Here is a 72,089-nt window from a genome sequence, read left to right on the forward strand (position 1 = left end):
CCTGTCAGCTTACCAGAGAGGTTTGAGTAGGGCTGTAAACGAGCCGAGTCGAGCCGAATAGTGAGAAGCTCGAGCTCGAGCTCGACTCACAACTCGGGGCTCGATACTCGACTCGAGCTCGATTCATGATCGAATTCGAGCTACTTGAGCTCGCTCGATTAAGCTCGATTAATATGTAAAAATAAGCTCGATTCGTATACTCGACAAGAGTTCAATTATTCATGCTCGAACTCGAACTCGGACTTAAAATATTTTATTAATTAAAATAATAAAAATATATTTAAATATAAAAGCTCGATTAGGCTCGCGAGCTACTCGAGTCAGATATAAGAATACTCGAATTTGACTCGATCGATAAATCAAGCTACTCGAGCTCGAGCTCGACTCGACAATAATCGAACCGAATTCGAGTTTTTTTCGAATCGAACCCGAGTAGCTTGCGAGTACTAATGTATCATTTACACCCCTAGGTTTGAGTAAAAAATTTCATCCCTTGAAGACTCTAAGGACTTGACCAAGATAACTCCAACAGAGTTGTTCAATACTTGGTAAGCTCAAGAGCAAATAATGACTATCAGATAAGAAAATTTAACAGAAGGTAAGCTGCAAATAGAAAGTAAAGGCAGGAAACAAGGAGATCGAAGAAATAAAGGTTCTGAAAATAATAGAAAGAAAGAAAAATTTTTATCTTGCTCTCACTGTAAAAAGATCACTCATTTAGAAAAATATTGCTGGTATAGACTTAACATACGATATAGATACTGTAAGCAGCTTGGTAACATAGAAAAGGTATGCAAAAATAAAAAACAGCAACAGCTAGATCAACAAGCCAGAGTTGCTGACAACCAATAATAGCTAAAAGAGTAAGTTTTTGTTATAACTTGCTATACAACCAGAATCTCTTCAAATGCATGGCTCATTGACAATGGATGGATACATTACATGGCATCTGATATCAACATGTTTAAAGAACAAGACAAGACCTATACCTCTAAAGTTAGAATAGGTAATGGTGATTTCATAGAAGCTAAAGAAAAAAGAGTAATGGCTGTTGAGATACCAACATGTACCAAATTCATTTCAGACGTGCTATTTGTACCTAAAATAGATCAAAACCTGTTAAATGTAGGACAGTTGCTAGAAAATAACTACTCTTTAGTTTTTAAAGATAAGGCATGCATAATTTATGATCCTACTAGCCATGAACTTTTTACTATTAACATGAAAGGAAAATATTTTTTCTTAAATTGGCATGAAGCAAACTTTTCTACACATGCTAGTTCACATGATAAATTTTTTTGTGGCATAAAATGATGGGACATTTCAACTACAATGCATTGAATATCATGTATAAAAATGATCTAGTAATAATCATGTCTACTGTTGAAGTCAGTGTTAGAGTGTGTGAAGTTTGTTAGCTACAAAAACAAAGTAAGTTATCATTTGCAATCAACAAAGCATGGAGAGCAACTGAAAAACTACAACTTGTTCATATTGATATTTGTGGTCCTATATGAACCTTATCCTTGAATGGCAGTAGATATTTCATTACTTTTATAAATGATTTTTACCATAATGTGTTAGATTTACTTCATGAAACAAAAGTCTAAAGTTGCAGATGTATTTTGAAAGTTTGGATTGAGAATCAATATGACTACAAAATCAAGATCATAAGATCAGATAATGGTACAGAATACACATATGATAGATTTAATGAGTTTTGTGAAGTTGCAAGAATTAAACACCAACTCACACAACTTACACTCCATAACAAAATGGAGTCAGTGAAATGAAGAATAAAATAGTCATGAAAATGGCAAAATGCATGCTATTTGAGAAAATTCTTCTCAAAAAGTTTTAGGTAGAGGCAGTCAATACCTCTGTCTACTTGCTCAACAAGCTGCCTACAAAAGCATTGAAGGAAAAACTTTGTTTGAAGCATGGTATGAAAGTAAACCATTAGTGTAGCATCTTAGAGTTTTTGGTAGCATTTGTTATGTGTTTGTTCCTGATATCAAAATGGACAAACTTGATCAGAAGAAGAAATATGTATTTTTCTAGGCTATAGCAACATCACCAAAGGCTATAGGACTTACAATCCACTTATAGGCAAGGTGATTGAAAGTAGAAACGTAAGATTTAATGAGCAAGTTGCTTGAAATTGAAAAAAATCAAAGGAAAAATGAGTCAAGCAAACTATTATAGACATGATAAGCTTTCAAGATCAAGAGGATTATATGTTTGAAAATGAAATCATTGATCATGAACTAATAAGAGGAATCAGTCCACTCATAAATATTTATCAAAGATCAAATGTTGCCATTCTTAAACCAACAAGCTTTGAAGAAGCTGTCAATTTTTCAAAGTGGAGGAATGCCATAAGGAGAAAATTCATATGATTGAGAAGAATCAAACTTGGATGCTTGCTAATAGACCAAGTAACAAAAACATCATTGGTGTTAAATGAATTTTCAGAACGAAGTTGAATGCTGATGGTTTCATCAACAACTTTAAACCTACATTGACAACTAAAGGCTACTCTCAATAGCTTGGTGTTGATTTGTTAGAGACATTTGCTCCAATTGCAAGGTTGGACACCATGTGGCTACTATTAGCCTTAGCAACTCAAAAAGTTAAAAAATATACCAACTTGATGTCAAATCTACCTTCTTGAATGGTTATCTTGTGGATGAGATTTACATTAAACAACCTAATGGTTTTGTTGCCAAAGGAGATAAGGGCAAAGTTTATTTACTCAAAAAGGTTTTGTATGGATTAAAACAAGCTCCAAGAGCTTAGAATTTCAGAATTGATGATCATTTGCTGAAGTTAAGATTCAAGAAAAACCTTAGTGAAGCAATATTGTACATTGAGGTTTTTAACAATAATGATATATTGATTGTTTCTTTGTATGTTGATGATCTTTTGGTGATAAGTAACAAATCAGCTCTTATGGAAGATTTTAAACTCTAAATGTATGAAGTTTTTAAGATAACAAATATGAGAAAAATGTCTTATTTTCTTGGAATGGAGATTTAACAAAACCAACAACAAATCTTCATTTGTAAAAAAAAATATGCAAATGAAATCCTAAATAAGTTTAGGATGAAAAATTGTAAACTAGTCAACGCCCCTTTGGCTCAAAATGAAAAACTCATTAAGGAAGATGGAGCTAACAAAGTTTATGGTTCTATTTATAGAAGCTTGGTTGGTTGCTTATTGTATTTGACAACAACAAGGCCAGACATCATGTATGCTGTAAATTTACTCTTTAGGTTCATGCAAAATCCTAGTGAGTTGCATTTTAAGGTTGTTAAGAGAGTGTTGAGATATGTCAAAGGAACCAATGAACTTGGAATTTGGTTCAAGAAGAATGAAAGTTCAAGACTAGTTGGATTCACAGACAGTGACCGAGCTGGCTTTCATGAAGACATGAAAAACACTTCAGGTTATGTGTTCTTCATTGGATTAAATGTGTTTAGCTGGAATTCAAAGAGACAAGGAACTATGGCTCAATCGACAGCAGAAGTAGAGTATATAGTTGTTGCAGCTGCTGTTAATCAAGCAATTCTCCTAAGAAAAATTCTGATGAATTTGAGTCAAAAGCAAGATGATCCAATAGAAATTTTTTGTGATAATCAATTAGCAATTGCAATGATCAAAAACCTTGCGTTTCATGGAAGAACTAAGCATATTAAGATCAAGTATCACTTTATTAAAGAAGTTGAAGCTGTAAATGAAGTGAAGCTGATGCATTGCAAGTCAGAAGATCAAATTGCAAATATTTTGACCAATGCCTTACCAAAGGCAAGGTTTGAAACATTAAGGAAAAGTCTTGGTTTTTCTAGTAGAAATGCCAAGGAAGAGTGTTAGTGGATGAAGCAACTAGGTATGGCTACTGCAACTTTTGCAACATATTTTTCTATCTTATCAATTTAGATAGCATGATGGATCTATGTATGGTGATCTATATTGTTAGGTAAACAACTTTTGTAGTAGTTAAACAAACTTTTGTATTTTTTAAGCCATAAATTAATGAAATGAAGTTCATGATCTGATAGAGCCAATTTACTACAATTAGCAGATTAGTTTCTTCATTTTCTCTTTGTTCTTTCTCTACTCTAGATCCTTCAAAATCCATGAAGCAGTCAAACAGATACACCAAACTAAAGCCCCGTGACCCGAGAGTATGCTCGTTTCATTTTATCATAAATTTTGGTAAACCGTAGGACTATATGTTATTACTTTCTATTTAGGCTTTCTCAATGGGAATGGCAGGTTGGATAATATAAATGATATCCGTATTGTATTAATTCCCAAAACCAGTAATCCCAGGAAAATGAAAAGTGTAGACCAATCAGCCTCTGTAATGTTCTATACAAAATCATTGCTAAAACTCTGGCTAATAGGTTAAAACTTGAATTGCCGGAGTGTATCAGTAAAAATCAAAGTGCTCTTGTCCTGAGTAGGCTAATCTCTGATTATGTTTTTATTGCTTATGAGCTTTTACACAGTATGAAGAAAAAAAATGAAGGCAGAAATGGGCGGGTTGTTTTTAAGTTAGATATGAGCAAAGCTTATGATCAGGTGGACTCTATGCTATCATGGGTAAATTAGGATTCAATGACAGATAGAGATCTCTTATCATGTGCTGTATTTCGTCTGTCACCTATAGGGTGGTTATTAATGGTACTGTGACTGAAACGATTTTCCCAGAGAAAGGCTTCCGCCGTGGGGATCCACTTTCACCTTACCTATTCTATACATGGAACTGGGGGAGATGGAACTGTTCAACAAAGCCCTTATTGCAAAACAAGGGTGGAGACTGATGCAGAGCACATCCTCATTAGCTCATCAAGTGCTCAAGGCCAAGTATTTCCCAAACAATAATTTTCTTGAAGCAGAGCTAGGGAGATCACCTACCTATACATGGAAAAGCATCCGGTTGGGGAAATCTGTCCTAAACATGGGATTGAGGTGGCGGGTAGGTAATGAGGAGCTCATAAAAGTTTGGTAAGACAAATGGATACCAAAAGGAAGCTGCTTGAGGCCGACTCCACAAACAACTTATACACCACGAGATGAATTGGTAAAGGATCTGTTTGACGTGAACGGGGTGCAATAGGATGATGACAAATTGGATTGGATGTTCCCAGCGGATATCACAAGAGAAATACGTGCCATACCTATTAGCTTGAATGGCCAACGGGATGTCATCGTATGGCATTATACTAAGATAGGGGAGTTCACTGTGAGAAGTGGATACCACATGCTGGTATCAAGGGAGTTCAACATGAATCAAGGAGGGGAAGAACCCGGAAACGTGGGAGAAAATGGAATGGGATTTTTTTGGAAACGGGTCTGGCATTTGTTGACACCAACCAAAATGAGATCGTTCATATGGAGATTGTGGCATGAGCTGTTACCAGTACGTAGGAAGCTCCCAAGATGTAACGAGGAAGTGGAGTTGGTCATACATGCAATCAGAGACTGTGTGCATGTCAAGGAGATTTGGAGCATTGCTCGACCAATGGTGACTGGCAGAACAACCAATTGGATAACATGAAACAGTGGTTGGCGGCTGAAAGCTTCAATAAGGAAGATTTTAGCAAATTTGCAATATTATGCTGGGCAGTTTGGGGAGCCAGGAATGAAGTAGCCAAGAACAACGTGACAAGAAATGCGCAAGCTACGGTGGCATTTGCACAGCAATACTGGGAAATATATTGCAGAGCTCAGGAACAGAATGTGGTGAATAAAATTAGAATTCCAGAGAAATGGCATGCTCTAATGGAGGGGTGGATTAAAATCAACTTTAATGGAGTTCTTGACAGGGTGGAAAATTGTGCAGGCATTGGGGTTATCGCAAGAAACCATCTGGGCAAATTGCGAGCAACTCTATGCATGATGGTAAATGGTATCAGAGATCCTAAAGTTATTGAAGGAATGGTTGGGGTAAGAGCAGCACAATTTGCATGCAGCCTTGGAATTAAGAAGGTAGTCCTAGAGGGGGACGCAGTTACAGTCATAACACAAATCTCCAAAGCCAAGAGACCCAGTCTATCTGTAATAGGGAATCTTGTGGAAGACACCACGTTCACAAATCTAGGCAATTATCCTTTTTTTTAACTAGGTTATCTTTTCTTTTTAATTGAGCTAGTTTGCAATAAATTTTTACATTTGATGGTGTTATCTGTTAAGTGCATGAATAGATAATTTTTATGTTTTATTTTACTATTTTTCGAAATTTCTTAATAATTTGTATGTTTATTAACAGTTTTTTACTAATTTTATTATGATAATGTAAAGGACTTTTTTTATTTTTCATAAAACGATATATTTAACAATTTAAAAAACATGTTTTATTATTTTAACGTTAAAATATTTTAAATTAAAAACCATATTTTTATTAAAATCGTACTTTGCTTATTGAATTGATTAAAAAGTAAGTAAATAAAGATGTAATGGCATAGTCTCCTCCAGAACTAGGTTTCTGTGAAAGGAATCCGAGTCTTGTCTAGTACAAGAGTTTCTTCCCTTGGGATCAACAACGAGCTTGGTCTTTAGGGGTGATCAGTGCAGTAAAGAGTTTTAGTTAGTCTTTTCGTAACAGTAGGGATTGTGCTTGGATTTGGATGAGTCAAGAAAGACGATTGGGATCAACTGTGGCAGAACCCGTCTTTCACGGAAGAAGAGAGGGTAAGGGTGGCGGCGGGTGATGTTTTTGACACAAAAGAATCAGGGGATGAATATAAATGGATGGTAGGTAAGATATACACAATGAGGCCCTTTAATAAAGATCCAATGATCAGCATCTTCAAAATTATCTAGAGGCTAACGAAAATGGATGAAATAGTGTGCCTTAAGGAGAATATTTTCTTGTTCAAATTCAACACAATGAATGATTGATAAAAAAAGAGTCATTGAAGGATCGCCATTGTCTTTGACAAACACCTCCTATTAATGGAAGAATTTATGGGGGTCTATGGCTTAATGAATATAGATTCAACACTATTCCCTTTTGGATTAGGGTTTATGACCTACCATTAAAAATAAGGACACAGAAGATTACGGAAAGCATAGGGAACAATATGGGCAAACTGATAGCAATTGATGGGTCGCTTGAAACTAGAGCCCGGGCTAGGTTTCTGAGACTAAGGGTAATGCTAAACATAACCAAGCCTTTGAGGAGAGCCATGAGGATTGGAGAAGGAAAGGGAAGGAAGGAGCTGTGGGGGAAATTAAAATATAAGAGATTGCCATCGTTCTGTTACAAGTGTAGAAGGTTGGGCCACATTGAAGTGGATTGTCAAGATGGGGATAACACACAAGGGTGTAAGGGGCAACAGCATGGTGAATGGATGAAGGCATCACCAGTGAAGGGAAACGGTTTCAGCTACGGGCCAGTTCGTTTTATGTGTAAAGCACGGTGGTTGGCAATCAACAGAATCCTTTAAAGGAAGGCGGTGCGACGTACCAAGAACGGGCCATCGTGGATGTGGAGATTGCAGGTGAGGAGGACCGGCCGATTTTGGAAACTGAGAAAATACGGGCTCAAATCATGCAAAATCACAATGTTAAAGGAAGGTTAGGAGAAGTGGATATGGAAGGAATAAAGGAACCTACCCAAGGAAAAGCATAGAATGTAAAAGGAAATACTCACCTGGATAAAGGATATCCAGGCAAGGAATCAGGGAAGATTAATGATTCTGACATGGGCAAAAATTGAAGCGAGTGGCAAGGCACACCCCATGCAACTTGATTGAGAAAACGAGTGAAATGCATGGCACGATATTGGAGGAAAGGGAACAGCTAACTATGATCGAAGGAGCAGTAAGATGGATAGAAAAAGAACAACAAACAAAGAATGACTCTGTACAGGAATGCAATAAAGGGATGGAGCAACAGGGAAATACTATGCAACATATAGCCCAAGGGGTGAAGGAAAAATGGAAAAAGATGGCAAGGTCTAATGAAGGGATCCAGAACATAGGTGGGGCAGAGCTGAGGAAAAGGAAATAGAATGAAGTAGAAAGTTATGATACAGAAAGGGCTTTGAAGATGGCAAGGATGAGTTCAGACGAAGGAGACTTCTAGGATGGAAATTATCAAATGACGGAGACTGGGTGCCAGTCCCGCCGACAACCATGAAATGCTTAGCATGGAACTGTCGTGGGTTTGGGAACCCACGAAGAGTTCGAGCCCTTCAACAGCTGTTGAAAAAAGAAGATCCCAATGTTATATTCCTTTACGAAACTTTGATATCAGTAGAGGCGATGGATCGGATTAAAAGGAAATTTATCATGGCTTCAAGACTGGATGTAAGTGCTATGGGTAGGAATGGGGACTGGCTATGTTATGGAGGGAAGGTATCACACTGAATTTTATTAGTCTTTCAAAAAACCACATTGAAATGAGGGTGGTGGATCAGGACAACAAGCAATGGAGGCTGACAGGTATCTATAGAGAACCGAATAACAATCTAAGACATGCAACATAGGCTTTCCTAAGACAACTAGCAGGAGCACCGCAAGAACCATGGTTGTGCTTTGGGTATTTTATTGAAATTTTATGAGACTCGGAAAAATGGGGCGGGGCTATGAGAGCAGCATGGCGGATGGATAATTTTCGAAATGCCATAGAGGATGTGGGGCTAGAGGACCGATGTTTTAAAGGCATCTGAAACACATAGGTGAGGGGGAGAACAATGCATAGTTTGATACGTGAAAGGCTTGACAGAGCTTTAGGAAGTAAGCAATGAAAAGATATGTTTCCAAGGTTTTCGGTTACTAATATGCCCATATCTGTTTCGGACCATAATCCCATTTTAGTTTATACAGAGGGCTGTAAAGAAAGGAAGCATAAAGGCCAAAGAAGGAGGCGGTTCCTTTTTGAATCGATGTGGACGAAAGATGAGGGCTGTGAGAACATTGTGTGCAATGAGTGGAATGGTGGGGGGAAGGATAACATAAAAGACAAACTGGCAAACGTAAAAAATGGACTTAGCATGTGGGGTCAAGCTACATTTCGAGAGTGCATGAAGGTGAAGTATTTGCTAAAGAAGTATGAGGAAAGTTCGGGACAGCTAGTTAACAAGTCATCACCATCCTTCAGTAAAAACACATCAGAGGAGAACAAGGAAAATGTGAAGCACATCTCTGGGATCCAAGTAACTGGAGACCCAGAGAAATACCTAGGACTTCCTACTATGGTTGGTCAGGAGAAGAAAAAAGCCTTCAAAGTTTTAACGGATAGGCTAAGAAGGCCAATACAACACTGGAACGGAAGGATGTTGTCAAGGGGTGGAAAAGAGGTATACATGAAAGCAGTTCTGCAAGCTATGCCTATGTATACTATGAGTCGTTTCCTACTGCCAAAAGGACTATGTGATGAAATTAACAGCATTCTAAGCAGAATTTGGTGGAGCTCGAGGGTATAGAAAAGAAGCATCCACTGGGTGAAGTGGGAGAAAATGTGCCAAAGTAAAGCCAGTGCTGAGATGGGGTTTACAAATATGGCAAGCTTTAACGTGGCGCTACTGGGTAAGCAGTGATAGAGAATTCTAATAAGGCCACGGTCCCTAGTTCACCAAGTACTAATGGCGAACTATTTTCATGAATCGAGCTTTATGGAAGTCGAACTGGGTGTAAACCCATCCCTCACATGGCGTAGTGTATGGCCGGCAAGGAACGTGCTTCAGATGGGATTAAGATTGAGAGTTGGTGATGGTACAAAGATTAGTATCTGGAATCATGTATGGGCAAAACTTGCTAAATACTAGAGCCATGTAGGGATATGACATTGGGGGTACGGTATGAGAGGGTCTCTGACTTGATTGATCCCCGTAGTAGGAGGTGGAAGGAGGATGTGATAAGACAATTATTCTCGGACGAGGAAGCTACCATGATTTGCCGCATACAGCTGGGAAACATAGCAAGGAAGGACCAACTCATATAGGGCTTGGAGAAGAATGGCGAATATACGGTGAGAAGTGCATACCAAGTTCTGAATCAACCTCAAGGGGAAGGTGGAAACGCTAGCGTAGTGCATGCTTTCTGGAGAAAACTATGGACACTGAATATACCTACAAAGGTCAAGGCGTTTGGCTGGCGCTTGAACTATGGGATTTTACCAATAATGTGTAACCTAAAAAAGTTCGAGGAATTGAGGTTCAAGAGAGATGCCAAAGATGTGGGTTAGAGGAGGAAACAGCCATGCACATGATCAAAAGGTGTAGCACAGCAAAAAAAAGATGGAGAATGGGGCATGGTGGAGAAGCATGGACAAATGCTGGAATGAGAGACGGGATGGTTAAGCAACATGTGTAGAAAGATGGACGATAATAGCCTGGAAATTGGGCTGATAACAAGCTGGATAGTCTGGCACAACAGGAATATTGAAATCAAAACTAATGAAAACAGGAAAGCAGAGGAAACAGTGGCGTTTATTATGAGGTATAGGGAGGAATACAAGGAAGCCCAGTCACGTATTACAACAAATGTTGACCCACCTTGTACCAAATGGATTGCACCAGAGAATGGATACGTGAAGGCAAACTTTGATGGAGCTTTAAGTGCAGATGAAAGGACATGTGGCATAAGGGTGGTGGTAAGGATGGATATGGTAAGGTATTAGGGGCATGCATGAACGCTGTGAAACATGTCAGTGACCTTATAAGGGCAGAAACAATAGCAGCGATTATGTATATTGAATTCACAAAGGAACTGGGATTTTAAGCTGTAATACTGGAAGGCGATGCTCTGGAAGTAGTAAACCAGATAAATGCTGATGAAGAATGTCTATAAATGACAGAAGAGCTGATTCTGGATGCAAAGAAAATGAGACAAGGGTTCAGTCATTTTTCTGCTGCTTACACGAGGAGAGCGGCCAATGAAGCTGCACACAGATTAGCCAGAAATGCTCTTAATATTCCAATGGATGCAGTACGATGGATTCATGAATGTCCTCCTATCATATCTGATGGTGTGCTTCTAGAAAGTACTCTGTTATAAATTGAATGAATGACATATTTTTCAAAAAAAAAGAAAAGTAAAACTATGGAAGCAATCTTCGGTTTTTACAATTTAAGAAAAAAATACTGTTTCCACCTAGCAAAATGAAAAAAGTTTCGACAAGGGTACTATTTACTCTATTGAAACATAAAAAAAAAAAAAAAAAATTTGTGAGAATCCTCCATTTAACTTAGTTATTTTATGTAATCATTTTTCAACTGTAATATTTAATAAATGTGATATTTAAATTTTGACACTTGTAATTATTTTTTATCTTTAAACTGTAATTTTATATATTAAAATATAAAAAAAGAAAAAATTTAAAAAAAGTATAAGTAGTTTATGTGATATTTAATGAGATAATTACGTTATTTTTTATCAATAATTTCTATGGAATTCATTAAAAGTGATTACAATTAATATATTTAATAAATTTTAGTAATTTTAATGAAAAATTATAATTTAATGATTTAGATGAAATTTTGGACAAAATTTAATGGTAGGTGAAGTTTACTCTAAAAGATGGCATTCAAAGAGTTGCAAAGCTTAAAGTTAGGGACGGCATCAAATCTGGTCGGATAGATTTTTATTCGATTCAATTCCTTAATATCTACGTTAAAATCCAACTCGATATTAAATATTATTTTTTATTTCCAAGATGATTCTATGTTGATAAACTGCAATCAATCTGAGCTAATCCAAAATTAATTTAATATAATATTTATAAAATATTATTTTTTTAAATATAAATTATATGTTAATTAAACATAAATATAAATTAGAATATCAATCATGAAAAACTTTCATAAAAAATTTAGATATATTTTTTAAAAATATGCGAAACCAAAATGGTCCGAATTTAAAATGTTTCAAAATTGAAATGACCAGAAAATTAACTCAAAATAATTCAAAATTAAATTAAGTATAATTTTATTTTGAAAACATTAATTTAATAAAAATAATAAATATAACACAAATGACAACTTATTAAAATTATTGAAAATATAAAATTACTTATATATTTTTAATATCAAAGTAGTATAATTTATATATATATATATATATGTTATGTTACTTATAAAATTTCTTATAATTTATAATGACTTAAATAAATTATATATATTTTTAATGAACATGGGTATACATATCAATGTATTATTTCGAATAAATTATATAATTTCTTATAATTATATTTGAGTTATCAACTATCATGTAGTTTAGAATAAAATATATAAAATAGGCTATTGATTTATGTGTATATGTTATGTTTATATTATAATTATATTATTAATTTTTAATAATGTAATTTATTATAAATTATATAACGAGTTACAATTATACTAAAATTTAAAATAATAAGCTATTAAATAATGAGATATAATTATACTAAAATGATTATTTATATTATAATTATATTATTGAAATAAAAAATAATTGCATTTTAAATTTGTATAATAAATTAATATTTAGAATAATTTTTATATGATTATATTAAATATGTAATTGTGTATTATAATTAAAAGTTTAAAATAACCTTTATATATTTATATTAAATTAAAAAAATAAAAAACTTTCAAACATATCAAATTTGACAAACATGTTTCTAGTATTTAATATAAGTACACATATGACATGATTTAATTAAACATATTTTATATGTCTTACACTGTATCAAAATTTTTGTCTATGTAACTAAACATGGAACACATTTTTTTAAATCCGTATGGTTTTTTTTCATATAGTTTCGATGTCATGTCTAATAAAATTACAAATTTTTTCATTTTTATGAAAATTAACTTTAATTTAAAACATTTAAATTACAATTTTTTTATACTTTATCTTTTAATAAAATTTGACTTGATCAAATAAGCTATTTAAATTTAATCTAATTTTATTCTAAAAGTTAATTAATTTAACCTGAAATGACCCAAACCCACATGATCCGAGTGTCAAACCCAAAATATCATGACTAAAATAACTTAAAATCAAATTGAACTAAATTAAAAATTATCCGAACTCAAAATGATTCAAACCAATACAACTTAAAATCGAAATAACCCGATCCAAAATTGATAAAATGAGTTAAACTAAATTGATTCAATTCAAATTCAACTCAATCTGTCAAACTGACATATCTATCTATCAATTTTAACAAGTAGATTGATTTTAATACTTATGTTTTTTTTCCTATTGGTTTTTAAGGATACCGGTCTTTCTTGGACCTCCCTCAGCTTGTTTTGCGAAAAGGGGGTTTTGTTGGTTGGCTAATTTCAAGCGCTAGATATGTATACATGCATAAATGATGTTATAAATGATCTTTAAATTATAATAAAATATTTAATATAATTTTAATGTAATATTTAAATTATGAATTTATTAAATAATGTAATATTTATTTTTAATACGATTAATTTCAAATTATGACATGTGATGCACAAATAATTTTTCAAGCGTCATATTAATTAATAAATTTATATTTTAAATATTAAATTAAAAATTTTTAAAATTTAAGTATTACATTAAATATTTTATTATAATTCAAGAGTATGTAAATTTCCATCAAGATATTCCCTGCATTGTGTTGGCCTTGCTCGTTATAATGGAAAAGAAGCAAGAACTGGCAAGTGATTGGAAAGAAAAATGCTTCAATCAACAAAATTTAGGGCCTGATCAGTAATCTTCTAGTCAATAAAGTCATTTAAGCATATGCACAATGCCAACGGAACAGCCTCTAGGATTGGTTTTGGTTTATATATTTACATTCTTTTTATGAACAAGTTATCAATTATCCAAATCTTTATACAGAACACTTCATATCTTGTATTCTGTGTTTTGTAACAAAGGGACTTTTTCGCTCTTCACAATGCCAGCCTCCTCGCCAATTTCATCTTCTTTAGACTTTCCCCAAAGCACAGCATAAAATCCAGTCACAATTATGATAGTTCCAATCAAACTGCAAGGAATATCAAAAACAGTCAAGATTTCATTTCCTATATACAAGAAATGCCATGAAAATTTGAAAAAAAAAAAAAAAAAACTGCTATGAAATAACTTTTAAGCATCGAGAAAGAAAATTGACATAATGCTGATGGAAGTAAATTAACCTTCCAAGACAAAGAACATCTCCTAAAAAGATTATTCCCATTGCAAAAGCAAAGATTATCGCCAATGGTTTGAACATAGAAACATAGAGAGTTCCTGTCTTCCAGAGGCACCATGAACACAGGAACACAGGCTGACACGAATTGCACTTGCAACTATTGCCTACATGTTTCAAAATACAAAGTTTATGTGAGCATAGCCTGTAGGTCATTATTTGTTCGCATCATCTCCATTCACCAAATATATTATAATTGTTATATATAATTTATCTACATGACATAATAGATTTGGTTGCATTTAATTGTAAACCGTGTCAGGGCCCAACTTTTGTAGGTTTCAAAGTTCGATAAGACACATCAACATTATTGATTGAGTGCGACACTCTTGGTTTCAATGACCATGGTTAAAATCCTGATAACCTAAAGGATTAAAAAATTGTTTGATAAGACACCATGTGCTTACTGAGTATAAAACAGCAAAGAGCCCTATGTTAAGTCTTAGCTTCCAAGCACTAGGATCTTTAACCATAACCAGAGAATAGATTCCACTCTGAATGGCACTGAAGAAGGTTATGCAAAACATTATGATAAATATTGCCGGAAACTTCTTAAGGATCAGCGCCTGCGAAAGCTCCAAAACGATTTTGGGAAAAAAAAAATAAGCATTTCATATGATGCTGTTTTCTGGTCTGAGTTTTCGACAAAATGGCTTTGAACGTTACCTGTACAATATACCAGGCTGAAATCATTAGAGCTTCAGCTGCAAGAAAAAGTCCTCCGAGGATCCAAGCTAACGGTTGCGAGAACATAAGTGGATGAATTGGGGAAGTAAGTGTCACCAAGATTGGAGGCCCGTCATACAATGTCACAACAAATGCACCTGTGATTGATACTACGGTTCCCAAACACTTGGGCAGGCCACTAATGCTTCTCCAGTCTAGTTTTTCCAGTCTAGAACAAAATATTAACAATCAGTTACAAAAGATGCAGCAAAAAGCATAACCAAATCTTTATCGGTAATGTCAGTAATGAAATATTAAGAAGTTTCCATAAAACTGAAAACCAAGTTACATCATAGTTCTTATTTTGTTGGACACAGGTTATCAGGGCTGAAGATTTCATATAGTCAAGACTCGAGAAGCATGAAGAATTGCAGATATAAAGGGGAAAAGGAACTACATTGAAACAGCAGTAAATGCAGATATATCACCATTGGATCACTTAAAAAGGCCACTGTATATTAAATCAAATAAGAGAAAACAACCTGAATATGATGGAGAGAACAAAAGTAAAAGCTGGAATGAGATTAAGCATTGCTGTCCCGAGTGTTGCTGAGCTATACTGTATGCCAGAATATCCAAACATTTGGGCTGCAGTTCTACAAGACAAGATAGGATGGAGAGAGAATTTAGAATACCTTTATTTGAAATTAAGAGAAAGTAGTTTAATGAAATTTGACACCAATATCTCATATGGCTAAGAATATAAAGTAAAGTAAAAGAGAAAGAAGTCGCAAACCCAATCAGGGCAAGCAAGAAGAATCTGCAGAGAATGAAAAAGGTGGTTGGTGGACGATCAGTTCTGCCAGTGATCAGAAGCCAAAAATAAAATTCAAGAATGAGCTATAGTCATAATCCAAGCACAGAATAATAGAAGGGGGAGAAGCAGAAATAGATGTGAATACCTGTGGAACATTAAAGAACAAGGGAGTAGAAAAAGGCTAGAGAGAGCATTGCAGTAGACTATAAGAACATATTTGTTCATTCCTCTAGCCATTGCTGCTTTGCTTACTACCATATTTCTAACTTGGATCAGAATTACTATAATCATTCCAGCAAAAGGAAGTAGAGATACCATCCTGTACACCATTTCCCCCTCTCTCCCCACACATACAAATAAACTTCGACTTAGTATAGAGTTGGGAATAGGGAAAAGAGTTGTAAATATTGATATTCAAATCCCAGACTTGCTGGATGCTATTTTTAAGAGTGATTATATAATTCAACTGAGTTATGTTTAGAAAAAATTTTGGTCTTTGTTTATGAATTGTTTGGTTTTCTTATAGATGCCAATTTGGCTTCATGTGCGAGGCTACTACAAGTAATAAATACGTTAAGGTTGTCTTTAGCATACGAGATCATTTTGGGTGAGATTGTGAAATCTCAACCCACCTAGCCTGCATTATCAAGTAGTGTGGATATTGTCCCACTTTGCTTTTGCTTCTTGACTTCATTTTGTTGCTAACGTCTAAACTAAGAGTACCATATTTTTTCAAGAGTGGTGTTGTGGGAGAGTTAGACATACGGAAGACCGCAAAAATTACACACAATGGCTTCAATTAAAGTGAAAAGCTGTTTAGTCAATGGCAAGATTTGCCATCAATTTCATCAAATTTTTTCAGACTAGATTCGTCACAAACATCCGGAATTTTTTTTTTTTTAAAGAATATCGGTTCTGCATGTCGTTAGTATATGCTCCATGACAAATTGAAATTGGATTGACTATGGTATGCATATATGTTGAATAAATATGCTTTGTAAAGCAATCACAATGAGTTGTAATTAATTATGAGATCATCATTCTATCGAAGTATTATTGATAAATCATTCTTAGTCAATTCTTTCTTAAGATAGGACATCAATAAAAGTTTTTGAAACTTACATATGGTTATATTAGGTAATCATTTTCATAAATTGAAGTTTTGATAAACTTGAGTTAATATGTGAGTATTTATTATAAAAATAAGTTTATGGAACATGACCTAAAAGTGATATTTGATAATTCACTTAGCCTCTATGAATACTACTTTCATTTGAGATTATTATTGATTTTATAAAGAAATGTTATATTTTGATTTTACCTTAATTATAGTATATAGATACTTGAATTTGACTACTTATAATTTATTACTTTAAATTTTTCTAAAATTGCTGTAATCACACAAAAATGGAGGTTAAGTCACAAGAAGTAATAAAAGTTGTTTCACCAAACAACAAATTTACAAAATACCTTCACAAAATAACAATTTCATGGAATAATACCTTTACAGAAAACTCTTTTATCAAAATTTCTTTCACTAAGAATTATTATACAAAAGACATTTAATGAATGTTACTTTATCGAAAAGAAGTGAAAAAGAATCTCGAAATATGGCAAAGCTCTTAAATTAACTTCATTATTAAGATATTTCGAAGAGCTTAATTTGATGGATTAGATATGGAGATACTTAAGAGATTTTCTCTTAACATTTTTCTAAAATATAAGTAATTCCCTCGTCTTTTAGAACAGACAATAAATTCTTACGTACATTATTTATTATCTGTATCACCAAAAGTTAAACTTTTATTAGATAAAGCATTAACCACCATTATAACTATCAATTTTATCTTTATTTATATTCAATACTTAAAATATATAACTCTTATTCCAAGGAGCTATAAGAGTTTTCACAACTAATTTAGAGACTTGGATAGATTATTTTAACCTCCTTTCATATTCTCTTTACAATTTTAGTTTTTCCAAAGTCCTTTCTCAATCTTAATCTTTTGTCACTCAACTTTACTTTATAATCAAATGCCACTTGTTAATACATTTAATACTTCAAAGTCTATTCCAATATTTCTTTCCGCCATCTCCTAACACATCTCATTTTATTTATTTATAATGCTTTATCTCGTTACAAATAAATCCCTTTACTAAATAAAAGATGAGATATATAAATAATCAAAATAGATTTATCTATTATCAAAAAATTATTATACATTGTCATTTTTAAAAAATCATTAATAAAACTTAAAAATATGTTAATATAATTTAAAACAATCTTATACCAATAGTCAAAATATGCATCCTAATTGATTTTTAATTTACCATATATGCCTTGTTGGTATAAAATTATCTTGATGAATTTTTAACTATCAAAATAAGTGGTAAACATGTACCATATAGGAATAAAGTTGAACAATATAAGGTTTAAGGTGGTAACAAGTCTAACTCAAGTTTACGTAAAATTATTTCTAATTAAATCATTTTAAATAAAAAAAAATCATATCATTTTAGATTCATATCATTTCCGAATTGAATCATTTTAAATTCAAATCTTAAAAACTAAATCATTAAGTCTAAATCATTTCAAACTCAAATTATTTAATTTAAAATCAAATAAATATAATTTTAAATCATTTTGTATTAATCTCTTGAATCATTCAAATTTCATATCTAAGTTAAATTAAATTCATATCAAACAAATTCGAATTGTTGATTTTTCTTGATCAAATCAAGTTAGAACAAATTCAAGTTCCAATCAACTTTCATAACACTAATGATATCCTTCAAGAATTAAAAAAAAAAAAATGTAAATATATATATAATTACAAAGTGGTATCACTAGGGAAACCGACGCCCCAACTGATTTCCTTAATGAGATAGATATCCACTTAAATTCCAGCCAAATCAAATCAGGAGAGGGTGCAAAATGATAGAATCAAAACAACGGAAGTCTAACAACCTAATGAAAAGCTGCAGTTTCAGCCTGGAAGTGTTGGAGTAGACCTTCTATGCTCATTGTACTGAGATCTGCCTTATCCCTTACCCTTACACTCACCTGAAAAACATTAATTTACTTGTTAAGCAAGCATAGGCCTCGTTGTTGTTATTATTATTATTAAGAATGAAAATGATCAATGAAGAAACTAAAAACAAATTTCCATTCGCCAAGGCACACAAATTTATTCAAAAGAGCCCAATTCGCAAAAAAGTACAAAAATCTCTTCTAAAACATAGGATAGGCAAACCTGCTTTGTTTCCAATTCCTCTTCCCCAACAACCAATATATAGTTGTATTGAGCCAGCTGAGCCTCTCGTACCTGCAAATTGAAAGGGAAAACAAGTGAAAACAATTCAGTTAGTTCATCAAACAAAAAAACAAATCATTCAGCTAGAAACTGCAGAGCAAGCTGATTGGAGATTGAAAGACAGAAAACAAGAATGATAGGTTAGTCATCAATGACAATGAAGGTTAATTCTAAATCCATAACTCTATTTAGAAAGAGAGAACATATAACAAAACTGAACAAAAGAAAAAAATTCATATAATTGAGGATGTCAGTCATCACACCTTTTTCTGGATCCTTCGATCTGTCATATCAATGTCCACATAATAACCAGCCTCATGAATCCGATCCTGAACCTATGAAAATGAAATAAGAGATAACATTAGCATACCGGAGTTCCAAATGACTACCATTTTTGCCCTTCAAATGGATTGATTCATAAGAAACAATTAACTCATCAATAACAAACTAAATGGATCCTATTGTGCCATAGTGCTCTACTTAGCCACATATCCTTAGTAAAATGAAAAAAATGCAAGGTCCTGTTTTCAATAGTTTCCACCCCACATCTATGGTCTAGAACTTTGTTCTCAGAAATCTTCCTCAAACATGTAATAAACTGTCTATTTTGGCAAGTTCATATGAAAACTTCAAAACAACATATAAATAATGCCTCATGAATCATGAAATAAATAACACTAAATTCAAAAATATGAAAATAACAGAAAATTGACGAAGGAGATTAGATATAATGACATTTCATGGCTACCAACAAACACATCAAAGCAAGAGACAAGAATTATAATCATGATCATGATTTGATATTGTGAAATGAGGGAGATTTTACTATCCCAAGTTTACTTTTACGACGTCGAGTACAAGTAGCATGCAAACACACAGGAAACAAAATTCTGGTCCAACATGGGGGAATATCATGCCAGAATGCACAGAGGAAAATCCAGTGAAGTCTGGATATCATACACAAATATTATGTGCAGATGCACCATAAACTTCATATGGTTGACAGTGAAATATGAAAAAATAGACATAATTGAAGAAAACAAATTAAAGAGCATACTGCTAGAGTAGACTACCTCTATCGCATAATTCTCAGACTTTTCTGACACAGGGCAAACAATTGCTTGACGGGGACTAAGCCAGAAGGGCCATTTGCCCTTGTAGTGCTCCAATAATATAGCAAACATACGCTCAACAGACCCCAGAATAGCTCTGTGTATCATAACAGGTTTCTCCCTCTTGGCTTCATCCTCCGCTGAGTACTCCAACTTGAAGCGCTCAGGAAGCTGGAAGTCAAGCTGCAATAAAGGGCACCAGCTAACAAGTATAATTATAATAAAACTACGACAAATTAGAGAGTAGAGACAAAGGAGAAAACGAAGCACAATTGAACATACAATTGAACATCACAAACCTGTAATGTTGCACATTGAAATTTCCTATTCAATGCATCAGATACACTAATATCTATCTTCGGACCATAAAAAGCCCCATCTCCTTCATTTATCTGTAACATGACTCTTGGGTATAAGCATTTAGAAAGAAGGGTGAAATGGGTGGCTACATAGAAAAATCCTCAAATATAAAATAGAGAAAATAAAGCACAACAAATAGATCAGAACATGCAAGCCAACCATGCAAGAGTTTGCCTTCTCTTAGCAATAAAGAATTCTACTTTTTAATAGATGAATCAATCTACATCAATTAGAGCACTTCAAAATTTTCAGAACATAAAATTTTATAGTTACAATATTTAAATCGACTTCTCATTTGAGAAAAATAAGTTGAAAACATATTCTTCAAATAGAAAAATGGAGTGAAATCATGACACCAGCTGTGCTTGTCAAAAGGTGCCAAACACAATAAATCTCGAGCAGCACATCAAACTCAGTTGATGTACTCACCATTTTTCTGGCTTACAAACAATCAACCTAAGTAGCTGGTCAAATTTTCAAATCCCATATAATGTCAAGCTTGAACTAATATTTCACTTATCAATAACTCATTCAGACCAAAAATTTGCCAAAGTTCTATGTGCATTTATGTTGCTATAGTCATACCACATTCCAAAGTACCAATATATATGCTGGATGCTTAAGGGTGGCTTAAGCTGAAGCAAAATTTTCTCATTTGTTATCCACAGACAATTAATTACAAAACAATCTCTGTTGTGAAGAACTCCAAATGTCGACTGTAAGGTGTTAAACAGAAAACTGACCTGCCATGGCTTCCCAGACAGGTTCAAGGCTTCTGTAAGAGCAGCTTCAGCTCTCTCCCAAGTTGCCAAATCTCCAAGGTATTTTTCTGGCCTCTACAATTCAAATATTTATAACACACTAAATAAATATTGTCATTCTCAAATAAAATCCAAGCATGAGTACAAACATAAATCATGAGTCTTAACATCCATCTAATGTTAAAACATGAAGAATATAATTATGATGCAAGTAGAAATATTAGGTCTCTATTCCAAAACCATTTTTACCAACAAATATAAAAATACTTGCTCCTAATGTTAAAGGAAGACCATTAAAATTTCAGGATACTCTAAGTGGTTGTATACATATAGCATCTCAAGATATAGATAGAAAACAATCACATCAACATCCTAAACTCACTTCATTACACTTCAAAATCAACAAATATAATGCACTTAACTATCACAGAGAAAACTACTGCCAATCCCCAAACATTTAAGTTAATGAGTTTATCATACCGTAGATAGTTTTAGCTCATACGTAAACCCAAACACAGTGTAAGCATGATCAATGAACTCCAGGACACCTTTGACTTCTTCTTTTATCTGAAAAAAAGGTAAAACATGCATTATAAAGGAAATAGGGGAGCTAAAATATTTCACAATTCTGTAAGGTTGCATTTGATAACTTGGATTTGAAAGAAGGGATTAGGATTTCAAAATTAGTGTAAATTGAGTGACAAAGCACATGTAAATATAACCTTCATGATTGTTTTTTTCAAATTCACGGATTTGTTGGATGCCTAATTAGTGGTGAATTTGAAATTCATATTTGTATACCTTTCAAATATATAACCATATTGAATCTTAACTAATTTATGCATATTGTGTGCATTTCACTCTCAAATTTATATAGCAAATGAAATCCAAATCCACTCTCTCAAACTCATCTTTCCAATCATAGCATAAATTAACAACTTAAAGCCAACCTCACCTGGGATTCCCTGCAGAAAATGTGGGCATCATCCTGAAACAATATGAAGAGTAATGTCAAAGAACCAGGGGAAAGAAGATGATCCACCTTTCACAAAAAAGGCTCATGAGGAAGCCAAAGAGAGATTTTTAACTAGCACGACCAAGTAACCAAAATATATAACATCTGAATAGAGACTTCTTTAAACTTGAGTCTAAAATCTAACAAGTTTTCACACAGCAATAAATTATGGTAGACCAAAATTGACATATGATGTTTTGCCAAAACAAAAGGTACAGAGAGCTATCAAGGAGCACAATCTCAAAAGTTTACATCTAACAACAGGGTACCTGCTGAAACCTCCTAACACGAGTTAACCCAGTCAGCGCCCCACTAGCCTCGTTACGATGCAAGACCCCAAAATCAGCCAGGCGAAGAGGCAGTTCTGCGTTAATCAGTATGAGAAAATTGCAAAGAAGCCAGAGATGACAAAATGAATCAGCTTAATTGGCATTAACCACAACTGACAATCACATGACGTCAAAAACATCTTTCAGAAGAAGACATTTTAATAAATAAGCACATTCTTGGGGCTAAACAAGAAAGAACAAATAAACTATATTAACTAAACTCTAAATCTTAGTTATGATTGAGCCACACTAAATCTTAGTTATGATTGAGCCACATACCTATTACATCGGAGCTCAAAAGAACCACGACAAGGCAAAAGATGTAGAATGTAACACATTAAAATGTATTCAAGCCAATAACATTTCAGAAAATTAATAATTAGCACTAACTCATTCACTGATATTATTATGTCAACTCATTCTTATAAAGTATGAAAGAAAAGGTAGTAAAGAAATGTTGGTCCAACATCCAAAACTCATACCTGGAATAAACTCATAAAGTAAGCACCAATAAAGATGGGAAGCCCATGTTTAAAGCAACCAAATGATGAGGTAAACAAAGAAGCATAACCTAGAAGAGCTTCTTTTAAGATCTCCTCAAGGAACAGTGAAGTTATGATGCAGTCTATGAGGGAACTGTCAAGACAGACAGGATGCAATAGTCTTGTACATTAGTTGGCACCCCCCCCCCCCCCCTTTTCTGCTATCTTTGAAGTGATTTTGTTTGTTCACGTATTAAAGAGAAAAAAAATTTTAAAAAAAGCAGGGAAAAGATGCTTCACAGGCAGTACCAACGTTTTGTTGCCAAATGGTGAAAAGAATTAGGAGAACATAGATGCACATGAACTGACCTCTATAAGAACGAACTCTATGCTGAAACATTAAACAGTGGCCTGGGCAATTCATAGGTTTCAGTCCAAACTCTTGTTTTTCAATCTGTGGCAGAAACCACACATCATAAAAAGGGAACTTCATAGGAGGACTAAATGCAAAAAATATCCTTTGTAGCACAGATCATATTAAATTTCTACGAAATTCACATAAAGATACACTCTAGAATTAAAACAAAACAAACAAGTTATTTTTTTCTGTAGTTGCACAAATCTCACCTCAAACAAAAACATATTCTCCTTATAATTTGCAGCATGACCAGATGTTTCCCAAAGATTCATATTATACATGTTTGGTGACTTAACCTGCCAAAATTATGCAACTTTATTGACTCATTATTGGGGTTATATAGCTTTAATTAAATATCTAAAAGGGAGTGAAGACTTGTAACCTCTTGGTAACCCCTTTTCCAATATTCATTTCGTATAAATTCCATTAGTTTGTTGTAAATTCGAGTTCCATAAGGAAGAAAGAACCAACTTCCTGGGCTGAAAGTTACCAAAGATGCCAGATTTTAATATCGCAGATTTTCTTGAACACGCAATTGCCAAGTATATTAAGTTATGCTGTACCTGAGGGGGTGACAAAAGAAAAGTTCCTGCTTTGTACCCAACAATCTATGGTCATATTTCTTAGCTTCTTCAAGTTGATGAATATATTCCTGTGCACAAAATATTCACATTCATGAGAAGCAAAAAATGTGAGATGAATCAGCACTCTCTCATTTGTGTCTAGGTATGTAAAAGAGAACCTAGAATAAGGACTACATAAAGTAATTTCTGCTATCATATCAGATATTGATATTCTTTGCATCATAATAAAAGAGATAAATATATTTCTCTATCGATCAAAGTCATATGTTGTTGCTTCAACAATCACAAATAATCAAATTCAAAACCAAACTAATATTGAAAAATCAGCGCAAGTAGTACAAGAATACAGCTGACAGCCAGAATCAAAACAAAGGAGAAAAAATCATTTCACCTTCAAACGTTTCTGGTCAGGATAAGATATACCATAAACTCTTTGTAAACTCTCACGATCTTTGTTCCCCCTCCAGTAAGCTGATGAGGCCTGAAGATAGAAATTCATGAGTAAAGCAGGAAATGGTGGTGAACAGGAATCTGCATGTCTCCTAAACATAGCTTTGATATATCATGCAACATGTCACCTTCAAACAAGCAAATGCCTTCACAAAGGATGTATTGGGAATATGAGGCCCACGACACAGATCAACCAGGGGGCCACATCTGTATACTGTGATGGTTTTGTCTACGGGCAAATCATTGATGATCTCAACCTGATTATAAAAATTACCAATGCAGAAATTACTGCAATAGGAAAACATATAGGCAGAAAAGAATCATTTCAATTGATATTGAAAATTAAAAATAACATCACTCAACTTGCCTTAAAATTATTTTCAGAAAAAATCTCAATGGCCTGTTCCCTTGTCACTTCAATACGCTCAAAAGGTTGTTTTTCCTGCATTAAGATGCCAATAAGAGAAAAAACAAATCTACCATGAAATAACAGCTTTACCATTAACATAATTCCCAATTAATAGCAGCATAAAAAATATAAGATAAAAAAATTAACCACTTTTCAACATTTCATAATATGATTTTAAAACTTCCAATATTTCCTTGACATAGGTATGACCTGACTAATTAACGGTGTTACAATATGCACTAACTCAACATAAAGCTGTTAAACATGGAACATAAAGTACTGGATAAACACCAAATGAACATGGACACTGGTGGAAGGTCATCATAAATAAAAACAATCAGAAGTATGAAATTGCTCATTTAGGAAGATTAACAATACAGCAACAGCTTTCAATGCCCCTGCTTCAATTTGCTTGAAGTGGTCCTCATTCAAGCCCAAGTCAGCATAAAATGCATCATAATAGAAACCCTGTAACACCACATTACCATCTTGTAAGAAGGTAAATTCACACTAAAAAAAACCTTGGTAAACCAACTTAAGCATCAAGATGAAAAGAACGAAACATCAAATAGGAATTAGATCAATAATATTATCTCCAAAGGCCTTGGTTAAGTTAAAACCATAAACCTTATACAGAAAGTACAAGCTAATAAGCACAGTAATTTTAATGGTCACAATGGATAATACTTCGTCCCTAAATCCTACAACAGAAAAACTTGATTGCTACTGAAAACTATATGAAATATCATTAAAATTCTTCAGTAATTCTCTAAAACTTACATACAAATACACAGAAACTCATTTAGAAAATCATACTAAAATATCCTACATAACCACAGTTACCAGAAGTATGTACCAAAAAATGTAATTGGTTAATTGCAAATTTTATAAATATCATATAATTCTAAGAGACAAGGATATGTACAACGACGCATTTTCCATATAACAAAGACCCAAGTAACTAACTTACCTCCCCTCTTGTGGCACAAGGTCCAATGCAAAGTTTGCAACCATATATGCTCTCGAGAGACTGCATAACCACCAACCCAAATAAGCCAATTACCCCCCCAAGGAACACAAAAAAAAAAAAAAAAAAAAAAAAAAAAAAAAACAGAAGAAATGCAATGAAAACAAGAGGATAAAAAAATTCCCCATTTCACCTGACCAAGAATGTGAGCGCTAGAGTGCCAAAAAGTATCACGACCTTCATCGCTATCAAAAGTGAAAATCTTAAGCTCACAGTCATCTTCCAAAGGCCTATTCATATCCCACAAAACCCCATTGACCGAAGAAATCAAGGCATTGGCAGCCAAACTCTTGGAAATTCCTTGGGCAATATCCATAGGGGACGAAACCCATTTTTTCCCTTCCTTAATTGATCCATCAGGCAAAGTGATCTTGATTGGGTCGTGCGGGAGGGACTGAAGATGAGATTGCTGTTGAGACTGGAGGGATTGGAAGATTTTGATGCGCTTCTCGATGACTTGGTTGAGATAGGGTTCGTCCTTGGGATGACAAGAAGCCATGGTCAAGGCGGATAAGAGGCGGAGTGGAGAGGACGAAGGTTTAGAGACGAGGAAGAAAACTGGCTGAAAAGAAGAAGAGTAACGGCGGAGAGTAGAAAAGACAGTGCATAGCATAGAATACAAGGGATTATTTGTTCTTTTTTTAGCGTTCTTTTCAGGCATTGAGGTTTAGGGTTTTTATAGTGTAATTTTTTTTCTTCGTTTAATGCTTCATCTATTTTTTTTCATTTAATCTGAAATTTTGTCCCATTTTTTACAATTTCATACATGTAAAGCCTTTCTTTTTTTTTTTTTGCCATAGATATAAATGGGTGATAACTGTTTTTACTTGTAATTTTGTTGATATTGCAAGAAAAAGGGTAATTTGGACATCTTTTCTCAGATATATGTTCCTATATTTCAATTATACATCACTTTCATGAGTTTCTATATTTCAGGTTTATTACTATTCACAAGGATTGGTGCATATTATTCTAGTTGTAATAAAAATTAATGATTATAAATTTTGCATTTTATCATAAATCTGAAAAACCATATAAAATAAGTTGTGCATAGATAGTTGAAATATTTCTATTTAGAAAAAAAAAAAAAAAAAAAAAAAAAAAAGCAAACCCAAAATTTTTTACAGTAAGCTCGTTTCTGGTTAGCAAGTGACCCACTTCAATCACTGATCCAATTTTGATGCTGACCTACCAAAACATAGCTGAAAAGCCTTTAAAAATGTGGAACAATAAAATACATTTGTTTATGAAAATTCAATTGTAAAGAAATATAAATTTATTTAATTTACATTATTGTAATCTATTAATAAAATATTAAAATTTTAATTCTAACTATCAAAATTCAATTTCGATAATATATATATATATATATATATAAAAAAGTTTGCGCCAGCTGATAAACAAGAATTTGATGGGAAATGTGGGCTTTGTAGCACCAAGGAATAGGCTAAAAAGATGAGAGATACATTTATCCACTGTAATTTGGATCGAATCTGTTCGTTACTATGGACTTGAAGGTTGTTCCAGTCCAATCCAGTTAACAGTTTTGTTTTTTTAATTATTTTTGCTAAAAAATAGCCCAACATGCTTGAAATCTTTTAACCCATATGTTTTACTATAATATAACCCTTCCGTTTAAGAAAACCGTAAGCACTACGCAGGCAGAACTGTATTTTCATAAATAATATATATATATATATATATATACACTTCACTATCTTGCTACTCGTGCACGAATTATTTTTATTTTATTTAAATTTAAATAAAATTAAAAATTAATATTATTAAATTATTTATATATTCAAAATATATATAACATATAAATAATATAATTAAAATATCAAACCATAATAAAAATAAATTTTTTTTATTTAATTCTGCTAAAGACTATAAAGAATCTTTTGTTTCATAATTATAGAGTCATCATAAGATTTATATCTTTTTTTTTAGGAATTTTGTTGAAATCTTTTATGATTCGAAGACTTTTTTAAGTTAAGATATAAATGAACTTAAAATTAATATTATTGATGAAACTATCTCTGAATTATTTTTTTAATTTTAATTTTTTTAAAAATAATCTCTTAATTTTAAATTATGTTACATATTTCACAATAGAGATATGACTTAAAAAATTATTCACTCTTTAAATGTACAACTAGCATATAAGTTCTGTTTATGGCACATAATTTTATTATATCAATTAATCAAAGCATAATTTTTATTTTATACAAATAAAAAATATTGAATAAATAATCAGTTAAAAGATAAAATATATTACTTGATTGGGTAAAGAATCCGTGAAAAAATAAAAGGATTACAAACAACACAGATAAAAATATAAGAATATATGTGTTTTTATAATTTTTTTTTAAAAAAATATTACAACTCATTTAAAAAAAAAAAGCCTACATGATGGAGTGAATAGTATATTTAGTAAAATAGTACTTATCATAAAAAAAAGTATGTTAATTCTTATAACAAGAATAAACTTATAAAAAAAGAGACTAAATTAATAGTAAAAAAAAATTCGTTTAGCCCAATGGAACATTTAGAAAACTATATAACTAAGAACTACCAATAATGAAGGTTTTTTTTAAGTTGTTCTGGTATTTATATTTTTTTTTCATATTTTCTTTGTAAAATATACTTAAAAATTGAAGATAATATAATGATTATTTATAAAAAAAAATTAAAGATATTAAATAATATTTTTAAAAATTATAATAAATTTAAATACTCATGTTAACTCCACATAAATTAAAAAAAATAAATTATTTTAAAATTGATTTTCAATTGAGATGAGGTGAGGTATACGAAAAAAATTTCATCAAAATTTAAATTGGTTTTTAATTAAATTTTAAAATTTTAGATAATTTAATAATTTTTAAAATATATTTTTATAAATAATTTAAAATTAATAAATATCTTATGGATTATCATATTAGAAGTTTTAAAAATTATTTTATGTGTCAAATAAAAAAGCTATTTATGTAAGCATCTATGTTAATAATTATTATATGATAATTATGTATGTTATAATATATATATATATATATATGATTTCAAGTATAAATACAAGCAATGCATATTCCTCTGCCAAACCACAATTGTATTGCCATGAACTGCTGGGCTTTGTCCCATGACCTCAGCCAAGTTTGTGCTTTTACAAATATAAATATAAATATAAATATAAATATAAATAAATAAATAACTATATATATATATATATATATATTACATACATAAGCTAGATTTGTCACACGCTATGTGCCTGTAGAGTTTATGAGTAATTAAAATATCAATTAATTTTTATTTATTGAAATATTGGTTTGTTTCACAACAATTTTACAATTTTATCCACTTTCATTTGTATTAATTAAAATTTTAATTTTTTACTATTTGTTCAGTCTTTCTAACTCGTTTATTTAATAAATTTGTTTATGCATAATATAATTTTTAATATTTATTATACAAATTAAAATAATATTTATGTGTTTTTTTGTTTTTCAATTTTTGGTAATTTTTTATAAATAATAAATTTTAACATCTTCAATGTTTGCACGTCAATGCAATTAACATATCAAATTACATGCAACACACAAAATCTAATATATATATATATATATAACAAGGATAAACTTATATAGTATAAATTTTTTAGTTTTACATTTTTTTTAATCATTGATTTCAATTAATCCAAGAGATAAGATTAAACTATTTTTTTTTTACTTGCCTCTCCCATCTCTTAAATCTATTAATATTAAATATTAAAATAATATGTAAAATTAAAAAAGTTTTTTTCTATATAAGTTTATCCTTTTCCATATGTGTGTGTGTGTGCTAATTACAATGCTCTTTCCATAGTAAGAAAAAATGACACTATATATAATCATTCATTATCACTAGATGGTTGGTTCAAGTAGCAAACAAAATATGCTCATCTATTTGTTGTTTAAGTTCAAATTTATTGGAAGGTTGTAAAAAGGTAATTTTCGATGAATTTGGTAGATTCGACGTAAATAAACTTATTTGAACTGATTGAAAAAAAATATACTAAACAAAATCCAAAATCCCCTTACCGCTAAATAAAAGAATGTATAATCATTTGTTCTTTGTTTCTAAATACTTAGCCTGCATATATACGCATCGATACATCGTTGAAAGTGGGTGGAACCATCTCGACTGAGAGATTGGGCTTTCGAAAGAATTGATATGCTAATCCATAAGGCGATGACAAATTAAATTAGGAAGTGAAGTCTCAACCCATAGCTAAAGTTAGCTATAAGTGGAACAAATGAGAGTTAAAGAGGAAGTGAAGTGGACCGATCCTTATTCCTTACCTTGGGGAAATGCCACTCAATAGGAAAGAAAAAAAAAAACTAAAGTTTGGAGAGAAATTCTAAATACCTAATTTTGTTTATTTTAAAATCAAGATTCAGGTCTTTTCAAGAAGTTTTATATTTTATAAGTATTTTAAGTTTTTGGAATAAGATGATTATTAGGTTTGATGAAAAAAAAAAGTAAGAGTTAAGGAAAAGGTTAAAAATCAACTTAGTCTGACTTACTCATGCTTAAAATTTTAAGACCAATGACCAACAGGAAAGTTTTGAAATCGTTTGAAACTAAAGCCATTGGATAATATTTACAAAAAGATTTTGAAAAACACCTAGTCAAAATTTTGGTCAAACTTGAGCTAAAGAAGTTAAATTCGAGCAAAACAAACAAACTTAGTCAAAATGAAGGATTTGAAGGATTTAAACTTTTATATTTGATTTAACTTAGATTTTGACCAAAATACCTTTTAGTTAATCCGGGTCAAACTCAGATAATTTTGATTAAATCGAGTTAAACGATAGAACTTTTAATGAGCTTAAATGAGAATTTTCAAATTTGGACAAATTTTGCATTTTGACCAAAATGCCTCTTAATCAAACTTGAGTCAAAATTGGTCAAACTCAAGTCAACTTGGTCAAACCTAGGAACTATAAAGGCTTAAAATTAATAGAAATGTGATTTAAGATCTCAAAAATCAAAGTTTAACTCCAAAGGCACCTTAAAAATCCAGAAACGAACTTTAAGGACGTTGTTGTAAACATGGTTGGAACAAGGTTGGATTTTGCACATGGGTGCAAATTTAGGTTTAGAGACTCTTATTATCATTTCTCGGTATAATAAAGTCATGAGATCAGCATGGGATCAAGAAATTAAAAAATGAAAAGTGAAATGGCCTAAATTACTTAAGAGAGGTAAAATTGTCTTTTCACATGGTAAAATTGGATGGTCCCACATAAGGACAAAGAAAACGTAAGGCATGATTTAGGTCATTAGATTAAAGGAACATTTATGTAAGGGTCTACATCCATAGTCTTACTTACCATGTTTTGCGTATGAAGACAAATCAATCTATTCTTTTGATAGATGTTAATCTAAGTGCTAAAAAAAAAAGAGCATAAAGACAATAGAAAATGTATGGAGTATTTTCAACCCTTAGTTAAGTACCTTAATCCAATGGCCAATATTCAAAACATGTTTCATTAAGTTTTGAAGAAAAATGCCAAACAAATATTCCCTTAGATGAACATTGATCTAATCACTAGAAAATGAGGAAGATTTTTTTAAAAGAAAACTTTAAGGCTAATGAATGGATTATTTTCTCTTAGCTATGAAAAAAAGTGATGGCGCCTTAATGACGAAAGAAAGAATATAAAAAAAAATTTGGTGAAAGCTAGGAAGGTAGCCTTTTTTATTCTTTCTTTCATTTTTTTTTTCATCATACAATTTTATTCTTTTTATACATTTAGTTCTTGCTTTGTTTGATTTTCATGTTTTGATGTATTTGTGATGATTGGTTTTCATGTTTTGATATATTTGTGATGATTGGGATCTTGTGTTTAAATGTTTTTCATTTGTGATTCTTTGTGATATATTTTAGTGAGTGAAAAAATGGTTCTTTTGGTTTTCCATTTAGGTAGTTTGTTATGTATTTAATAAGTGTTTTTGTTAATTAAATAGTTTGTTAAAAATGTTTTTTACATGTTTGACAAAAGTTTTAAAAACAAAAGAAACTATGTTTTAAATATGTTTTATAAGTGTTTGATGAAACTTTTCTAAATAAAAAGTAGTATTTTAGGACTGTTTGTTAGGTCTTTGATGAAATAAAAATGAGCCTTATTAGAATGGCATCTAATGCTTGATGGAAGGATTTATGTGCTTAATTTTATTTATTGCTAAGGTGTTGTTTGGAATTAATTTTATTTCCTGTTTTATGTTTTTGTTTTCAAAATTTTGCAACATAAAACGTAAGTTTTATTTGGTAGGATAATTTTGCTTCTAGATTTTAGAATAGTACAATAGAAATTTCAAAATTTAGGAAAATAAGAGTTTTGGAAACATGTTTTATGAAAAACCATGGAATGTGAATAGTAACCTTTTAATGAGTTTTTTGTTTTGAATCCACTTAGGACTATATCTTTTAACATTTTATCATTCTTTTTTTTTTTTTTTACAATCGTAAAATCCCTAGCCTCCTCAATCCTCACTCACATCTATTTTTCTTTCTCTATTCTTCACAATCATAACCACTTTTTCACTTTTCCTTTACCCTTTATCTTATTCAGGTTTCATTCAACCTTTGACTTATTCAATTCTCTTTCAACCTATGCCTTTTTCAATTCCAAAGTCTTTCTTCAACAATTAGTCATCTTCTTAAGCAACCAATGAAAAAAGGTTCGTAAAATAATTATTTTGATAATTAGGTATTGGGAAATTGCATTTTTTTTAATAGTTCTGAGAAATTTTCTTGATTTAGCCATATTAGTTATTATGCTAAGGTTGATTTATATTATTTTTTGGATAGCTATTCGTCGGTATCTATGATTTGAACAATTTTGACCACTATATTAAGGATTTTGGATTTTGAATTTTGATTCTAAAATCTTGGAAATCTACAAATGGGTCTAGTAGTTTACTCATGATTGAATAAACCATTAAAAGGGTTTCTAAGTCCACTAATGAAAACTTATTCATTAGCATGATCCTATATTTCACTATGAAAGTGTGATATTTTTGCTTTGGACTCAATTAGTTTGTTTTGTTGCCTTTTTTTTTGTTGTTTCTTAACTTTGTTAGAAAAATAAATATCTTAATCCCTCTAACGTTATTCCAAATTTTAGTACAAGTTACTAATAATTAGTCCATTTTTAACATTTATTATTAAGTATCTTTTTGTTTCATTTCTAGCTTTGATTTTATTCCAATAATTGGTCTTCGTTGCTACTCTTTTTACCTTTAGTAATTATCCTTTTATAGGTTGAATGGATGATAATGGACAATGCTTAGGAAATTTTCTTCTTGGAATGTATTGTTTGCTTGAATTTATCTACCTTATCATGTAGTTTGGTTCATGACATGATAGAACTTAAAATTATTTGGATCTTATTTGATGATTGATTTAAATTGCTTGTTTCTTTTTTAAAGGCATTTATAGTGAAATTTTTTTTTAGTAAGACATGTATGTTTGTAAGATTTTAATTAAATAAATTTAAATACAACTGAGATCTAGATAACTAAAAACTACCTTGTCATGGGAACTCTGCATTTTTAGATGGCAAGTGGTGATCAAAATATGCAACCAATTGATAGTGAAGATGAGAAAATGATCTTGATGAGCTTCAAAATGATGGTAAAAATATATGGACAATTAAGAGAGAGAATTTATTCATTTGCATTATAGAAGAAGAGGTTATTAAGGGAAATAAAGTTACAATTACATTTAGTAAAGAATCATGAAAGTTTATGCTAGAAACCTTTAGGAAATGAGCAAAGTAAAACTATCTTGATTCACAATTGAGAAATAAGTTTAATCAATTTAGATGTCGTTATAGTAATTTGAAGTTGTTGGTAAAGAAGACTGGAGTTTGATATGAATCTACCACTAGAAAACTTATTGTTACAAAGGAAAAATGGCTTTGCCTATATGTTGTAAGCACATTAATTTCAATAATGCAAATATTTATATATTTTAAGTTTTATGTTGAGGATATAATCTTTTTGTTTATATATAAGTTCATAAGATGGCTAAAAGATTTAAAAAAAAAAAGGATTGTCCAATGTATGATAAACTGTATGCTATTTATGGAGATACTTCTGCCATTAGATCAAATGCAAGACTTTCTACAAGTAGTCCATTGGATAGTGACAAGGAAGGAGTGGATCCAACTTATGACATAGACAAAAATTAGAGGAAGAAGCAAAAGGTAAAGGTGGTGCTAATGCCAGTAGTTGTAATATTAGAAAGTGTACTCATTCTACTACCCCTATCATTCATCATAGAAAAAGATTAAATGTTTCTATTGTAATGCAATCTACATTAAACTTCATCAATGAAAATTTTAAAAGAAAGGTTGAAATATGGGAGAGATTGTTCTTTGGTGTCATAACATCTAGGTTAGGAAAACTTACTTATTAAACACAAAAATCATGGAGCCACCACCAATCATTTTTAGTTAAGTGTGATTGACCACCTATGTGAATATATTTTTTTAAAGGTTATCTTAAGCCTAAGTCGAGGGTCCCTAAAAAGAATAAGTTCTGGTATACATCAACAAAACTAAGGTTTAAGAGTCGACTATTTACAAGAAAGGTATTAACACCTTTTTACGTCCAAAATTGGTACTAAGTTAATTATATGTTATCTAATTTACGCCTTATTAAAGATGGTCTTATCATGCAAATAAATCAATTTCAATCTTTTTATTTATTTACAAAACATGGTAATACAAAAATTCTATCAAAATATCAAGTAATCATACAATCATGCAATAAATATTAAATCATACCATGCAAAAATTATCATGCAAATATATTATAAGTCATATCAAATATCATGGAATAATATCATGCCAAGATCTGCTAAAATATTCATGCAAGAATGTCATGCAAATATATTCATTATCATGCAATAATAACAATCATGAAAATATAAAATATCATGCAAATATATTAATAATTATGTAATTAAATATAATTATGCAATTATGCACGTAATAAATATAAAAACATGCAATAACATATATCATGTAATAAATATAAAATCATGCAATAATAAATAAATAAATAAATAATAATGTAAATAAATATATTAATAATCATACAATCACACAAATAAATTAATAATCATACAAATAGACATGTAATGAAATATATAATCATGAAAATAACAATCTAAAATATGCAATTAAATATATAATCATGCAAATAATAATATAAATTGTGCAAATAAATGCAATTAAATATATAATAATAATCATGCAATCATATAAATAAATAAATGATAATCATACAAATAAATTAATAATCATGTAGATAAATTTATAATCATGCAAACATATAAATAGTCATGTAAATTCAAGTAAAAATAAATACCATGTAATAAATATAAAAATAAAAGTAGCAATTACATATTATAAAAGTTATGCAAAAATCACAAAAAAAAAAAAAATGAAAGCAAATATTACCTTAAAGTATCACGAGTTCCAACAATTTTTTACCTTTCAAAAACTGATACTTCTTACTATAAATCTTAGACTTCCTTCCAAAAACTTTAACTGGATCTTTTTGTAAATTTTTTTGCTTGACTGCTTATTCTTTGTTGATTCAAAACTTTGCATAAACTTCTCTCTTTTTAATGACCTCTGCTTGGTTTTGAAGTTAATTACTGTGAGGCCCTCTTTTTATCTTAAATTTAAGGTCTTTATATAGGGATTGAATCTCTTTTAAATTGGAAGAAATTAATTCAACCAAATCTAGGATTTCTCTCCAAATTTTATTCTTTGTGTAATCTTTTTTTTTCAATAGATTGAGCCCTAAATCTTTCCAAAATTATTCAACCATTAAAGTTAAAATCTAAGATAGAATCTAAAAGTTTAATTGAATCCAAGAATTTCCATGAAAAATCTCACATTTTTTTTTAATTTTACCTTTTTTTAAAATTTTTTACCTATTGACTTTGACTCTTTTGACTAAAAAAATTAAAATACAAATAAAATTTAGGGCTTAATCTTTGGATCAAAAATTCATTTTTCAGATTAAGGCCTAATTGCACTATGAAAATCAAATTTTGAAGTTTAATGAATTTTGAAAAAACTTCGAACAAAATGGGGTGTTTACAATTACCATTTTTTGTGCATTTTTTGTGAAACAAGAATTGTATAAAGACAAAAGATATCCATTTTGTTCTGGTCAAAAAAATCAAAAAAGAAAACCTCAAAACCTTACATTTGGGCTATTGAAACTTTTGAAAAATAAATTTTTCCCCCAAAATTAAGGCTTTGAAACTTTGGAAAACTAAAATGTTCCCCCACAATTAAGGCTTTGAAACTTTTGGAAAATAAATTGTTCCTCTGCAATCAAGGCTTTGAAACTTTGGAATAATAAAATGCCCCCTACAACTGAGGCATTGAAACTTTTGAATGCTCCCCCACAATTGGGGCTTTAGAACTTTCGAAAAATAAAATGCTCTCCCACAACTGAAGCTTTTAGAAAATAAAATGCTCCCCTACAACCAATGCTTTGAAACTTTTGGAAAATAAAATGAGATTATTCTTACCTTTGAAAAAGCTCATTCCTGATAGAGGCATTAAAACTTAAAAAACTCTTACCTTAAATTGAGTCTCTACATTTCATCTGAATCATCATTAATTGCCTTCCAATGTCTCTTTCAAAACATTTCAGCATTAGCTTCCCTTTTTACTTTTTAAATGTATGCAATGAATGCAAAAAATGAATGAAAAGATTTTTTGATATTCACTTCAATTTCATGACTCAATCCTTAACTATCTTATCTTCTCAAACATGCATAATGCATAAAATAAATGCAATGTTTTCACTATGATGCATGTGATGCTTGTGGAACAATGCAATGCCTACCATGCAATTCATTTATCTTTTCAATTAAGGTAAATCAGAGGATTGTCAAGGCTCTTAATTCATTTTCTTACTTTCTTTAACTTTTAAATACTTGTGGTTTTCAACATGAGTTATCATACCCTATCAAGTAATCTCTTTCATTTCATCATCCAAATTCAAAGATTTCTTATCAACATGGGTTATCATGCACGATCTTCATAGACACCACACACAATTAAGTGATTTTATCCACTTTATCATCCAAATTCAAAGATTTCTTATCAACATAGGTTATCGTGCATGATCTTCATGGACATCATGTAATACAAATAATCTTATCCACTTTATCATTCATATACAAATAGGGATGTTAAATATTTTATTCTGAATTACTAGGGATTAACATTCTTTTAGGTCTTTTTATTACCCTTACTACTCCATTCCCTCTTCTAAACAAATATAGAGATTTTTTATGAATTTTCATTTACTCATCATAATTATGATATCACAATAAACATAATTCAATCATGTATTTCCTTAATCAAAATGGGGAAAATAAGCCAATGTGAAAGGTCAAAGGATATTTATCAAAGGACATAGATTTGGTAGACCAAAGATAATAATCAATCAATAATTGAAGGAAAAAAAAAAGATAATGGTCAATCAATAATTGAATGGGTAATAAAATATCCAAATAATGAATGTTCCAACAATCATGAGTGGCTAATCCAAAAAATTTTTCTCAAAGCCTATTCCATCAATGTTCTTGATTTTAACGAACTTTATCAAACCAACTTTGCCCCTGTATGGTGAGACTTTCATGATACGACTCCATCTTTACATCTAAGCCATCTTTTTAAGTTTTCAACTTAGATGCCCCATTTTTACTTTAACTGTCTTTTTTGGGTGTTCACCTTGAGTCATCATTTTTTTCTTTCCTTATTTTTTTACTTTGTTTTATTTTAATTTTTTTAGCAAAATATTTCTCTTTTTTTAAAGTAAAATATTTCTTCACAACATCGAGATTGGTTGGGTTTGGTAATTGATCTCCAATGTACCACCAAAAAAAGCTTTCTTCACCATATATGACCCTTCTCAATTTAGTATCTAGTTTTCTTAATTGTCAAGCTAGTTTGGAAAGATCATTTTCAAAACCAATTCTCATTCTTGAAATTGTCAAGGGTGAACTTTTTTGTTTTATACTCACATTATCCTCTTTTAATACAATTGAGTATCGCACAATGCTATCAGCCTTTTTTCCTCAATAAGGTTCAGTTGTTCGTAGTGATTCCTGATCCATTTTAGTTTTTCTAATTTGCCTCTATTAGAACTATCAAGGAAGGAATCTCTACTTCAATTGGCAATATTACTTTCATACCATAAACTCGTGAGAATAAAGTAGCTATAGTGAATGTTCACATTGAGGTCCTATAAGCATGTAGAGCAAAAGGTAACTTATCATGCCAATCTTTATTAGTATTAGTCATTTTTTCTAGGATTCTTTTGATGTTTTTATTAGTAGCCTTTACTGCCTCATTCTTTTTTAGTCGATAAGGTGTAGAATTATGATGCTTAATTTTGAATTGAGCACACAGTTCTTTCATCATCTTGTTATTCAAGTTCTTAGGATTGTCAAAGATAATCTATTCTTGGCATTGTTAGATATAATCTTTTTGAAAGCTCATTTTGACATATTATCTCTTTCTTCAAGAATTTGCACATTACTACCATTGTGAAACTTGCATATGAGGTCGCTTCCACCTACTTAGTGAAATAGTCTATCATCACAAAAATAAACCCATGCCTATTTGAAACCTTTGGAGTAATAGGTCCAATCACATCTATGCCCTACATTAAAATGGCCATGATAGTGCCAAAACATGAAGATTTGTTAATGGAGCATTAATTTTATCTACATAAATCTGATATTTGTGGCATTTCCTTGCATAATTGATGTAATCATTTTTCATCGATAGCCAATAATACCCTGGCCTCATTATTTGTTTGGCCATCATATGATCATTAGCATGGGCTCCATAAACTCCATCATGTACTTCTTTCATTATTCTTTTACCTTCAATAGCATTCACACATCTTAAAAGCATTTAGTCTCTACTTTTTTTGTAAAGTACTTTTTCATTAAGAAAAAATCTCACTATCATTCTTCAAATGATTCTTTTGTAATTTTCTGTTACATACTTCAAATACTGTTAACATTTCAAATACTACATGATATCATGGTACCAAGGTTACTCATCCACTTCTTCTTCAATGTTTAAACAATATACTGGTAAGTCTTTTACTTCTAGCTTAATAGGTTGGATTTCAGAATTCTCATATACTTTCATCATAGCAGACAGAATAGCTATAACATCAACAATTTGATTTTTTTTTTTTTGGGCAAGTGCCCAAATTAGATTTTCTCGAATTGCTTGATCAACTTAGAGATATATTTTTTATAGTAAATTAGCTTGGTATCTCTTATTTCTCATTTTTCATGCAACTTATAAATTATCAAGGCTGAATCCCCAAATACTTCTAAAACTCTAATTTTCTTTTCAATTGTGACCTGTAGGCCTATTACGCATGCTTTATATTTAGCTACATTATTAATGCAACTGAAATTCAATCTAGCAATGATTGGGTAATAATGGTCATCTAGAGATATCAAAATTGCCTTAAGTTTATGTCTAAAAGCATTTGAAGCCCCATAAAAAAACATCTTCTATGACTTTTTTATGGATATCTTTTTTTCAATAGTCATTAAGTTTTTATCAAAGAAATTAAGCTTCATCGATTTATAATCATCAAAAGCTCGGTCTACCAAGAACTCAGCTATTGTACTTTCTTTAGTCGATTTTAAGTCATATAAACAATGTTATATTCTAAAAACATGACTTGTCATCTAGCTAGTTTCCCATATAATGAAGGCTTCTCAAAAATATACTTAAGATGATCCAATTTTACAATAAGCTATGTTGTATAGTATAACATATACTGCCTGAATCTTTAAGTTGTCCAAGCTAGTGCATAGCACATTTTCTCTAAAAGTGAGTATTTTGACTTATAATCAGTAAATGTTTTACTTTAATAGTAGATAGCTTGTTTTTTCTTGCATGATTCATCATGTTGCCCGAATACACTTCCCATGGAATTTTCATTCACTATCAGATACAATATCAAGGGTTTTCGAAAGACTATTGGTACCAACACTAGTGTGCTTGGTAAGTACTTTGACTCTTTCAAAAGCTATTTGACATTCAATATTCCACTCACTTAGATTGTTTTTATGGAGCAATTTGAAAATGGGATCACATTTTAGGGTAAGTTAAGAGATAAAATGAGTAATATAGTTTAATCTCCTAAAAAAATATTTCACTTTCTTTTGTGTTTGAAGAGGAGAGAGATTCCAAATAGCTCGTACTTTATCTGGATCCACCTTTATTCCAAATAGCTTATACTTTATCTGGATCCACCTTTATCCCCATTTCACTGGCTATGAATCCTAATAATTACCTAGATTTTGTCTCAAATATGCATTTAACTGGATTGAGCTTGAGTTAGAACTTTCTTAATCTTTCAAATAGTTTTCTAAGATTGGTAATATGAACCTCTCCTTCACGAGATTTGACAATCATATCATCAATATAAACTTCAATCTTTTTATGCATCATGTCATGAAAGAGAGTTACCATTGCCCTTTAATATGTGGCACTAGCATTCTTCAATTCAAAGGGCATTGCTTTATAGTAGAAAGTTTTTCACATTGTTATAAATATGGTTTTTTAATATCTTTAAGGGCCATATTAATCTGGTTATAACTTGAAAAACTATCCATGAATAAGAACATAGAGTGCTTAGCAGTGTTATCCATAAGTGTATCAATATGAGGCATGAGAAAATTATCTTTAGGGCTTGTTTTATTTAGATCTTAATAGTCCACACACATTCTAACCTTATCATCTTTTTTGGGGACTAGGACTATGTTAGCCACCCATTCAAAATATTTGGCTACCTCAAGAAAATTGGCATCATATTGCTTTTTAACCTCTTTTTTAATTTTTAGCAACATTTCAAGCTTTATGCGTCTTAGCTTTTGTTGCATTAGCTTGTATTCAAACTTTAAGGGTAACTTGTGTGCTAATATATCAGTGCTAAGCCTTGGCATATTTTCATAAGACCATGCAAAAACATCTACGTACTTATGAAGTAGATCTATTAGCCTCTTCTTATCATTTAATGATAGGGTTATGCCAATTTTAACTTTTTTCTTTTTTTTTCTCTTAAATTAAACATTTTTAGAGCTTCTTAGTTTGGTTTAATTGGTTTCTTCTCTTATTCCATTAGTCTCATTAATTCATAAGGCAAAGTGTAGTCATCTGAAGTTTCTTTATTATCAAGTTCATCAATATGAATAGAATTTTGAAAGTCAAATCTTGAATCATTGTCATAACTGCCTTCACATTTATTATTTGGAAACCTTAAAAATGGGTGCAATGGAAAGATATGGGCAAGTGTTTATGTAAAAAGATGAAAAAATTGAAAGAGGAAATGTAATGATAATGCATTTTGCAAATCATTTTATTGAATAAATAATAAGTAAGTTAGCCCATACATAAAAGATACCCCTAATGCTTGACCTTAAGTAGTTAGGGTCTAGCTTCACGACTTTACTTTTTCAAAGGTTCAAGGACAGCAAGTAACTTTGTCATCTTTCAATTTTTCACATCATTGCTTAGTAAGGTAAGATACATAAATGGCTTCTCTTCTTGATCTTCAGCAACCTCATCATCCATCATCATAATAGAAAACTAAAAAAAAATCTACCACAGATTCCATGCTATATCCCCATCGATTGCTTGAGAGGACTCAAGATACATGCATTCTCTAAAGTGAAAAGTATCATAAAGGTAGGGAATGACTAACTTTCCATCTTTAGGTTCACATCCCTTGAGATCAGCCATTTTCTTCTCTTTTTTAGCATTTACTATTTTCATCTTGTTTGTCCTTCTTGGCTTATATCCTTGTTAATGGAGATCATTTTATCTCTTGCGGATTCTTCCCCAATCTTTTCTTAAGATGCCAACCATTTTCAATCACTTGTTTGATTATCACCCTAGTGCTTGACAATTAAAGGGCATAAAATTTAGATCATTCCCCTATATATGTTGCACTGATTATTTCAAAGAATCTAAATAAGCACTCCAATGCTTCATCAACTATTTTTACATATAGAGTGAATATAGAATGAGTTAGAAGCAAATCTTTTTCTTTAGAAATACAAACCAAATATCCATCAACAATGAATTTAACTTTTTAGTGCAGAGAGAAAAGAACAACACTTGCTATATGAATTCGTGATCTTTCTAGTAGGTAGCTATAGGCTAGAAAGATGTCTTTCACTTGGAATTTGATATGAAAGGTACAAAGACTAATCGATAATGGTATCACTATGTTTCCCAACATTTTTTTTCATGAACCATCAATAGCCCTTACTACCATATGACTAGTTTTCATATAAGATGTGTCGATTGGGAGATTAGCCAAAGTACTAATAGGCATTACATTTATCGAAGAGCCATTATCAATCAAGATCTTGGCAATGGTATGACTCTTGTATTTTACAGTGATGTGAAGGGCCTTTATGCTTTTTCGTCCCTTAGAGGGTATTTCATTATCATTAAAGGCTATGTAATTTGAAACCATCAAATTTCCAACAAAGTTGCCAACTTCTTCCACATATATATTGTGAGAGACATAAGCTTGGTTTAGTACTTTCAACAAAGCATTCATGTGGGATTCTGAGGAAAAAAATAGTGAAAGAAATGAAATCCTTACAGGCATCTTATTCAATTGCTCCACCATGCTATATTCATTGTGCTTGATTAATTTTAAGAATTCACATGCCTCTTTCTCTATGACTGGATTTTGGTATCCCCTATTAAGAATTTTAACAAAGTTATTTTGGTTACCTTCTTCATCCTCTTTGGCCTTTTTTTTTTAGCTTTATCCCCCATTTAAGTGAATAACATTGTCCACTTCTAGTCATACTTCTTACTCCAGTTATATTTGCAAAGTTGATTGTAGTTTGATTATCATCCAATCCTTAAGTCACCATATCACATTTGTATTTCCATGGTACTGCTTTGTTACTTTGATATGGAAAAAGATTTGGGACTTTGATTGTCAAAATCAATTTTAAAGTAGGTTTCTCATCATTCTAAATCAACTTACAGTAGATTATGAGAGGTTTAACCCAGGCCCTGTAAAGTCTTTTTTCCCTTACTAAGTTTACCATATCTTCTTCAACTTCCTCATAAAACTCGATTTGAAAGGCATCCATTATTTTTAGTAACTTTTGGCGATAAGCATCACAATGCTAGATAAAATGCCTTAAAACCTTTTTATGATATTTTTAAAACTAGTTCAAATCTATCTTGTCACAATAGTCTTTATGACTTAGGGATACTGGATAAATTGTGTCTGTCTTAACTAGTTCTTTAAAAACTTATTCCAATGAAGTTTTAACATCATTGACACTTCCTTTAATGTGGTAAATTTTATCATAATTTATAGTGTTAGTGGTTCCAGAATGAGTTGGTAGATGATTCCCACTAATGTTTGGTCCTCTAAAGGTATCAAATTTTAACACACGTTGGTCAATGAGATATTGCACTTTAAATTTCAAAGCAAGGTAATTTTCAATTGAGTGACCTATATTTCTAGCATGATAGTCACATCTAGCAATAATATCATGCCATTTAGGATTGCAGGCTTCAATGATACTAAATAAAGAGGTACTATAAGGTGACTTTCTACTAACTGAAGGAATAGTTCAGTATAGGTCATTAGAATAAGATCAATCCGAATCTTTTCTGGGTAACTCGAGGTCCTCTTGAATAACTAGTTTATGCATTTGATTGTGTAGTGAAAAAAAGGTTAGGGCCATGCATGGGGGTTATATGTTGGAAATTAGGTTGATAAGTGAGTGGTACGAGGTGCTAAGGATAGGTGTTTGGTGAAATGTTATAGGTAGAATGGTAAGGGCCTTGGTACAGAGGCTATAAAGGATATCAAAGGTACCCTTTGAATTATGGCCCTTCATGAAATACAACTTAAGCATTAGCCTCCTTCTTTTTAGATGCAACTCTTTTTTTGTGTTAGATGCTTTACTCCTTTCTAGCTTCTTATTCTTTATAGCATTTTTAATGATTTCCTCCAGACATTACCATATTAAAAAATTCTTGGTGGCATTGCCAATCATTCTCTCATAGTAGGGAGTCTTAAGAGTATTGATGAATAAAACTATGTTTTTTTTTTTGTTAACGGGGGTTAAACTTGGGAAGGCATATCCTTCCATATTTAAGCATATTCTTTGAAACTCTCACTCTCTTTTTTCTCCATGTTTTGGTTAGAAACAAAGCTAAGTTAGTAGCTCAAAGGTTTAGTAAAAAAAAAGAGCTGATTATGATGAAACCTATGCCCCAGCTACAAGGTTAGAAGCCATAGGATGTTGCTTGCATTTACATGTTTCAAAGATTTCAAGCTTTTTCAAATGGATGTCAAGAATACATTTCTAAATGGTTTTATAAATGAAAAGATATATGCAGAGCAACCTCTCAATTTTGAAAATCTTTAATTTTTAAATCATGTTTATAAAATGACAAAAGCTTTATGTTGCTTAAAACAAGTTCCTAGAGCTTAGTATGAAGGATTATCAAATTTTTAATTAAAAATGGTTTCAATAGAAGGAATGTTGATACTATACTTTTTATTAAAACAAAAGAAAAAGACATTCTCATTGTGCAAGTTTATGTTGATGATATTATATTTGGTACTACTAATGAATCTCTTTGTCAGGAATTTGAAGATTATGCAAAGTGAATTTGAAATAACTATGATGGAGGAGTTTACATTTTTCTTAGGATTACAAGTAAAGAAAACAAAAGATAGTACCTTCATAAATCAAACCAAATAAATCAAAGACTTGCTTAAAAAGTTTGGATCAGAAGAATCAAAGCCTTACTCAACACCTATGCATTTCAACAAAACTTCATAAGAACAAAGAAGGTAAATGTATAAATTTTAAATTATATAGGTCTATGATTAGTTCATTGTTATATCTTATAGTAAGTATATCAGATATAACGTTTAATGTGTGCTTATGTGCTAGATTTCAATCGTCATCTAGAGAATTACATTTACTTGCTATTAAAAGAATTTTTAGATACTTTAAAGACACTTTTAACTTAGGATTATGGTATCCAAAAGGTTCATCTTTTGCTTTACATGCTTATTCTGATACGGGTTTTAGTGGTTGAAAAATTAATAGAAAGAGCACTTTTGGTACTTGTAAATTGTTTGGGAATATGCTCATATCATGGTTTTTCAAGAAATAAAATAATATTACTTAATCCACAATCAAAGCCAAATATGTAACGGCCTATAGTTGTTGTACTTAAGTTTTTAGATTAAACAATAATTGGAAGATTTTAAAATTATCATAGGTCACATTTCCATTAAATGTGATACAACTAGTGCCATTAATCTAATCAAAAAATCAAATTCAACACTCAAGAACTAGGCATATTGAAATTAGGCATCATTTCATTAGAGATTATATTCAAAAAGGTGATATTGGGCTTGAATACGTTGATACCTTACATCAATGAGTCGATATTTTTATAAAACCTCTTGATAGAGATAGATTTTATACAATTAAAGATGAAGTTGGTATAATGAATGCTCCTTGAAATACAATTCTTAATAAATTGATATATGTGTGCATTGCTTAACAAATGTGTGTTTATCTTGATACACTTTTGATAACTTGTTTATGATTATATTTGTGATTATATGATGCATATTTGAATGGTTATATTGCATGCATATTAATTAAAAAAAATCTTTCAAACTTCATTTAAAAAAAGTCTACATGTGAACCAATCGATCCAAGATGACTAGATCGATTGGTAGTTTTTCCAGTCACCAAATTGATTTTGGAAATACAAGATTGGATTGATCCCTTTAGGACCCAATCAATTGGTCCATGGTTGGCTCACCAAAATCGTAACATTCAGACCGGATTGATCCTTTAGAGACTCGATCGATCAGTCTTTAGGTAGCCTCTCTCATGCGCATAATTTTGAACCTTTCAAAAAACCTGGTTCTTTTTCTTTCTTAGTCGACCTTATTCACCCTTTCTTCCCAAAAATACTCTCTTTAAACCCTAGGTATTAAAACTTTAATTTCTCTCAAAGTTGGTCACTTTCAACCAAAATTTCTTGCAAATTATTTCATATTTACTTGATTTCTTGCAAAATCTTTTTAAAAAATTCTTCAAATCACCCAAAATCCTTCACCTACACTTTTCCCTTTAGAAATTTGATCTCTTTCTATGCCTTCATTGAAACTAAAACATTCACTCAATTTCATACATCTCTCAAACATATATTACTATTTGTCACCTATATTCACAAATTCTTTCATCAATTTAACTTAAGCCTACTTATTTTCACTATTCCATTTTTTCCATGAATTATTTCATATTTACTTGATTTCTTGCAAAATCCTTTTCAAAAATTCTTCAAACCACCCAAAATCCTTTACCCATGCTTTTCCCTTTAGAAATTTGATCTCTTTCTATGCCTCCATTGAAACTAAAACATTCACTCAATTTCATACATCTCTCAAACATATATTACTATTTGTCACCTATATTCACAAATTCTTTCATCAATTTAACTTAAGCCTACTTATTTTCACTATTCCATTTTTTTCATGGCACCTAAAACAAGACCTTCTCTTGCCAGGAGGAGAAATCCACTAAGAGAGCCTTTATTTCATCAATCAAGCCTTCTTTAAACCAAAATTTTAAAAATCCTACAGCAAATGTGAGATATGAGTTAAATTTTGCTTGTAGAGAAGTCAAGTAATGAAGGGTAATCAATCTTAATTTCCTCCAATCCATTGAATTTTCATATTTACACGTTTTTTATGATTTTGGTTGGATGAACTATTTTAGCTTGGATGGAATTGTCTTTGGGAATCTAGTAAGGGTAATTTTATAGAAATGCAAATTGTATTGAAGTTGATGGATATGAAAATAGGTATTATACTGAAAATTTTAGAACATGAAATAAGATAATGGAGACACAAACATTAGGTGTGATATATTAGGATTGGCCTAAGATATTTTTTAGAATGATGATTTGAGGATTGCTCCAACTCAGGCTTCTAGGTTGACCACACATGATAGATTGCTTCATCTTATCATCACACATGTGTTAGCACCCTTTGGAACCTAATACTCCACCATTAGGAAGCAAAATTATTAGTGGATGTATAAGATTAAACATAAGGATAAACCCAATCTTCTGCACTTCATTTTCAATGATATAATGAGGGTTGTTTAAAATAGGGACTACACTTTGGTATATAGGGTACCCCTTAACAATCTACTCAAGAAGTTAGGTATCAATACGAGAAGTGATAGAGAGATTGTGTCTAATCTTACTAGTATTCTTAGAGTTCATACACTTCATAGTATAGGATACATTCAAAATCTTACTGGGGTATGGATTAAGGAAAGTGAACTTGGAATTGAGCATGAAAAAGAGCATAAGGTTTAAGATATTCCACAAAAAATTTCATATGATATTCCACAAGAAGGTCCTTCTAGTACACCATTTGATACCCAAGGAATTTTGTAAATTCTTATTACTTAAATGAACAATTTACACTCATTAATTAGGGATATTAACTCTAGATTGAAAAACATGAAAGTAACCCAAAATAATATGGTTTTATAAGTTCAACAAGTCAAGATTGACATTGGACAAATTCGGACTGCATAAGAGCAAATGGAGCAACATTTTCATCATTTTCCTCCTTATCCTCCTCCAACTTAACCTATCATTTAAGCCAAGTCTAAATGTTTTTCCTACATTTTCCTAACTTTTAAGTTTTTAATTTTCTTAAAGATAGTTCATTGTAGCATAAACTTTGGTACTTTGCATATAATGGCTTGAACTTTTCTTTGCTTGATTATGTGGCTTTGAGATTCAAAGTTTATTGTGCTTGATTGTGTTGCTATGGAAGTGCCATTGTGATTATGTCCATTCTTGATATTATGATGCTATGGTGAGCTATAGCATTGAGATTCAATGATATTGGCCTTACGTTGATTATAGTATTGTTGCCTTGAATTGCACTTGAATTGGTTATAGTATTGTTGCCTTGTTCTTGGCTATTTTTTGTTATAAAAAAAGGGAAAAAGTTTGTGTATTGTGAAAATTTGCTAAATTGTTACACTCCATGTATGTCTCTTTTATAAATACTCTTGATATCATGATTTGCTTAATGAAAAGGGGAGACTTCTACCTTGTATGTCTGCTATGTCTATGCCCCTTAATTTTGTTAATCATGGTTAAATTCAAGGGGAGCTTATTTTTTTAAAGAGAAAAATGTTTTCAAAGCAAATTTTATCTATTAGTTTTGTTATATAAAAAAGGGAAAGATTGTTAGCGTTGAATTGATAAAGTATTTTCAAATGGCAAAACAAAAATTTACTAAAATTGAATTGAAATGATGTTGTAGACACTCAATTTTGTTTAGGTTAATTCGAATTTATTTGATTTGCATGTTTATATTTGAGCTGGTTTAAGCATTAAATCAGATCAAATTTGTTTGAATTAGTTATTTTAAATTTTATTGAATTAATTAAATTAATTGAAAAATTACAAACAAAGTATACATACAAATAAATAAATAAATATATTATTATTCTTATTATTACAAATAAGCAAAAAAAAAAAAGAAAAAAACAACAAAAAATATAAAAAGGAATGGCCGATAGCCACTACTAATTCTATCTGACCATTGCACACATAAGCCAACCCTAACACCCTGCTCTGCTCCACTACCCTATACTGCCCAGTGCCATGCTCTACCACCTTGCATGTTGAGAAAATTTTTGGTTGGATGTTACAAATGACTAGATAAAAACCAAAGAAAAGACTAGACAAAAGGGGGGTCGAGCACCCATTTTCCATGAAAAACCTTCTCCCACAATAAACCCTTAACCCAAGCCAGACCCTTATGCGACCATCACATTTAGCACCCCAATAAAGGAAGAAGCACCTTAGCCAGTCCAGAGCTCCCAACATCAAACCCTTTTGATTTCTATAACCAATTCCATAGGCTAAGCCTTAACACCCATCACCATAGCCTACCAACCAATACAACCCCAACTCTCAACCTAGCTCTGGAAGCCCTGTAGGCACCATCACCAACTCAAGTTGATGCCTAAACCCTTTCCCATAAAAATTTTTATACCCAAAGCCTTTACCCGTGCAAGACTAGCACCCATATCAAGCCCAAAAAGCCAGCACTCTCATTAACAACCTACCCCAAGAGAAGCCACCCTCACACTAATTCTTTATGCCCTTTACTCGTACTTTCATCATCCCTCTATCCTAGTTAGAACTAAACCCTCTCGATCCTATCCCACAACCCAGGCATTGAGACTATAGCCTCTCATCATGACCCTTGATAAAGCCTTTAACATGTTCCCTCCATACCTATATCTCCCAACCCTTTACACCACTAGAACCCTAGACTACACCCTATACGCATCCAAAGAACATCCAAACATTTTCTCCACACCAAAACTAGGCCCATAAACCCCATTCCTACCTTTCACCAACCTCTTTTCAAACACCGAAATAATACCTTGCCCTAGCCCTTCCACCTAGTCAAACCCACATAACACCAGTTCCTGTTTTTTCTCAAGCCACCAATTCTATTCGAAAAACACTCCCAGTACACACACACACACACACATAAACAACTCTATTCCCAAACACCTCACTACCCAAGCCCTTCCTAGCACCAAACCCAAGCCCAACTTACTCATCGAAAAAAAAACAACCCAACACTAGTCTCTAACCAACCTAAAAAAAATCTTAAAACCCTTTCAACAAATTTTCCCAGAATACCAAAAAGAAAAAAAAAACACAAACCCATCCTAACTTGCCAAATTCAATAATTACAAAAATAATAATAATAATAACAACCATAGTCTTATCTATAGGGAGGAACCTCGGTGCCAAGCATCCTTGTGAAAATAAAAATAAACAAATAAAAATCAATCTCAGTTAAACAAAAAGGGAAAAGAGAAAAGAAAAGAAAAAGAAGAGGGGAACAGTGGCCAAAAAAACCAGAGCGATGCTAAAAAAAAGATCGATGGCTGGTGGTGCGGTGGGCTAATGCCAGAACTGGGCAAGGTTGGGGTAAAGGCATTTGGCTCTTGAAAGAAAGAAACAATTTTTTTAATAGAAAGCAAAAATGAAATAAAAAAAATTAAAGTTTTGTAGTATTTTTTACAATAGAGAACCGGACGAGTCAAGCCCAACCTAGTTATTCGACCCATTCTAAATCTAAATCGTGACCTAGGCCCATATTTGTTGGACTCACCCTTCAACCAAGCCATACACAATGCCCAAGCCTCAACTTAATGCTTTGGGCTCTTTCATTAAGCTAGGTTGGGACCAAATTATGGTAAATTTATGTAGTTACTTGTTTATTTAATTTTTTTTCTTTCTTGCATGCATTTTATTTATTTATTTGTTTTTTTTTCTTGCATGCATTTTTTAAGATATATTTAATTATTTTAAATTGTTGGTGATATTTTTAAAATTAATCTAGTATAATTATATTTATTTCACCGCATAAGTGTAATAAAATTAAAATCAAATGGTTTTTTTTTATGATGGGACTCCGAGAAGTCCAAGTAGTGATTCCTGAAAATTTTTTAGGTGAGAAAAGATTTCTAAAAATTACCAAAATATTAGAATATTAAGAAACTCTTTTCAATAGAAATTTTTTTTATCAATTTCAACAATTTCCCTTGAAAAGATAAAAAAATAAATATTCATAAAAGCACGCATTTTTCATAAAATTGAATAACGAGAATTTTCAATAATGAGACTTTGGAAAGTTCGAGTAGTAATTCCTGAGAATTTTCTATGAAAGAAAAGTCTTCTAAAAATTATCAAAGTATTGGAATACTTAGAAGATTCTTTTCAATATGAAAAATTTTCATTTTATCATCATTTTCTTTAACTTGAACAATTTTTCTTAATAAATAGGAGAGTGTTTTTTAAGAAATAAATATATTCATAGATAATTATATTATTACATGATTTTAATATTTTTTTAAAAACAAATAAAAAATTTCCAAGGATAAGATCCTCAAGAAATCCAAGTAGTAATTCTTTAGGAATCTTTAGGTAAGAAAACCTATCTAAAATACCACCAATATATTGGAGCATTTAGATTAATTTTTAATAAAGATTTCTTGTTCTTTTACAAATGGCATAGAAATGAATTTTTAAGAAAATGCTATTTGATTTAAAATTATAGACATCATATTTTATGTTTTTTTAAAAAAATGTTGGAAATAAATATGAACCACTGAAGATAGGATTTTTGAGAATTTCGAATAGCAATTCTTAAAATTCCTTAGGTGATTTGGTTCTTTTTAATATTGTCAAAGTATTGGAATGTTTTTAGAAAATTTTCAATATAAGGTTTTTATCTATTTTTCAAGCTTGTTAAAAAATAAAAATATGTTCTTAAAGAAAATTAAGAAAAATAAATTTTAAATACAAAAAATTAAGACCATTTTTGTTAATATTAAAAGATAACACATAATTAATTGGTACCATTTTAAAATGGGCACTGTGAATGGCTAATCCTTTTTCATGTGTAACCAATTTTTGAACCTAAATTGCTTTTTGCAAACCAAAAAATTATTTTTTTAATAAATTTTAAATAGTTTTAAAATTTTATTAAAATGATAAGTTTTAATAGGTGGCCAATCACACCTAGCCAAAAAATATTGGTGGCGACTCCATTCATTTGTTCTTAAATTCATATAGCAATCCCTAAAACCATTATGATAGCTTGATGACTCCATTAGAGACATCATTTTTTTAAGAGAATCAGGCCAAAAGTTAATAACGTGTTATTTTTAGTTTTGCTTTAATGGTCTTACTTGGTATTTAACATTAATTTTCTTGATTTTGATTTTGTTTTTAAATAACAATAGTAATAAAAATTTACATGCATTTTATTTTAGTTATGTCATTTGTTCATTATTTATTTTATGTATATGTTATTCTTAATAAATTGTAAGGCATGTAGGATAGAGATTGTGATTTGTTTTCTCTCACACACATGATGACACATTTCGTATCATGAATGAGCTTTATACTTGAGCTTTAACCTTTTTAGGAAGGAGTAAAGTAACTATGTTCTTGTGAGGTGATAACTTCCATAATAGCAAGTGAAATACTCCCACTTAGATTGAACCATTTTCATTCATAGCCTATAATATGTGAGGATCGAGGTACCTTGCCAGTCTTATATGGATGCCAATAAGGAACAGTTTGAGAACCTTTTAGATGTATAAATCCATACTCAGCATATCGTGAACTTTAAGGGCTAATGGTCGGTAGAGCCATACCAATCCTTTTTGTTGAAAATTACCCAAATTAAGGCATAAAGAAACATTCCAATCAGGGTTGTCAACCCAACCCACCCCGACGGGTTTCGACTCAACCTAATCTCATAGGATCCATTTTTTTAAAATTAGATTTCAGGTCGGGTCGAATCAGGTAATATTAAGAAAAAAATCGAGGTAGGTCAGGTTTAGGTTTTAGGCAAACTCGACCCAACTCGATATTATATAAAAATTATTTTTTAATTAATTAATTATTTATTTAGTTATATTTAAAAAATAATATTTTATTAATTTTAGATTAGATAGTATCGAGTCGGGTACGATTTATATAATATCTGGTTGGATCAGATTCAGATATGAAAAAAAATAAAAAAAATTTTACGTTAAGTCGAGTTCGGGTTTTATGATTATAAAGTCAGATCGAGTTCAAGGCGAGCAAAAACTCACCTCAACTCGACCCATTACCAACCCTAATTCCAATACAAATTGTATTAGGTGTACGAATGGTGTAAATAAAACTAAAATAGTGTAAAACAATAATGACATGAGTAAAATTAAAATTTTGAAAAAGGATAAATAAAAAAAAGCATTTTTTTGAAAGAAAAAAAAAGTATTTTTTTAACATAAAGTTCATTCATTTTATGGTTATCCAAAATTTACATTTTAGAAATGTTTTAAAATAAAATAAAGAAATTTTTTAGCATTATCCAAAACAAACAAACAAACAAAAATTTTCAAAAAAATAAAGGTTTTCTTAGCCAAATAAAAATAAATGAAAAAAAGGGAAAAATCTTTGAATCCATTTATTCTGTTTGATAAATAAAATATGTGTTCTTAAATTTTATTTTTTCCAAAAAAACAAAAAAAGAAACAAAGAATTTTAAATTTGAATATTGTTTTATCTTTCATATTTTCATTTGATCTTTTACATATATTTTTCATAATGTTAAAAAAAAAAAAAGAATAATCGGATAGTATATATGCCCCATCCCATGCATCATAGTAAATAGATATGCATCCCATCTAATCACATCATAATAAGATAATACATGCATTGCATCCCATTCATATCAATAAATAGTACATGCATCCTATCAACAATAATGGATAGTACATGTATCCCATTTTAGGCACATGTTGATAAATGATACATGCCTCAAGTAATGCATGCACTTCATTTCATTACATATTTTAAGGTAGTGTCAGTTTCATTAGGTTGATATAACACAAGCATTCCATGTGGACATATCTCGTGCACTTGATAACTTCATACATTCCATACAAATATGTTGCATTAATTATAGGTATATAATTCATGACTTATATAACATATTATAGCATCTCATGCATATGGATTCATGAATGGTAGAGTATTATAGAACATGTATTGCATTTTATATCCCACCATCACTATAATATAGCATTACATTCCTTACATACACATTCATGGATGAGGAAACTTTTACCATTTGGGGCCTGTATATATAAAAATCCATTATCTTAGGCATATTTACATTTTATGACATTTTTTAAACATGCTTTATGTGTCATATAAGTTAGAAATTATTTCTATAGCATTCATTCAATAAGGGTAATAATATAGAATTTTTAGGTCTAAGTCCTAAAATAAAATATTTGTCTTTATGAGAAGAAGAATGGTGAAAATAAGAGATCAATTGAAGCAAGGATTAGTACATTAGAGTTGAATCAAGAGGAATTTTGGCTTGAACTTTGAGAGATAAAACAACAAATGGCTTAATTAATGGAAATTGTTAAAGGTAGTGGCAGGATCGAGTTTGTTGCTCCTCAAGGATCGTTGTCACTTTCGATCCCGTTAAATCAAGACCAATTGGCTCCTATTAGTTTTGGCACTTTTCCTGAGCATACTAAGGCATTAGGTGATTCAAATAGTGATCAAAGTTTAGGCAAGCTCAAGAAAGGAATGAATGAATTGGCCACACAAATGATTGAACTCAAAAGGTTGATTTTCAAGATAGAGTTACCTGACTTCAAACAACCCTCACCAACCATCTTGAATTCAAACTCACACCTAAATTCTTCTCATGACTGTTTCAATCTCTTTTCTAAGCACCTAAGACTAGGCCCCCAAACTTCATACAATCTCTGATAAGTCTATAACCAAAATTTTTGGTCTTCTATTCCCCAACCACCTGTTCAGCTAATTACTCAAATTCGAATCTTTGCATCATCATTAAATCCTAAAAATCCTAGTCCACCAAAAATTACCCAAGAAAAAGAAACAATTAGATCCTCTCTCTATTTCATACGAAAATTTTTTTCCTTGTCTAGTTGAAAGACACCTTATTGTCCATGTGCCTTCAAACCTAGAAAGCTTTCGTACCTAAAATGGTATAATCTAAATGTTAAGTGTGAGTTTCATGATAAGGTTAAAAGACATTCCATAGAAGACTATATTGCCTTTAAAGATATAGTTCAAGCTTTGGTTGATGCAGATCTCATAAAATTTAAAGAATTGATTAGTGATTTTTGATAGTGGAAGAGTTGTGGGTCAATGATACTAAAAGTGATCGTCAAATGGGAAACCTTTGTTGGTAAGTTTGAGTGTCATCTCAAGATTATGATTTTTTGGGTCATGTTTAAGTGTTGGCATTGCATGAATAGGTCTTGTGTATCAAATTGTTATATGGATTTGTATCATCATTTGATATTTTTAATTTTTCTTGAATTTTAGACTTGTAATTGGTAAAAAAGGGGAAAATGTTAGAGTTGAGTAAAGCCTTACATAGTTAGGCCCCAAGATTATAAAAAAAGGTACTTTGAAAAAAGTAAAAAAAAAAAAAAGACAAAAAACAAAAAATGAAAAATGAAAAAAAAATTTTTAGTCCGTATGGGTTGGCGATTGCTATTAAGGATTTGTCAAATACCTAAAACTATGTTTCTTATTCCTTTCAAATGATTCCATTCACCAACCTTGACCCCTCAAAAGCTATAAGGTTGACTTCGTGAACTTTACTTTCACCTAATAACATTATGATATCAAAAGCTAATATTCTTTTCCAAGGTAATGAAAAATGAAACATCTAATTTAAAAAGGAAGAAAGAAATTTGGATTCCTTAAAGATCAAGCAAATATGACATTTTTCTTAAAGATTCAGTTATGATAATTTGATGTGTCAATATTACACTGTAGTTCCAAAAATTTTCAAAATCAAAGTCACCCCAAGTCCTATAAAATGATCGTAGACTTACAAATTTTTTAGCCATTTACCCAAAATTTAGCCTAGCTCATGTGTTTCCAGGGATGTTATTTATATTTACCAATCTTTTAGCCCCTTTACCCAAAAAGTTGGCCTAACCCATATGTAATTAGGGTCATGTTGATCATGAAACTTACTAACCTTTTAGTTTTTTACCTTAAAATTAGCCCAATCCATATTTCTTAGGGGCACATTAATTAGAAAAAAAAAGATCCCGTTGCCTTTTAAACAATTTGAGTTATGATCAACCTGTTCATTTTTTTTTTTTTTAGGAAAGTGATATGGATCATTTGATACCTCAAATGGGTTCATTCTGTATTACCTTTTCTCATTCATTCCACAAAACTTTTTTTTTTATAATAACTTTCATTAAAGATGGGTTGCTAAATTGAGGCATTTTTCATGAAACACATTATTGGCAAAATGAATTTAGGTATGAGTAATCGGGGTATGTTAAAAAAATAAAAATAATAATAACATAAAAATAATAAAATAATAAAAGAAGAGAAAAAAATGATTATGACATCATGCATATAGGAAATTTGAACAAATTTCAATAAAGTCCTAACAAATTCAAAGTTTGGAAAAGGGACAAGGAAAAAGCCCAAAATAAAAAATGATAAAAAAAATGCTAAAATGAAACCTTTCTTCAACATCAGTTTTCTAAAAGGAACTACTCTTCAATTTAAGTGTTTATACTTGAAATGACAATTGACCATCTTTCATTATCCTTTCACAAATGTAAAAATTAATCCTTTGTTACCCCTTTAAGCCTAACTGAATTCTTTCAAAATAAACCCTAACTAAGAATCACCATTCACACTTAAGGGCAAAAAGAAACACATTTAAAGGTTAAGAATGGAGATGTTTGAATAAAATCCTGTGTGTTGGGGTAAAAGCTCAATATAAAAGTTCACAATAAGTTTTAAATCCACACAGTGAAAAAAAGGTAAAAAAAAGAAAAAATTAAGAAATGAAAAGAAATGAAGAATAAAAGAAGGAAAAGAAAAGAAATGAATAGGTGGAAAGCAAAAAGGAATAGACCTCAGAGTGCATCCTTTGAATGAAAAAATGATCTTTAGTTTTAAATATCCTTAAACACTTATTTTGCACCTTTCGATCCTTTTCTTAAACAACCCTAAACCATAACTTACATTGCAACCTTCAAAAAGTCTATATTAGATCAAGTATGAAGGCTTAAAATTGAATAATTTCTCATGTAAAAATACAATGAATCTTTTACATCCCCATTCATTACATAATTTCCTGTTCAGACTGTTAACCCCTTTTGAAAAAAATTTTTCCTCACTTCGATTAGTTTGAATTTTTTTTAAGTGCATGGTGTGTTAAAAAAACAAAAAAAAGGAAAAAAAATTAAAAAATAGAAATAAAAATGGCTCTAAGGTGAAAACCCTAAAAATGACAGTCTAGAGCAAACCTTGAAGGCCACTTTTAATGCTAAATATGGTATATGCTAAGTTAAACCTTATTGAAAGATCTGAAATATCAAAGTCACAAAAGTCTGAGGTGAGTTGATTTTGAAAATCTCAACCTTTGTTTATTTTCAAATAACCTTTTAAAATCTCAAATCCTTATAGCCAACCTTGACATATATCAAATTCTAATACTTGAAGACTAAGGAAGATGTTGAATATGCTTGGTCTTTAAGGAATTCATGTTTTTAAAAAAGCTTATGTTTCATTTGTGAGCTTACATGGAAAATCATATGCTTCTTTTATCCTTTTCAAGTGTTGAAACCCTTTTGAATGAACAAAAATCTCCATATACAGAACCATTCAATCTATTTGAAAAAAAAATCTTCACCTTTTAATTCTGATAAAGATCACTAATTATTGGGAATGCAAACCCAGTTTATCTAGCATCAAAAAAATAAGAAAAAAAGAAATTTACAATGGCATCACTTGCATGTACATTATGAGAAAGACAATTGCATTCACAATTGCATCACTTACATGTGCATCTTGAAAAAGACATTTGCATTGGTATCACTTGCATATGCATTACATGAAAAAGACATTTTGCATTTTCATCACTCACATGTGCATCATGAGAAAGATATTTCCATGCACATCTACATCATTTGGAAAAGACATATGCATTTAAATCGCTTACATCTGTATCATAAGAAAAAAGATATTTGCATTTGCATTACTTACGTTTGCATCATGAAGAAAACAGGCACATTTGCATCACTTGCATCTACATACAAAAAAGATATTCGCATTTGCATCAGTTGCCTTTACACTTATATCTACATCTTAACCAAGGCATTTGCATTTACACCATAAGAAAAAAGTTTGCATTTGCATCATGGCATCTATTTCACAAGAAAGACATTCACATTTGCATCACTTGCATTTGAACTTGTATCTATATCTTAACCAAGGCATTACCATAAGAAAAAATTTTACATTTGCATCATGGCATCTGCATTCTAAGAAAAAGTATTTGTAGGGGCATTTATATGAAAAGAACATTGTCATTTGCATTGCAAAAAAGTCATATGTATTTGCATCAAGCATTCATATTGACATTTATATTTACATCATTTGATAGACATTTTGTATCAAGATTGTGTTTGTCAACTTTGTAAATATTAAAAAAAAAAAAGAGAGAAAAGAGAAAGAAGAGATGAAAAAAGAAAGATTTGGAATGGCACCTATTTTCAAATTCATCAAATCATGGTTAAAACTTGTTAGAAGTAATGTTGGATAAGGATCAGCAAATGATCATCGAAGTTCACAAGAAAAAAGCTTTTAGAATATACAAACTGAGTTTGAGAATGGTTGTTTAAGAAAAACAAAACAAAAAAAGAGGAAAAGATTGATGTAAAAAACCTTGTTACCACAATTTGGATATGTCATATCAGTTTCTAATAATACTTGCATTACATGTATCACATTCATTGCATTCGTGAATTACAATTAATATATTTTTTAAAAATTTGAACTTTGCTTTTCAAGGAAGAATCATTCAAATAAAGGATTGAGATATCAAAAATGATTTTGAAACAGTCATAACCTAAGAAATCCTCCAGCCATAACATCATAAGTCATTTTCAAACCACTTTTAGAATAAAAAGAAAGAGAGAGAAAAGAAAAATAAGATTTTAAAATTTTAAAACCTCTGTTTAAGGGGAAACCATTTTCAAATTAAAATTTTTAAAGTTTTAGTGCCTCTGATTGAGAGAAACATTCAAAGATTCTTTAGATTTCTAATATCTCTGGGCAATACATTTTAAATTTTTAGAGTTTCAACGCCTTTGATACAGGGAGCATTCAAAGATTTTTAAAACCTTTGGGCAAAATATTTTAAATTTTTAAAGTTTCAATGCCTTTGATTGGAGAAGCATTCAAAGATTTTGACATTTGTAAGACCTCGGGCATAATCTCTAAAACTTTCAGGCACAATTTTCAAGACCCTGAACAAAACAATTTAAATTTTTAAAGTTTTAATGCCTTTGATTTGAGGAGCATTCATAGATTTTGAGATTTGTAAGACTTTCAAGCATTATTTTCAAGACCATCGAACAAAACATTTTAAAATTTTAAAGTTTCAATGCTTTTGATTGGAGAAGCATTCAAAGATTTTTAGATTTTTAAGACCTTCGGGCATAATTTTTAAGACCTCTAGGCATAATTTTCAAGACCTTCGAGTAAAACATTTTCAATTTTTATAGTTTCAATGATTTTAATTGGATGAGCATTCAAAGATTTTAACATTTATAACGCCTCTAGACATAATCTTTAAGACCTATATGCATACTTTCAAGAGCTTCAGGTAAAACATTTTAAATTTTTAAAGTTTCAATGCCTCTGATTTGAGGAACATTAAAAAATTTTGAGATTTGTAAGACCTCTAGGCATAATTTTTAAGACTTCTGAGCATAATTTTTAAGACCTCTGGGCAAAAGATTTTTTTTTAAACCTCTATTTTAGGGGAGTTATTTTAAAAGTTTCAAAGCCTCTATTTCAAGGAGTAATTTTCAAACAAGTTTTTTTTAAAAAAAAAATTTAAAAGCATCATCCGAACAAAATTGTTGTCTATATCTTTGCATGATCTCTAATTCTCATAAATATGTAAAAAAGGGTAGCTGTAGACATTCAATTTTGTCCAGGTTAATTCAAATTTTTTTGATTTGCATGTTTTTATTTGAGTTGCTTTAAGCGTTAAATTAGATCAAACTTGTTCGAATTAGTTATTTTTAATTTTATTAAATTAATTAAATTAATTGAAAATTACAAAAAATAATAAATACAAATAATTAATTAATTAATTATATTATTATTCTTATTATTACAATTAAGCAAAAAAATTAAAAGGAAAAAATAATAAAAAAATACAAAAAGGAGTGGCCGATAGCCACTGCCAATTTTGTCTAACCACTACACACATAAGCCAGCCCTAACACCCTGCTCTGCTCTAATACCCTATATTACCTAGTGCCATGCTCCACCACCCTGTATGCTGAGAAAATTTTTGGATGGATGTTACAAATGATCAGATAAAAACCAAAGAAGAGACTAGACAAATGGGGGTCGAGCACCCATTTTCTATTAAAAACCTTCTCTTACAATGAACCCCCAACCCAGGCTGGACCCTTATTCGACCACCACCTTCAGCTCCCTAACAGAGAAAGAAGCACCCACCCAAGCACCTTATCTAGTCTAGAACTCCTAGCATCGAACATTCTTGATTTCCACAACCAATTCCATGGCCCCAACCCTGATAGCCATCACCATAGCCTACCGACCAACACAACCCCAACTTTTAACCTAGCCTCGGAAGCCTCATAAACACAATCACTAGCTTAAGTCGATGCCTAAACCCTTTCTCAAAATCCTGGATTAAACCCTGTGTGCATCCAAAGAACATCCTAACCTCTTTTCCACACCAGAACCAGCCCCATAAACCTCATTCCCAACTTTCATCAACCTCTCGTCAAACACTAAACGAAGCCCTCACCCCAACCCTTCGACCCTACTAATACATATAGCACCAGTTCTTATTTTTTCTCAAGTCACCAATTCCATTCGAAAAACACTCACAGTACACACACACATAAACAGCCCCATTCCCAAACACCTCACCACCCAAGCCTTTTCTAGCACCAATCCCAAGGTCAGCTTACTCATCGGTAAAATAACAGCCTAACACCAGTCTCCAAGCCGTCTAAAAAAATCTTAAAACTCTTCCAACAAATCTACCCAAAATACCAAAAAAAAAAAAAAAACCACTACCTTCCCCTTAAGGAGGAACCTCAGTGTCAAGCATCCTTATGAAAACAAAAACCAAAAAATAAAAATCAATCTCAGTTAATAAAAAAAAAAGAAAAAAAAAAGGAAAGAAAAAGAGGAACAATTGTCAGAAAAAGCAAAGTGACACTAAAAGAAAAATCGACAACTAGTGGCATGGTGGGTTAATGCCGAAATTGGGCTAGGCTAAGGTGGGGGCATCTTGCTTGTGAAGGAAAAAATAATTTTTTTTAACAGGAAGCTAAAATGAAATAAAAAAAAAACTTAAAGTTTTATATTTTTTTTTAAATAAAGAGAGAACTAGGCAGGTCAAGCCCAACCCAATTATTCAACCTAGTCCAAATCCAAATCATGACCTAAGTCCACAATCGTTGGACTCACCCTTTAACCAAGCCATACACAATGCCCAAGCCTCATCCTAACTGTTTTGGGCTTTATCTTTGAGCTAGGTTAAGACTCAAATTGTGGTAAATTTATGTAGTTACTTGTTTATTTATTTATTTTTTTTCTTGCATGCATTTTTTATATATGTTTAATTATTTTAAAATTGTTGGTGGTATTTTTTAAATTAACCTAGTATAATTATATTTATTTCATCACATAAGTGTAATGAAATTAAAATCAAATGCTTTTTTTTTATGATGGGACTCTGAGAAGTCTAAGTAGTGATTCCTAAGAATTATCTATGTGAGAAAAGATTTTTTAAATTTACCAAAGTATTGGAATATTTAGAAACTCTTTTCAATATAAAATTTTTTATCAATTTGAACAATTCCTCTTGAAAGGATAAAAAAAAATAAATATTTATAAAAGCATGTGTTTTTCATAAAATTGAATAATGAGAATTTCTGATAATGGGACTCTTGATAGTCTGAGTAATGATTCCCAAAAATTCCCTAAGCGAGAAAAGTCTCCTAAAAATTGTCAAAGTATTGGAATACTAAGAAGTTTTTTTTCAATATGAAAAATTTTCATTTTATAATCATTTTCTTTAACTTGAATAGTTTTTCTTAATAAATAAGAGTGTTTTTTAAGAAATAAACATATTTGTAGATAATTATATTATTACATGATTTTTAATATTTTTTAAAATAAATAAAAAATCTCCAAAAGATAGGATCCTAAAAAAATTCGAGTATTGATTTTTTAGGAATCTTTAGATAAAAATATCTATCTAAAATGCTGGCAATGTATTGGAGCGTTTAGATTAATGTTCGATAAAGTTTTCTCGTTCTTTTACAATGGCATAGAAATGAATTTTTAAGAAAATGCTATTTGCTTAAAAATTATAGACATCATATTTTATGTTTTTTAAAGAAATATTGGAAATAAATATGAACCATCAAGGATATAATTTTTTAGAATTTCAAGTAGCAATTTTTAAAAATTCTTTAGGTGAGCTAGTTCCTTTTAATATTGTCAAAGCATAAGTTTCCTAATTTATTAAGAATAATACGAAAAAAAAACAATAGAAGAAATGCGTATGAAAATTTTTCTTTTCGTTTTTTGGTTTGATTTTTATTTGTTTGGCTTTTTTTTTTAAGTAAAAAATATCTAGGAATTGAAAACTAAATACCAATTAAAACTGTTTAAATCAAAATTTAAGGATAACATGTAGTTAATCTTAGCCTAACTCTCAAAAACAAATGGCATCCCCAGTAGAGTCGCCAAGCTGTCATAACGATTTTGTGTCTGCCTGACGAATTTGAAAAAAGCAAAAAAAGGGAGTCACACTAATTTTTTTTGGCTAGGTGCAATTGGTCACCGATTAAAGCATATCATTTTAATGAAATCTTAAATTATTTAAAATTTATTAAAAGGATAATTTTAGGGTCTACAAAATAGTCTGGGTTCAAGAGTCAGTTACGTGTGAAAAATGATTAGCACCCCATAATACCTGTTTAAAATGATATCAATTAATTACGTGTTATCCATTGATTTTGATAAAAATGATCTCATTTTCGGTGTTTGAAAAATAATTTTCTTGATTTTTTCATTGTTTATCAAAATTTTGATTTTTTTATACATTTTATTTTTTATTTTTTTATTTTTTTATTCAAGAAAAATAAATTAGAACCTTTTTATTGAAATAATTCTTAAAATATTTCAATATGTGGGTACTATTAGAAGAACTCTTTCTCACATAAAGATTTTTTAGATATCATTTCTTGAAACACCTTAAAATCTCATTCTTGGAGGCTCGAATTTACTTTTCGCAAAAATTTTATTATGCATGCAATGAAAAATGCTAATATGTTAATGCAAGTATTTTATTCTCTTTTTTTTTTTTAATTTTATTGATTTTTATTTTTATTTAAATTTTTAAAGAAAAGAGAAATTTTTATTATATTGAAGATTTTCTATAAATATTCCAATACGTTGGTAATATTAAGAAAATCTTCTCACTTAAGGATTTCTTAAAGTATCTATATTCGGAATAATTTTAGAATCTCTTCCTCGAATAAATTTTTTTTTCTTATTTTTTTGTTGCTTTATTTTTAATTTATTAGTTAATTTTATTTATTATTTTACGATTTAAAAAAAGAAAATATTTATGGTATTGAAACTTTTTTTATAAATACTCCAATACGCTGGTAGTATTTAAAAAGTTTTCTCACCTAGAGATTTTATAAGTATCACTACTTGGAATACCTACGAATCTCATCATCGGATAAAAATTTTATTTTCTTACATTTTTATTTAATTTATAAGATTTATTCAAAATTAACAAAATTATCAAAATTTTTTATTATATATTTTATTATTTATTTACTAATTAATTATTTATCATAACAAAAAAATTTATTTTAACAAATATAAATATTTTAATATGCATAATTGTTATTAAAATAATATATAAAAAAATTCAAAAAACTTTCTTTTTTAACTTGAACTAGACCGATCAACTATCCGATCAACGCGGGTCCGATCAGTTCGGTGGCTCAATCCTGTTTGGTTGGTTCAACAACTCAGGACAGCCTGATTCGATCTAGGTTGGTTCAGTTGGACCGGTTAGAAACTGAAGCAGAAGCGGGTCGTGGGTCGAGTGCGCGGATCCCAAGTCGGGTCACGAGTTGATGCACGGATCCTCAGAGGTTAAAATGACTTCGTTTTGGTTCTGCCATCTATATAAAAGACCTAAAAAAATTTTAATTCATTTCTCCCTTTCTTAACCAAAAGAAAAAAAAACCAAAATTCTCTCAAAAAAACTTTAGGCCAATTAGTTCCAGGAATCAGCGGCTACTTCGTCGGTTGGCCACCGCGCCATTGGTTGCTGGCCGCCTGCACCGATGATCAAAAAATCTAAAAAAAAAATCAAAATGTTCCTCCCAACCTTTAAAGTCTATATCTAAGCCTAGTTTTACGAAAATAGGTTCCAAACGGTGCAGATCTGGCTTGAAAAGTTCGATCAAATTTTTTTTTGTGTTTATTTTTTTATACTGGTGTTGAGTTCCCTTACATTGGGGACTGTAGTTTTTTGTTTTTTTTTTTTACAGAAAGCTTTTTTTTTATTTTAAAAATTTTTTTTGACAATTTTTTCACTTTTGCAAAGTTTTTGAGTTTTTTTTAATCGATCGCTCTTTTTTTTTTAATAGACAATGAGTTGTATTTATAGAACTTTCTGAAATTCAAATATCAGATTTTTTAATATTCAAATCTTAGATTTTTAAGTTGAAATCCACGTTGTCAAGTTAGGTAAGATGTCAAATAGCTGCTGATGATGACAGTGATTAGAATTTTAGACTTTTAAAAATGGTGCATTTAATGTACTCATATTTTTTTGTCAAACTAAATCGAATAAGGAAAGAAAAAAAAGATAAAATAATAATAATAATAATAAATATAAAATGGTGTTTACATTATTAAAAAACGAGAACAGAAAACCAATTAAACGAAATATAAATAAATAAAAAATGAGTTAATAAATGGGTAATGAATGGTCAATATCAATGAGTTGGCAATCCACATGGTGAGTATGGGCGCAGGGTGCAACAAACCAGGGATGATGGAGAGCATGGGGACCCTTCACCGTATCAACATGCAAGCTCAAACAAATCATGCTATATATATATATATATATATGCAACCACCAAATTAAATTAATCCCATTTTCTCTTTAATTTGTTGCATTTGCATATATAGTTTTTCAATTCATCAAAGCTCGCCCCAGGAGTTTCCATGGCTGCAATAAAGGCGAGAGCCACACGGAATCGACCCTGCGTGGAGACCCAATAATATCGGAAGGCCGGGCCACAACCATTGGCTCAAGCTGGCCACCTAGGCCCGCCTCAGCCGAAACATCACTTCGCGAAGGCTGAAGCCATACACCCCCCCCCCCCCCCCCCCCCACCAACCGTTGTTGAGGGTCTATCTGCCAAGTGCTTGATGCAGCAAGTGGGTCCATATTCTCTTGTCACTCTTATGATCCTCCAAATGCCAGCATAAAGGGAGGTGTGGCTTTGTTCTTGTTCAATCATAAAATCCACTTAAGTTGCACTAACATCGAGTCATTCAAAGGGCTTTATTCAAAATTCGAAAATTGGTTCAATTTATTTATGTAATAATTTTAAATTCAAATTCTAATACTTATAATTTTTTTTATTTTCGAGCCACAATTTATTTTTGTACGAAAAAATAAAAACTTCACTCATTAATAATTGCTGCAAATTACACGGTTGGCTTCCAAGTTAGTTTCTAGAGCCTCCAGATGCATGTTAAGATTGGTTTAGGGTTTAATCATATGATCGCTTAATTAATTGGTTTTTCATATACCAAGGTTGGTTACATCAGCAGTAGTACAGTTAAATTAATATATAGTTAATAAAATATTTCTTAGCTTAATTATTGAAGTAATTTCTTTCACTTAATTATCCAAACGGTCTCTTGCTCTTGATTAGATGCATTTTCATCAAGGAATTTAATAAAGTTCACAGACTCATCTCTATACGTATACATCGGAATTTACGAGCACACTCCTAAATTTCGCAATAATTATCTCTCAAGCAGAAATTATAAACTCCATGCTTACACTTTTTTTTTTGTATGGATGACATCACGTCAACCAAGCGCATATGAAAATAATTTATATGGATGTGTTAAGTTGTGTTATCTCATGTTTGTAAATTTTGATTTTTTTGATTTTATATTAAATTAGGTTTTTTTATTTGTTATCAATTAATTTTACGTTGAAAATTTAATATAGTATTAAAACTCAAGTTAATCGTTTTAAGTTTATCTATCCTTAAATTTATCATGTAGTAAATTTTTTTGTTTTTGATTTACACATGATGAAATCTATTAAATGATATTATTTTACATCTGTTAAATTTTAAGTTTTTTATGATTTTATATTTAAGTTGAATCTCTTCATCTTATGACAAATATAAATTAATAACGTGCCCAAAACATTTTTAAATTATGGAAAAACAAGAATTTTTTTAAAAAAATTTCCTTGGACATAGGCTTCCAAAATTCTTTCCTCAACACCTCAAAAAAAAAATTTTTGAATATATCTTTTTTAATTCCCTAATCACAGTATTCGTTGTCATTACTCAACCACAACCACAACCACAGCCAACTAACATCCAGCATTCAGTAAACACCTATTGCAATAAATGGATACCTCCAAAAAAAATTTATGAATTCGCCTTTATCTTCTATTATAATCAATTAATTTTAAGTTAAATACTTAACACATTATAAATGCGCAAAAATTATTATCTCTTTTAAAACAATTTGAAATTTTTGCATGGCGCGTGCATTAATTGTTTCATTAAAAATATACAATATTGTTTTGATAGATATTGAAGACAAGTGATAATTTTTGCTAGAGTACTACACGTTTTTACTTTTCTTGAAAATAAAACGCACAAATAATGAAAGCATCAGTCCATTTTTTTTTTCAACCTTTTTCAATTTCCAACGAATCAATTGGAACTTAGCGAAATTAAAACTTTCTGGCAATGATAGAAGGGTGTTTGATAGCCAGCGTGTTAGCCATTCGGAACAAGGCACATGAATTTGCCATCAGCTTCATTTCCAACTTGTGTGCATCAACTCACCCCCGCCAGTCATAACCCATATGCATGCCATGCAAGAACATCCACCATGTATATGAACAAATGCACACCTATGCATGCATGTGCAAGATTTTTTTTTTTTTTTCCAAGCAAGATGATTAATAATATCAAAATACGTTTTTCGATTTATCAAAATGCACATATTATATCAGTAACATGATAAATTAAATATATAACAGCAATATTAGATAATATATGCAAAAAACAATATAGCCATTGAAATTATTATTTTATATTTCGATTTTGAAATCTGGATACATTGATGAGTATATATATACATATATACAAACAATGAGATGCATTAACATTGTCAAATGAAACTATATATATACTGTATAGTAATATTAATAGCTTGGTTTGCTTCAATGTTGCACGAAGATGTTTGCTTCAATGCTGCATGAAGATGTTTGTATATAATATGTATATATACATGCATGTATAAGCATAACTAACATATAAGTATCTGGAGAGTCATCATCATCCAGCACATGGCATGGGCTTTTAACAGTCCTGGTGAATCCTGGAAGTTTCTGAGGCCCCCAAGTAGGGGTAGGGGACCCCCAAACTTATGTATTCATGTAAACAGCTCCGACATGTAGACAAAAACCCATATCCATATGTTTTTTTGTATATAATGTTGTATCCATGGAAGTTGACCTCTCGCAAGCATTATCTCCACTCCACTCTAGCATATTGATTCTCTTTGCTGGCTTCGTTAAGCGATTCCCTCTATCTTCATTAATTTTTGGGATAATATTATCATGAATGATTCTTAAATTATAACAAAATATTTAGGATATATTGATATATAAGATTATGATAGAATAAAATAAATGATATTATGAATAAAATTAGATTAAATAATGTCATCCTATTTTATGTTTAATGTGTGTAATGATTAAGATAAAATAATTTATTTATTGATCAAATTTATCCTTTTCAAAATTTATACAATTTAAATTATTGATATAATTTTTAAGAATACAATAGAACATATAAATTTAATTTTATGGATTGAAAATAATCCTCTCCACTTTGAAATAATTAAATCATCATATATCAAGAGAATGATTAATCCTCCTTATAATTATATCTCTTTCTTTAGATACAAACTAAACATAATATAGAAGGATTATCATCCTATCATTATCCCATGCACCAAACATGACCTTAATGTGTTATTTGAACTTTAAAAATATTTAATGTTATACCTGAAATATGAATCTATTAAATAATTAATTAACAAATTGATAATTTAAATATCGCATTAGAGATTTTTAAAGTTCAGATATCACATTAAACATTTTACTATATAATTCAAGAGTTATTCATAATATTAACCCTTAATTTTTTAACAAACTTTTATCCCTCTCATATCATTTTTAATCATGAAAGGAATATCTTGTTTGTAATTGATTCAGATTGCTTGCATATTCCTTTAGCATTTTGTGTTTTTTGTGTTTTTGTTTTTTTTTTATTTTCAAAATTATTTTTTAAAACAAATAAAAGAGGTTCTTCAATGATATATTTTACTATTTTTTTGGTACATAATCCTATAATTAAATCACACCAATACACCATGTCTATTTCAATCAAAATTTCAATGTGAATGCTCTAAAATATATAGAATAGGAATGTCTTGTTAAGGACTTAATTAATAGGATATAGAAAATAGGAACAAAAGTATTAGACTTGGCATAAGATCCAGATTAAGCTTATTTTGATCTTTTTTTTAATATAAGTGAACCAAAGCTTAGGAGATAATAAGGAAAGAGGGAATTTACAAGTACACTGGATAGAATTTATGATTTGCAAAAATCTATTTTTAAGAAAGGTGAATGAATCATTTAAATTAATCTTATTATGTTTTAATGCATCTATACTATAATTTAACGACTAAGAATGCATGGTCCTATTGACTACTTGTGTTTGGCAAGTATATATACATGTCCAATTGCAATCATATTTAGTATTATATTACAATATATATAGAAATTAATCTAATAAATTTGATTATATGAAGGTTTAAGTGGATAGTTTCTCCTTTCACGTGTAGGAAAATTTTTTAAATTTCTCTTTATAGTGACATGTAAAACATTTCCTAATTTTAAGTTATTTATCAAAAATATATATATTTAAAATTTATTTAATTATCCAAAATTTTTAAATTTAACTGAAAACCCATTCAATTATTTTTAAATTACTAATAACAAAATATAATTTAAATATATTATTTTTAAAAAATGAATTTCCAAATAATCTATATATATATATATATATCTTTTCCAATTTAAAATTTAAAAAATAGTGATATATTATCTTTTAAAATATGTTTTCTAATAATATAAATATACTTTTTAAATCTAAAAATCTCAAATGCAGTGATATTATAAAATGAATTTTTTAATAATTTAAATATATCATTTTAAATTTAAAATTTTAAAATATAACTTTTATTTCTAAAGATTTCATAATAGTCCTTTATTATTTGGTTATTTTTAAATTTAAAAAGACCAAATGTAGAAGACAATTTATTCTTTAATGATATTCTCAATCTTAATTTTATTTTTTTTATTTTTTTTCAATTTTTATGCTTGAAAAGAAATGGTTTTTAACATGTGAGATACATAAAATCTTTTATTATATTTTTATAATTTTTTAATATTTGATATGCACAATTTTTTTTACTATATTCTTATGATATGTGCATTCACATGACAACAAGTTTAAATCAATATTTTTTGTTTTTGAGATTTTTAAGAAAATTTTAAATATTTTATTTATTCCAAAGCATATGTATGGATATTATAGAAATTTTTTTGACAATTCGTGGTTGTTGAAGTGGAGGAAAAAGATTAATCTAACACAATAATAACTCTTATGAAATACTTTAACAATTAAAGGTAAAAAATATTGATTTAATTGTTTAAGCATTGTTTTATTTATTTAAAAAAGATTGTATGGGCTTACTTTTAATTGTTAATTTTGTTGTGCTTTTACTTTTATTTGTTTTTTCTTTAATTTATTAATAAAGACAAATTACTAAGATGTAGCACTAATTCTAACATAATTATTTAATATAAAAGTAAAATCGTGTTTATTTATTTGAAATTAAATTTTATAAATTAATTTTTTTATATTATTATTGGTTTTTTTTCTAGAAGCAAAATATAAGTACTAAAAGTAAAAAGTAAATTTTTTATCTTTGAAATTGATTATAAAATCTTGTGAATGAGAACACCTTCTCATTAAAACTTTTTTATAACAAAATTTTTAAATAATTGTTTAAAATTAAATATTATTACTTAAAATTTAAAACTATTTTATTTCAGCTTTTATAGTAATACAATTTTACATCAAATGTAAAGTTTAAAACAAGAACAAAAATTAATTTAACGAATCTTATAGATGTTGAAGATCAAGATATTAATAAAACTTATGCAAAAAATATATATATGCAAGTAAATTATCATGCATATTATTTAAACATTTAAAATCATTGCTTTTTTCAAATAAATAAAACTTATCTTAAAATTTTATAAACCTACAAGTATATAAAAATAATTGCACAAGATAGAAATGGCACAAATTGAAGAAAGTTAATATGAAGTGATGAAATTTTTAGTTTTAATTTAATATTTTATTGGTCTACTCAATAATACAATTTATATATAAATCTTTTGAATATTTTATTTTTTCTCAAATATTATTATATATTTTAAAGTTTTTAATTAAAAATTTAAATTTTATTATGTCTTGATATTTTAATTATATTATTTATAATTTACATATTTATTGAACATCTAAATAATTAAATAATATTAATTTATATATACACATATTTATATAAATAAAAATAATTTATGCACTGTACGAATAATAAATTAGTTGAAATATATGTACGGACAAGTTTTATACGCACCTATATTGCCTCTTAAATTTTTGGGTTCACATGCATCAATTATAATTTACGACAAAGGCAAAGTCAGCCACTGACTTTTCAACAGCTAAGATAGATTTGCTTCGGGAAATCCGACAAACAATAGATTATAACTACAATTAGGATTAACAAATCATTAAAATAGTGAAACAAATCAATAAGGGAATTCCAACAGAGTACATGATTAAGCTAGATTTTGGGAAACATTAGGTTTATGTTATGGGATGTCATTTTGAATGAAAAGCTTTAAAGCATGTTTATGTTTAATCTAATATCTCAACAGCATGGGCGTCCATGCACGCTACATGCATGATCCAAAATTTTCCATTAGTTCTGTTGATGGCCTTTTGGAGGAGAGGAGATGATTGGATGCATTGCTTTGAGGTTGGCGAGAAGTTGATCTATAAAAAAAACGATCAGAAGATACTAGAGGTTGGATTTAAAAATGTATTCTGACCCTCAAATCAAATGAATTAAATATATATATATAAAAGAAAAAGAGGGTGACAGTTGAGAATTGGCCAAAGTTGCTTTTGGCTCCCAACAAAAACACCCAATCATCTCCTCTAAAAGAACATGAACAAGTTTCATCTTATATCCAAAATACTTCAATTTGGTATCCAATAATACAATGTGTTCCTTAAAATGATATCTTTATTTTATGAATTAATCAAGTATTAACTATTAATTCATTGTACAAAAATCATGCAAGAAAAAAATAAAATAAAAACTATAATTGGGATCATCCACCATTTTGTTTGTAGCTGCCTATCCACAAAAACCAACCCCCTTGTGATACATCTCTCTACTCGCTTTCACATTCTTGCCAGCCATTCACTTTCTTTCCTTTTAATTTTCATCATCATCATCATCATCATCATCATCATCATCATCATAATAATAATAATAATCTTTTGGACGATCAAGATTGGAGGGATTACCCTCAATTCAACGGCCCAAAGCTTACCCTCTTCCGCGTTCTTGCAGCTCACCCTCAAACTTCCTCATCTCATCAGAAATCAGCCCCCCTGGAGCCTGGTTGGACAGCACCCCATGTGATCAAAACCACCCGGGAAAAAGGGGTTCATCTTTAGCCGTCGACTAGTTATGACGTGGCCAAAGATGAGACACTTGTCAAAGGCCATAGCTGTCGGGATTCGAGAATTACGAGGACAGATTTTTTTTATATGGCGGTGTTTGGATTTAGGCG

General features: G+C 30.4%; 2 protein-coding genes across 3 annotated transcripts; both read right to left on the minus strand.

Moving 5' to 3' along the window:
* Positions 1-13,634: 13,634 nt before the first annotated feature.
* LOC111288983 (WAT1-related protein At5g40230-like) lies at positions 13,635-16,145 on the minus strand. Its single transcript, XM_089760262.1, has 7 exons — positions 15,798-16,145; positions 15,632-15,715; positions 15,378-15,491; positions 14,723-15,064; positions 14,566-14,673; positions 14,117-14,314; positions 13,635-13,965 (listed from the first exon to the last, which is right to left on the minus strand). The coding sequence occupies exons 1-7, from the start codon at positions 15,980-15,982 to the stop codon at positions 13,824-13,826; spliced, it is 1,173 nt and encodes a 390-aa protein (XP_089616388.1). The 5' UTR covers positions 15,983-16,145; the 3' UTR covers positions 13,635-13,823.
* A 2,207-nt stretch (positions 16,146-18,352) lies between these two features.
* LOC111287526 (threonine--tRNA ligase, mitochondrial 1-like) lies at positions 18,353-26,631 on the minus strand. Of its 2 annotated transcripts, XM_022878144.2 has the most exons (19): positions 26,047-26,631; positions 25,857-25,916; positions 25,265-25,354; positions 24,845-24,919; positions 24,606-24,734; positions 24,419-24,508; positions 24,007-24,095; positions 23,826-23,922; positions 23,653-23,739; positions 23,395-23,479; positions 22,484-22,578; positions 22,155-22,187; positions 21,680-21,766; positions 21,182-21,274; positions 20,378-20,470; positions 20,040-20,261; positions 19,230-19,301; positions 18,907-18,978; positions 18,353-18,716 (listed from the first exon to the last, which is right to left on the minus strand). In XM_022878144.2, the coding sequence occupies exons 1-19, from the start codon at positions 26,572-26,574 to the stop codon at positions 18,621-18,623; spliced, it is 2,193 nt and encodes a 730-aa protein (XP_022733879.2). In that variant the 5' UTR covers positions 26,575-26,631; the 3' UTR covers positions 18,353-18,620. The 2 variants fall into 2 exon arrangements, with proteins under 2 accessions (XP_022733879.2, XP_022733881.2); XM_022878146.2 differs by lacking the exon at positions 25,265-25,354.
* Between the last annotated feature and the right edge of the window lie 45,458 nt (positions 26,632-72,089).

This window comes from Durio zibethinus, chromosome 4, assembly GCF_047325235.1.
Source record: "Durio zibethinus cultivar Kanyao isolate XHJ-2024 chromosome 4, ASM4732523v1, whole genome shotgun sequence".
NCBI classification, from domain to species: Eukaryota; Viridiplantae; Streptophyta; class Magnoliopsida; order Malvales; family Malvaceae; genus Durio; species Durio zibethinus.

What these genes read in the sequence shown, in the direction of transcription:
- LOC111287526 (XM_022878144.2), bottom strand. Translation starts at nt 26,574, where the DNA reads ATGCCTGAAAAGAACGCTAAAAAAAGAACAAATAATCCCTTGTATTCT. An exon ending in GGAAAAGGGGTTACCAAGAG is followed by an intron (nt 23,740 to 23,825) that starts GTTACAAGTCTT and finishes TAATTTTGGCAG; the next exon opens with GTTAAGTCACCAAACATGTA. An exon ending in ATCGAAGGATCCAGAAAAAG is followed by an intron (nt 18,979 to 19,229) that starts GTGTGATGACTG and finishes TTCAATTTGCAG; the next exon opens with GTACGAGAGGCTCAGCTGGC.
- LOC111288983 (XM_089760262.1), bottom strand. Translation starts at nt 15,982, where the DNA reads ATGGTGTACAGGATGGTATCTCTACTTCCTTTTGCTGGAATGATTATA. An exon ending in TTCTTGCTTGCCCTGATTGG is followed by an intron (nt 15,492 to 15,631) that starts GTTTGCGACTTC and finishes CTTGTCTTGTAG; the next exon opens with AACTGCAGCCCAAATGTTTG. An exon ending in TTCGCAGGCGCTGATCCTTA is followed by an intron (nt 14,674 to 14,722) that starts AGAAGTTTCCGG and finishes AACCTTCTTCAG; the next exon opens with TGCCATTCAGAGTGGAATCT.